At 37.0% G+C, this 72,089-nt stretch overlaps 1 protein-coding gene across 12 annotated transcripts; it reads right to left on the bottom strand.

The window, feature by feature from the left end:
* Positions 1-29,760: 29,760 nt before the first annotated feature.
* Positions 29,761-53,280, bottom strand: LOC127630041 (ETS translocation variant 1-like). 12 transcript variants are annotated; one of them, XM_052107431.1, is made up of 13 exons: positions 53,141-53,280; positions 52,325-52,432; positions 51,765-51,852; positions 51,433-51,480; positions 45,220-45,279; positions 41,493-41,622; positions 37,705-37,893; positions 36,882-37,129; positions 35,004-35,072; positions 34,826-34,894; positions 34,314-34,483; positions 32,061-32,162; positions 29,771-31,485 (listed from the first exon to the last, which is right to left on the bottom strand). In XM_052107431.1, exons 2-13 carry the CDS (start codon positions 52,382-52,384, stop codon positions 31,264-31,266), a joined length of 1,455 nt encoding a protein of 484 aa, XP_051963391.1. In that variant the 5' UTR covers positions 52,385-52,432; positions 53,141-53,280; the 3' UTR covers positions 29,771-31,263. The 12 variants fall into 12 exon arrangements, with proteins under 12 accessions (XP_051963400.1, XP_051963402.1, XP_051963391.1 ...); XM_052107430.1 differs by having other exon boundaries at positions 53,003-53,212; XM_052107434.1 differs by having other exon boundaries at positions 29,772-31,485; positions 52,340-52,432; positions 53,141-53,279.
* Positions 53,281-72,089: the final 18,809 nt, after the last annotated feature.

Raw genomic sequence — 72,089 nt, 5'->3', positions numbered from 1 at the left:
ATACACTTTTTAAACCAACCACAATGAAAACATGCAAACTGTATTTGATGTTTAAATTAAATAATAGTAGGCCTAATATGAATTTCTCAACTTTTTGACATTCCACATGTTCCGTTCCCATTGAGAATGAATTGAAAACCCACTAATTTCTGTGTCAGTAGACATGTACAGTTCATGTCACTTCTGATATGCCCATCTCAGAAATATTCCTTTATTTAATATATATATATATATATATATATATATATATATATATATATATATATATATATATATATATATATATATTTTGTTTTCTTTTTTTTTCTGTGAGCTTCAGTTTGTATTTGGAAAATGTAAAGACAAGTATGAAAAGCAAAATACCAAGTGAAACCAAGATACAGACCTTTGGACCCAATAGCCATAAAATTTGTTCTGATCACTTTTATACAGATGGTTGAACAACATTTCTAGACAAAAGTTTGCATACGCCTATACATTATTATTATTATTGTGTTCCATATTTTAGATTAATAGCATAGCCATCAAAACTATGAAATAATGCAACTAAAGTATTAACTGGAATTATGGAAACCTTCACTTTTTAAACAGTATTGAAGGACTTCTTATGTATGCTGAGAACTAGTTGGCTGCTTTTCCTTTACCATGTCATCTATCTAATCCTTTACTACAAACTGTATTTCAAGCATTTAAGCATAAGCATTGAAATCAAAAGGTTTTTAAGATTACAAGAAACATTCGGTCAAGTGTGTCCAAACCTTTGAATATATTTAATCGTATTTAATTTCAGGATTTCGCAATTTAATTCAGTCGATTCAGTCATATTTTTCTTTGATATTGCCAGAATTTGTACTCAAACCCCTGTAATCCACATGGAAAATATTTACACGTTGTGTAATTTGTGTGAAAAGTGTTAAATCATTTTCCATCCTCACGTCAGTACTTGATGTAATGAATCTAATCGTATGTTTGTCACACAGAGGTATCACTTTGCATGCAGACAAGAACTTGCTTTGCTTTGGTTTCCAGGGAGATGCTGTGATATTTGAATAATACTTGTCATAGACTAATCAGCTGTCGTGAACAATTACCTAATGGCTTGTCAATCAAAGCCTGTCAGTCAAAAAACTGTTTTGCAATTATGCTATTTTTATATTGAATTGCTTGATGTTTATGAGAAATGCAGTCTTATGTAATTGCCGTGAGAGTCACCTGGGAGGAGTTCTGTCTGATTAGCCACCAGTGTGATTGAGAACCGAATGACTCTTTGCTTGAATTAACTACAGAACTTCCGTGATAATGGAAAGAAAAAAGCGCACATAATAGTTCACCCAAAAATGAAAATTCTGTCATCATTTACTTCCCTCATGTAGTACATAGTACAAACCTCTATGACATTCTTTCTTCCATGGAACATAGGAGGAGATGTTTAATAGAATTTCTGATCTGCTCTCTTTCATACAGTGAAAGTGGATTGGGACCAGGGGTTGTCAAGCTACAAAAAAGCACAATAAAAGCATCATACAAGTAGTCAATACAACTTTTGTGCAATATTCATAATGCATTCCCTTCTGAAGACATATGATAGCTTTGTGTAAGGAACAGTCAAAAATGTAAGTCATTATTTGTCATTTTTTTTCTCATTTTCTCCCCTTTTCTCCCCAATTTGGCATGCCCAGTTCCCAGTACTGACTAGGTCCTTGTGGTGGCACGGTTACTCACCTCAGTTGGGTGGCGGAGGACAAATCTCAGTTGCCTCCGCTTCTGAGACCGTCAATCTGCGCATCTTATCACATGGCTCGTTGTGCATGACACCACGGAGACTCACAGCATGTGGAGGCTCATACTATTCTCTGCAATCCACGCACAACTTACCATGCGCCCCATTGAAAGTTAGAACAACTAATCACGACCACAAGGAGGTTACCCAATGTGACTACCCTCCATAGCAACCGGGCCAATTTGGTTGCTTAGGAGACCTGGCTGGAGTCACTCAGCATGCCCTGGATTCGAACTTGCGGCTCCAGAGGTGGTAGTCAGCATTAATACTCACAGCGCTGCCCAGGACCCCAATTTAAGTCATTATTAACTGAAAGTCTTAATAATCATGCTTGTCATCCATGTAGATTGAACATTCTATTCTAGTCTGTTATAAATAGCAGCTGGTTTGTTCCAAGAAACCCATTCAAACAATTTAAAAAACATAGAAATAAAATGATAACAGAATTTTTGTTTTGGGGTGAACTATTGTAAATAATGATCTAATTGTTGAGGGACTTTTCAAAATGAATAAAACAAAATAATTTTTTCTCACACTGGTCCAGACTTGATAGTTAAAGTGTGAAGGCCTGTCTTCTTTATTGAATCTCTCTCTCTCTCTTTATTGAATATTGTGGAAAGCACAAAGTCTGTGACTCAGCTGTCTGCACCGCGCCTTATAAAAGAATGACAGCGGCGTTAAAAATGCTCTCGTTGCATCGAATAGAGCTATCACGGCTGCCTGTTATCTCCAGAACCCCCAGGTAGAAATGGTAATGATTCTACTTAACACCGCTGCGCATATGGAGGGAAAATGGAAATGCCAACAGCACCTCAACTATAAAGAAAATCAAATTGAAATATTAATCCGCTGATTAATATAACATTATGAGAGCCCATTCTCTTTGTTGTTAAACAACAAAGGATTGCAAAATAAGCAACTGCCTGAGAGGTAAGGGGTTTAAAAGGGTCCCACTGAGGTGTAAGCATCCCTTTCAAACATCATTACAGCGCATAATGTATTCACTTCCACAGTGCTGATGTTTTGATATTGATGTTTACTCATTTATATTTTAATTAATGTTCTTTGTTAATGAATTCTTTGATGAGAGGCATTTTGTAAATCATTATCCTAAGAAGACGGAGAAGAAAAAACTTTCTCGATTTTGTGCATGAAACTTGAAAACGCAAGGTGTAAGGGGAAAAAAGTTAAGCGTGTGTTGTGGCATCATTGACGTTTTTTTTGTTCTCTAAAGGGTCATTAATTATCGTGTTGGGATTTTATTTGGAATGTGAAATCAAAATTGGACTCATTTCAAACATGCTGAAAGGGATAGTTCACCTAAAAATCATTTACTCACCCTCATGTTGTTTCAAACCTGTATGATTTTCTTTCTTCCTTGGAACATAAAATTTGTTAGGCAGAATGTTAGCCTCAGTCATCATTCACTTTCACTGCATCTTTTTTCTACACATTAAAAGTGAATGGTGCCTGAGGCTGTCAAACTGCTTAACATCTTTTGTTTCATGGAAGAAAGAAATTCATATGGGATGTAAATGATGGCAGAATATTTATTTTTGAGTGAGCTATCCTTTTAATTAAATTAACTCTATAAGTGGAGAATTGGTTTGGTGAAGTTTTTAGGGATCCTCACATCGATGTTGATAATTTTACTAAAGCAAACGTCACCTGAGCAGTGGGATCCTTCTCAATCTTTTTGTAAACACTTGACTCTTAACCATTGATGCTTATTACACATTCACTTTCCAAAAGGAAAGCCCTAAAATTCAACCCTCTACATTTTATTATTGCTTTGTCACATCTACATTTGTACCTTGTATATTTCTAGCTGATTTTTGGAACTTTGTTCTTATGTTATTACCTCGTTTATGAGTTATATCACTGGTGTTGTGAAATTCCTTATTTTTTATGGATAAAAGCACCTTCAAAATGAATAAATATACATCTATGTTCTCACTGGACAAATTCTTATAGGAAACTTTTTTTTATTTATTTTTATTAGAATTTAATGGAATATTCCAGGTTCAATACAAGTAAAGCTTATTCTACAGTATTTGTGGAATAATGTTGATTACCACAATAAAACATTTAGTCTTGTTCCTCCTTTTCTTAAAGAAAGCAATCATCAAGATTACAGTGAGGCTAGTATTTTTAGGGTTTAAAGGCAAAAGTGTGAAGCTTATATATTTTTAAAAAGTTTACTATTACATTAATACTTATGTTATTTGGGTGTTATTTGAGCTGTAAAGTTGTCGTTTTAGGGTTTGTGTTACATCGTCATGGCAACAAAATTGAATATACACTCAGTTAGCACTTTATTAGGAACACCTGAACACCTACTTATTCATGTGATCTAATCAGCCAATCGTGTGGCAGAAGTGCAGTGCATAAAATCATTCAGATACGGGTCAGGAGCTTCAGATAATGTTCACATCATCCATCAGAATGGGGAAAAATTAGATATTTGTGATGTGACTGATTTTTAGTGCCAGGCGGGCTGGTTTGAGTATTTCTTTAAACTGCTGATCTCCTGGGATTTTCATGCACAACAGAGACTATGACCACATTAATCTGGATACATTTAAAAACAGCGTTGCCGTTTTAATTTTCAAAATGCTCTCTGTTCACACTGCCGTTTCAAGCATTTTCCACAAGTTTCTCTTCCACCTTAAAACGTTCGAAAACACTTAAATCCCCTTACTGTGCATGCGAAACATCGCAATTGCATGAGCTGAAATTCAAATTGTCCACGTGTTTGAGTACACAATTCCAAGTAAACTTTTTCACCTTTGGTGGAATCTATTTTGAAGGTTGTGCAAAGTAACATTAATCTTAAAAAAATGCTCTCAAAGTGAATAACAGGCGTAATACCTCCACTACAATATGTGCCGCCATCTGGATTGTTTTTGGGTTGTCGTCTGACGCAGTCTTGTTTAAAGATATCTCCATCTTCCCTGTCCACACTACAATGCAAAGACGGTGTATTCAAATTGATCAGAGATTTTGTTGTCAAAAACGGTGTCTCAGTGTGGACGGAAGGCCAAAACATGTTTTTTAAATGAAAACGTATAACTGTGGACATGGCCAGATCCTCGAGTTTACTCAGAATGGTGCCAAAAACATCCAGTGAGTGGCAGTTCTGTGGGCGGAAATGCCTTGTCGATGAGAGAGGTCAACGGAGAATGGCCAGACTGGTTTAAGCTGACAGAAATGCTACAGTAACTCAGATAACCACTCTGTACAATTGTAGTGAGCAGAATAGCATCTAAGAATGGATGGGCTACAACAGCTGAAGACCACATCGGGCACTTTATTAGGACCATAGTGTTCCTAATAAAGTGCTCAGTAAGTGTAGCTTTACATAGAAAAAGTTACTAAGTGTTTTTATCACACTAAAATCATGTTCACACACAGTCTTGTAGCTATACTTTTGAAACCGTGAGTATTTTGATGCTTACAGATTAGCTCCATTCACTTCCATTGTACAGTAAGAGCCTCACTGTAACCCAAATGTTTTATTTTTTAAATGAAAAGGATGGGCTAGTCAAAATTAATTTTGTGGCAATTAACATTATGCAACAAATGCTGTGCAATGAGCTTAACTAGTATTGAACCGGAATATTCCTTTAAAGTGTTTATTTAGAATTCTGCTGAGTTAACTGGAGACTGTGCATAAAGTAAAAAATGAGATACTGTTACTACATTTACCATCAAATTTACCATAGGTTGAGTTGTCCATTCTAAAACAGTTATATACTGTAGTTGACATAAAATAAATGCTTTAAGAGCTCTGAATATGTATGACAAATATCACGTTTTGTTGCTTGCCACTTCAATGTTACATGAAACATAAAATCTGCAATGGGAAAAATGTCTTGGCCTTTTGAATTCATTCAGAGATGCTCCAGAAGTGTTTTCAGTAGCTTTAGAGCACAAAAGTTTTGCAATCAGCTCTTAAGTTTCTCCTAACATCTTTTACACAAAGTCAAAATGTGGTCTTTTGCCATCTCCTATTAAGCTTTGGGTTTAGGAGAAAACATGCATTTTAGTCTTTGAGACAAAAGAACAGTTTTTTTTCTTTTTTTTACTTTGCTCCACGAATGACTGATTGTGTTTGCTGTACCCCACATACACCACAGTGCTATTTTTCTTTCTATCTTTCAAGCCAGTCTAAATGAAGCCAAACTATACAGGCTTAAAGGCACATTCATCACAGTGCGCCTGCGAGCTCAGTGCAGATGTAATGCAAGTAACTGATTGCTCTCTCATTCTCATAGGGGGGAAAAAAACTCAACTAGAATTAGGGCTTTTCATCGACAAATATATTTCACTTGTGATTAATTGCAACACTCAAATCCTGATCATTTTTACACAAGAGAGAGCATTTCGGCTTTGTAAAAATGATATAAAGAAAATGCAAATCGTTGGTGTTCTTGGCACCAAACATATGCTGCCACGATGCCAACAAGCCTGCCCCTGACGATCCCAGCTGGAAGCTTGCAAGACGAGCTTTTGGCAAAAGACTTTTTTCCACCCCGTTTTGCAAATGATCGGCAATTAATATGCCAGCCATCCAGAGCTTATTCTGCACCTGTTTACATGCAAGTTTAAACTTGAAATGCATTAAACCATATACTGTAGGTTCAAATGTTTTAGATTTGTTTTGCAGACTATTATTCATGATTTGTCCAAGTTTGGATTTCTATAGCTTAAACAGTGAAACAGTCCAGTCCTCTGTGCTGAAAAAGTTTCTAATAAGATTATAGAAAAAAAATCTGTAATCTGGAACAATCTCTGTCTAAATAATACCCCTTTTTGTGTTCCATGGAAGAAAGTCAAGATGAGGGTGAGTAAATGATGGAGAGTCCTCATAAGGATAACTGCACCAATATGTGTGTGTGTGAGACTTCTGATTGGCATCTGTACCCCACAACTTATGAGGGCCATGATTTAAAAAAACAACAACAAAAAAAAACATATGTTTTAGTTTTTGGTACCTTGAAGTATTCTTGCACCAAATGCAGTAATCATCTTGTGTGTCGAGTGTTATCCTCAGTACATTCTTAATCAGGATATTTATGGATTCACGCATATACTTAGTACCTGTGTGCAAGCTTGTAGAATTATTTACATGTTTCCAGTCACCCATTTTAGGATGTTAAAACTGTGGTCAATGCAAATAAAAATTTTGAGGAAAAAATTACATATTCAAATTGAACACTTGTATTTGGCACAATTGGAAATCTGCCAAGCATTCCCAGCTCACAATTCAAAATCCAGCATTGTTTCCCTGTCTCTCCACAACTGCAACACGTGCGTGTTTTCTTGTGAAAACAGTGACATTTATACTTTTGAAATAGGCACCTCTCTTGTACATGAACCGGATATGAAATGTTAGTCAGACTTCTATAGACATCATGAAGCCTTTTATGCAGCTTGCTATACGTTCTTCATATATGAACTGCTGGCTGCTTCAAGCCTAAAAAGTCTAGACAGGGACGGAGTGGGCTGTTTTAATCTTCCTCTCTCGCTTCTCTCACGGATCTTCCTTGCTGCACTACTTATGATGGATAGGAGGCCTTAATGAGCTTCTTACAAGCAATTAAATAATCAGGGAGCCCTGCTGTTTGCCGATGAGGCTTTAGAAAGCGCTGACAAACGGTGGGCCATCAGTGCTCCAATCAACAGGACACGGTGCTCAGTACTGTCACCAGTGCTATTTTAAACAATGACTCTCTACAGCACGGAAAGTGTTTATAGGTATTATGTTCATTGGTGTTGGGAAGTTTAGTACAGGCATTTGCGTCAATTTTAAAATAATGAAGACATGAAAAACTCAGCCTTTCACTAAATTAACAAAAGGGAGAATGAGATCTAATCATTTTCACTGATATCAACATTTATATTTTATATACAATGTTACATAGCAGCTGAATGAGCATGTGAATAAACAAGGGGTTTATTTTGACACATCACTTTCACCTGGAGCTTTTGTTTTGACACGAAAAGTGTTGTGTGATGTTTACTGTGTTTTCCACATCTGGTGAAATGATTTCATCTCTTTCTGTTTTACAGTGCCATCTTTGTAGATTTGTATAATAACTTGTAGCGGTTACTAATGTATGTTTTTTCAGTTTACTAATGTAAAACATGCAGTACTTTTATTTCACAATGCATGTGTACTGCTCTAAAAGCGCTAAAACACGAGCCCCACACGTACAGAGAACATTGCACCTTCTGAAGCGCACACAGACATGTTTATCTGTCTTTCACTGCAGCCTTTTGGAGTTTAATAATCACATATGTCCATAAAACCATTTTGATGTTATTTTGATTAATTGTGCTGCCATGAAGGATTGTAAAATTAGTCAAATGATGCTCTTTATTAAACTAACTGGCCAAATTGATAGCATTTTATAATCATTGCAATATACATAATATTGCCTTATTTTATATTGTCAGCAAATTCATTGCAATTACATTGTTATTGAATATATCGCCCAGGCCTAATGGTGCTTCAACATTTTGCACAAACTTAATCAATAAGCCATGAGAGGTCGTTATTGTGATTTTACCATTGTGAAAGAGATGTCATTCCAAACCATAAGCTGATATTTTTTTATGGAACACAGAAAGATAATTTTTGAAGCACTATGAAGCCATTTTTGTGTGAGGAACAGACCAAAATTTGAATTTTTTATATTCACTGATAATATTCCCCTTCACCCAAGCTCTGAAATCTCACCAGGTTTGATGTCATTGATGCTAAAACACCATATTCAGGGCCATATTGAAGTACACGGCCCTGTTATTCTATTACAATGCGTTACATGGACTGCTTTCGCTGTTGCACTCTGTCTCCATGTTTATATCCCGCTGAACGCGAGCGCCGCTGGGGGAGAAACAAGTGACAGATGCCGTGAATGGCACAATATGCATCGTCACTGTATGTAAAAGTGCTGCATTAGATTGCCTCAGAATTCACGGAATGTATAAGTTTTTAACAGCATGTGGATGAGTAAATAATAACAGAATTTTCATTTTAGAATAGCTTTGAATTTAACAATCATAACGCTCCATTTTAAAATCCATTTTAGTTTTGAAAGGTGTGATTGGATGTCTTCAACTTTTCAATCTCCTATCAAATCTTTGTTGTAAAGCAGTTATTGGAGATCAACTCTTTTCTTTAACTTTAGCGTTGCTGTAATTAGTTTGAAAGTTAAGTTACTTTCACGGCACTTTCCATCACTCGAAATTTAGCAACTAATCACCTCTTGTTTTTCCAGTTTATAAATCTATTATTCAGCCTATGTGAGTATACAGCTGACACACACCCAGACATCTTGGTGATAAAGTTCACTTCCAGCCCCAAAGATGGGTTATCACCTTGTTATGCATCATAAAGTTTATTAAGAACTTTATACATTTCTTTATAATTAGCTATATTTGGTGGAGCAACATCCTGGTTGCAATAGTATAATTCCTGCTGTGACAGGGATCCGTCCGTCTGTCCATCCATCCATCAATAATAGCAAATGCAGTTAATTACATGAACTGGTGTTTTCACATAAAAAGGGGGTGGGGACTATGACATGCCAGTATGTGCACAGAGTTCTCAGCTTCTTATTCCTTTCCCGTAGCTGACGGGACTGGGCACCCATGAGTGCCATGACACCTCCGCCACAGCGGTGACTTCCCCCCATTAAAGCGAGCACATTGGTTCCTGCGGTATAAGTGAGGAGAATTATTGAGAAAGCTACTTTGAAACTGTAGTCTGACAAGCTACAAGCTGCTGGTAGTTTAAAGCAGTTAAACTGCAGCCAAGTTGGCTGTGCTACAAACTACAAACAAAAATTAGAGAACTACTGTTGTAAAGCAGTTATTGGAGAGCAACTCTTTTCATTAACTTAAGCGTTGCTGTAATTAGTTTGAAACTTAAGCTACTTTTATAGCACTTTCCATCGCTCCAAATTTAGCAACTAATCACCTCTTGTTTTTTCCAGTTTATAAATCTGTTATTCAGTCTATGTGAGTATACAGCTGACACACACCCAGACATCTTGGTGATAAAGTTCACTTCCAGCCCCAAAGATGGGTTATCACCTTGTTATGCATCATAAAGTGCTGTAAGATCTTCTTTATAATTAGCTATATTTGGTGGAGCAATATCCTGGTTGCAATAGTATAATTCCTGCTGTGACAGGGAGAAGAAAAAAATGTATATATATATATGAAAGCAAATGCAGTTAATTACATGAACTAAAACACTAAAAAGGGGTGGGGGCTTGGGGCTATGACATGCCAGTATGTGCACAGAGTTCTCAGCTTCTTATTTCTCACCCGTAGCTGACGGGACCGGGCACCCCTGGGTGCCATGACACCTCCGCCACAGCGGTGACTTCCCCCCATTAAAGCGAGCTCATTGGTTCCTGTGGTATAAGTGAGGAGAATTATTGAGAAAGCTACTTTGAAACTGTAGTCTGACAAGCTACAAGCTGCTGGTAGTTTAAAGCAGTTAAATTACATACTTTATAATTTAATCACAGATTTTTATGGCACAAAAATAATAAATTTTTCTGAGTTAGAGGGATAGCAGCATCAAAATAACAGATAGATTTACACGATATTTAACTAAAAACATATGTAACAAAAACTAGAATACACCCTCTTCTATTGAACAGAGTTCAGAACGTACAGTAGTAATGAACATCCCTATTAATCTACATATTCCCTTTATAACAGAAGGCAAAACTGCCTGGCAGGGCCCCATTTCAAAACATTTTGCTTAAATTACACAAAATTGATTTTAAATCATCATTTTAAATGAGATCTCAGTCATTGTAGCCAACTACATTCAAAATATCTAGTTAGAGATAATTAATTCATGTTTTAATTTTTTTTCCACAAAATACATTGATAAAAAATCTATTAAAAAAAATTCTGTTAGTACGTTTTGCACACCGTTCACACACAATTTCACCCAGTAACATTTTGGAATTCAGTTATTTATTAATATTATTACACAACAATTATTTATTGTTGTGCAGTTTGTCATTATGGTTTGATACAGTATAATTATTATTACTTTGATTATTTGCTGAATACAATAGTAATATATTTCTGTCTTATTTACTTTACCTTCACCTGGAGCTTATATTCTGACGCTGCAGTGAATTGTTCACCATGTTGTAAAAGGCTGTATTTTATGTAAGCATCGTGGGCAACATTCGTAACAGTATCGTAACAGTATTTATTGACAAGTGGGCCAGATGGAAAAAATCTTTGGGGCACACGGGCCAAGTCAGGATATTTTGTTAATGAAAAGCTTGTATCTGCAGGTATTGTTATAGTAGGCCTATAATATTTGTTCAATATATCAATAAAACATCATGAGCAAAATTTCCACCTAGCAGAAAATTCTGGAACAAAGGTAACTTGAGACAAAGCATTAAAAAAAAAAAAAAACTAAAGTGCTTTAAAAATTGGTCCATTACTGAGAGTAAATCAGACTGATACTAAAAATGTTACTGAACAATAACAATGAAGTTTATTATAGATGCAATGATTTAAACTTTTGAACTTTCAAATAGAATTTCTTGACCAAATGAGTGAATAGATGTTTTCTGTTTCTCCAAACTCATTCTTGTCAGTCGTCCATGATTTTAGATCTTTAATCTTCCCCTTCCGTCAAAATGACGGATAATGCAACCTCTAAAAGCATGTAAAACACAGCGATCCTGCACAAGACACTTTAAAATCATCAAGACATCTAGCGCAAGTTTACATAGAAAAACAATGGAAAAACAGTGTGAACAAACACAAAAACGCATTCATGAAAACTTTAAATGGGCCGGATTTGGCCCACGGGCCACCAGTTGAATAGGCCTAGCCTGATGTCTGCTGGACATCTCACACGCTTCTGAAAAATTTAATGAATTTAGTTACTTTTGTTAGCTTGTTACCCGACAAAATTGATGAGGAGATACCGGAAAATTGCATGCAGCAAAAAGTAAATATGTTGCCTATTAATAGGCTGGTGGATGGGTCGAACCTGAAGCAGAACCACAAGGCACTGTGAGGAGAGTGCCAGGAGTGCGACTTGCTCCTGCGTGATTGTGTGTGAGGAGAGAAAACTACAGAGGGAGCAGATTTGTAGCGCAGCGCTTGCACAGGACACACACACATGTGCACACTCTTTAGCATGCACATATGTGTGGATACTGCACACAAGTTTCTGCGTTCCTTCACACTTGTCCACTTCTACAGTTATACACGATTCAAATAAAACTAAATCTTAAGGTGGCATAGAAACTGTTTTGAACCGTCTTCCTTCAGTGGAACACAAAAGGAGTAATATTGAAGAAAGTTCATGCTGCTCTCTTGCGTACAATGAAAGTGGATGGTAACTAGGGGCTCTCAAGATCTAAAAACATACTATAATTGTTTTCCAAGTCTTCTAAACCATATGATAGCTTTCTTTCTTGGGAGCTGTGGTCACCATTCACCTTCATTGGATAGAAAATAGCAGCTCAGATATTCTATTATAAATAACTTAATTTGTGTTCCAGGGAAGAAAGAAAGTCATACAGAATTTGTGAGAAATTATAAAGAAATTACAGAATTTTTATTTTTGAGTGACCTTTATCTAGAGCCATTAGGTGCAGTTAAAAGCACTCACAATGCTGAAAATGTCACAATGACAGGTAATCAGAGCATTAGTGTAAACTTTAATGTTTGTGTGGCCATATTGTCACAACAACAACAACAACAACAACAACAAAAACGTGCTGGCCAGTACGGTACAGCATGCTTCCATATGGCTCACTGCCACTTGGAAAGCTACACCCACACTCACATGCGCAAATATGCTTAATCAGCATTTTATGATTCCTCAACCTTCTAGATTCAACATAGACCCAATTATACCAGAACCACAACCCTTTTTTTTATTCAAATGGCTTTTTTAAACCATAGGTAACAGATTGTGATGTATGGTCACATTTTACAACACAGCCCTGGAGAAATATTGACATGCGAAAGCCTGTCTACATTGCTTCTCTGGTTTCCATGCAGATTGCACAAGCTAATTATGATCTAATAACTGGCAGACAGTCCAGCATTATTACAGGAAGAGCAGGTTAAATTAATAGCTTATCATCTGCTCTCAGAATCAGTAATTTTGTTTTTAATGATCATAATTCTGATATTAAATCTTCATTACCTGTCAAGATCTTAAGGGAGGTCTGTCAATTTGCTGCCTCAATGAGAATTAAAGCAAGTATTGCTCAAGCTAGTGTCTGTTTTTCAAACGAGACTAATTTTGTTACCAGGGGCCTCATCACAGAGGCATGGCCATGAGATATTAGAATTCTTCAGCCTAGAGATGAAATGTACCTGACCACATGAGGATAAAATGTGCATTTATTTTGGGAATTAGGTGTTTTCAGGACATAGTTTTCATGTCTGTGTTGCCAACGGCGACATTGAGAAACAAAAGTATTTCTTCTAGTGCGCCCTACTGAACATTAGCATATAATATTTGTGTTTAGAATATTCAAGTGGGTTTTAATTTCCTTGGAGATTGCTGTGAGAAATATCTAGTGTCCCAAAACTGTTTTTCTTATTATTCTAAACCAGTGGTTCTCAGCTGGTGGGACATGACCCAAAAATGGATTGCAGGTCTGTTATGTTCGGTTGTGGAAAACAGCAAAAAACCAACGTTAAATGCAAATTATATATATATATATGTGTGTGTATATATGTGTATATAACTGACCATATAATTGTACATAGTTAGGATAGCAAAATAAACAGATTTATCAATTAAAAAAAAAGGAGAAAACATTTCTGTATATTTAATAGTTGATGGAAAAAAAGCCATGTATACAAAGTATTTTACACAATTGTACCTGTCATTTGGTAATAAGGCGAATACTAATGCAATATTTTGCTCACTGTTTGTTCCATGTGTTAGATTGGTAAAACAAACTTCTGCTGTTGATTATGATTTTACAAAATTGTCAGTTTTTCTATTCAGAATAATAATTGTGCCTGATCTCATGAAATGTACATGACAATGGCAAATGTTTTGCAAACAAGATTACGTTCTTCATTACACGTTTGGCTGCAGTTTCCCAGTGAAATGATCAGCTGTAATCAGACAAGGTTTTTAAGGTAAATTTTAGATGGATGTTTAAATGAGTAAAACTTACCTCTCTAACCTAAAACTTTAGCCTAAACCTAACCAATAGTGTCATAAAAGATAAATAAGCAAACAAAACAGACATCCTTACCCTAAACCAACACCTAAACCTTACTAATAGTGTTTAAAAAAATAAATGACAGGTGAACAAAATAGACATCCTTACCCTTAACCTACGCCTAAACATAACCAAAAGTTTTTTAAAAGCAAATTCGGCATGTTAAGCACATTTACTGAAGTAGCCAGGTCTATGGCACTTTATCTGTACTTTCACACCGAACATCCTGGGCTGGGCTCGAGGCTCGGTCTCCAAGTCCAAAGTCCAACACTCTTTCAGGTGAGCTAGAACTGAAGTTTATGACTAAATGCACACAAAAAACCTTATTTACTTAGACGGCACATGGCATTGTGTAATCACTTTTGGCTTATCCTGGTGGAATTGCCATTAAAAAACAAATACAAATTTCTTCCCGGGAAAAATCTGGGCTGTGTATGCAAAACAGCACATTGGGCTAAAATATGGAGGATTTGGCTGGAGCTTTAGAACTGTTGAAACCACAGGAGACACAAGAGCTTTAAGGAAGTGAGGCTGATCTCTCTGTGCAGCATTCTGTTTGTTGTGGGTTGAGTCTCCACAAACAGCTTCAGGCTTAACCCCTAAGGACAACGACGTAAGAGAGACAGAGAAAGGGAAAAGCATAGAGTCTGGGTTCATTACCTGTCATGAATAGGGTTGTACAGTCATGAAAATGTCTTTAGTGAATATACACTCACTGACCACTTTATTAGGAACACCCACTTATTCATGCGATTATCTAATCAGCCAATCGTGTGGCAGCTGTGTAATGCATTTTATCAGCAGATAAGGGTCAGGAGCTTCAGTTAATGTTCACATCAACCATCAGAATACTGAAAAAATATGATCTCAGTGATTTCAACCATGGCATAATTGTTGGTTCCAGATGGGCTGATTGAGTATTTCTGTAACTGCTGATCTCCTGGGATTTTCACACACAACAGTCTCTAGTGTTTACTCAAAATGGTGTCAAAAACATCCATTGAGCAGCAGTTCTATCAACGGAAACGCCTTGTTGATGAGAGAGGTCAACGGAGATTGGCCAGACTGTTTCGAGCTGACAGTAAGGCTATGGATACTCAGATAACAACTCTGTACAATTGTAGTGAGCAAAATAGCATCTCAGATTGCACAACATGTCGAACCTTGTGGCGGATGCGCTTGAACAGTAGACAGAAGACCATGTTGGGCCAATTGCTAATAAAGTGCTAAGTGTGTGTACATTTTTCTAGTTCTATTCTTGTTGGGTGGTCAGGTTCTTTCAATGAAGTTCCTTATAGTCATGTGCATAGATTAACAGGTTAACGCTCTACAATGAAACCTGACACTTAGCAAGGGTTATATATAGAGATAAATACTGAAGCAACAGAAAAGTATAAATTTACAGCTGAAAATGAGAACAAAATTCATATAAAAGCTAGTATGCAAATCCCCCAACTCTCAGACAACCCATAAAAAAGCTTTCATTACTTTCAAAGAAGTACTTCACAGATCATTAGCAAATGTTAATTAAAATTGTAAGTAATTTCATGAATATGTTAAAACAGATTTTATGGATTTTCTCCTCAGACCTCCGATTGGGTTAAAATAATGAATTAATGAATTGTTCTGAATCAACATGACTTTTTAAAAATCCTTAGCCAGTAATCACAAATGACTGAAAAGGTCATGGAAATGTATTGGTTAAAAATTGTATGCTGAAAACCATATCTGCACCAAACCAACAATATGGTGGCCATACTCTGTTTACTGAAGGATGGGTAACTGTGTGACAGAGAACAAATGGTCAAATAAATCTAAATCAATCAAATGTCTGTATAAATACAAGCAGTGCCTAGAGGTGACATCCCAGAATCTGGAACAGAGGAGAGCAGGCTGATCCATGTGAAAGGACTGTCTGTGCGCTGGAGAGAAATATACGCTCTGCGTCAGCCTCCACAGTCAGATCATTATGAGATTAATGATAGTCTTTGTTAGAGCAGATACGGCATTATACCGTAATTGAGTGTTTTCTGGGAAGTGCAGTATGGTCATTGCCATACAGCAGATATGGCTTTATAATGTAAGAGACTGTTTTCCTGGAAGTGCAGTACGGATTTTGCCATCTACCCATGACCTTAGCCTGTTTACTGCTCTGTCCTCAAGATTTTGAAATGGTGATGGGTTTTAGATGTTATTTAGATGCCCTTGTGAACTTTAGTCTAGCCTTACTTTGAGTCTAGCTGGTGTTTACAGCCTTTTTGTTGTTACACTTTTTAACAATGATAAAATTGAGATATTAAAAGAAACATAAACAAATGCTTCACACACTGTAATCTTAATTCCGATTTATTAATTTAAAGACACCATGAAAACAAAATGTTTTGTCTTTTTGTGTATGATGCTACAAGCTTGGCACACCTATTTTTGGGCAGTTTCTCCCATTCTTCTTTGCAGGACCTCTCAAGCTCCATCAGGTTGGATGGGGAGCATCAGTGCACAGCCATTTTCAGATCTCTCCAGAGATGTTCAATCAGGTTCAAGTCTGGGCTCTGGCTGGGCCACTCAAGGACATTCATAGAGTTGTCCCGTAGCCACTCCTTTGTTATCTTGGCTGTGTGCTTAGGGTCGTTGTCCTGTTGGAAGATGAACCTTCACCCCAGTCTGAGGTCCAGAGTGCTCTGGAGCAGGTTTTCATCAAGGATGTCTCTGTACATTGCTGCATTCATCTTTCCCTCGATCCTGACTAGTATCCCAGTTCCTGCCACTGAAAAACATCCCCACAGCATGATGCTGCCACTACCATGTTTCAATGTAGGGATGGTATTGGCCAGGTGATAAGCGGTGCCTGGTTTCCTCCAGACATGACGCTTGCCATTCAGGCCAAAGAGTTCAATATTTGTTTCATCAGACCAGAGAATTTTGTTTCTCATGGTCTGAGAGTTCTTCAGGTACCTTTGGGCAAACTCCATGTGGGCTGTCATGTGCCTTTTGCTGAGGAGTGCCTTCTGTCTGGCCATTCTAACATCCAGAACTGATTGGTGGAGTGCTGCAGAGATGGTTGTTCTTCTGGAAGGTTCTCCTATCTCCACAGAGAAACGCTGGAGCTCTGTCAGAGTGACCATCAGGTTCTTGTACACCTCCCTGACTAAGGCCCTTCTCCTCCAATCGCTCAGTTTGGCCAGGTGGCCAGCTCTAGGAAGAGTCCTGGTGGTTCTAAACTTCTTCCATTTATGGATGATGGAGGCTACTGTGCTCATTGGGACCTTCAATGCTGCAGAAATGTTTCTGTACCCTTCCCCAGATCTGTGCCTCGATACAATCCTGTCTTGGAGGTCTGCAGACAATTCCTTGGACTTCATGGGTTGGTTTGTGCTCTGACATGCACTGTTAACTGTGGGACCTTATATAGGCAGGTGTGTGCCTTTCCAAATCATGTCCAATCAACTGAATTTACCACAGGTGTACTCCAATCAAGTTGTAGAATCATCTCAAGGATGATCAGTGGAAACAGGATGCACCTGAGCTCAATTTTGAGTGTCATGGCAAAGGCTGTGAATACTTATGTACATGTGATTTTTTTTTTTCTTTCTTTTTTTATTTATAAATTTGCAAAGATTTCAAACAAACTTCTTTCACATTGTCATTATGGGGTATTGTTTGTAGAATTTTGAGGAAAATGTAATCCATTTTGGAATAAGTGAAGCACTGTGAATACTTTCCGGATGCACTGTATACTACAAGCTATAGTATACTCATGAAAGTTGACAAAATATCTCTTGAAATGTACACTACTAGTCAAAAGTTTTGAAACACTCATGCTTTATTATAAAATTATTATTATTATTATTTTTCACATTTTAGAATAATAATAAAGTCATCACAACTATGGAATCTTATAAATGAAACTATGGGATTATGACGTGACTAAACAAATTCCAAAATCAATCAAAACTTATATTTTAGCATCTTCAAAGTAGTCACCCTTTGCCTAGAATTTGCAGACATGTAATCTTGACATTTTCTCAACCAACTTCTAGAGGTATCACCCTGGGATGCTTTTTAAACAGTATTGAAAGAGTTCCCATCTATGTTGGGCACTTATTGTCTGCTTTTCTTTATTATATGGTCCAAGTCATTAATTTCAAAATCTTTTTTATTATTATAACATTTTTGTTTTATAATTAAATAAATTAATATGGTGGCATAATTATATTTTTGTCTACAAAACTAATTTCAAACATTTAAGCATACGCCTTCAGATCAAAAGATTTTTAAGATCATGTGAAACATTTCAGTCAAGTATTTCCAAACTTTTGACCAGTAGTGTGTGTATGTATATGTATATATATATATATATATACTGAAAAAATATTCTCTAGAATACAATATACCCTAATAACACATACTTCTGTATAGCAAATACATTTCAATAGGATTTCAAATGTTCATCAAGCCATTTCTTGAGGTCTTTAAAGGGATAGTTCACCCCAAAATAATTTATTCACCCTCATGCCATCACAAATATATATGACATTCTTTCTTCTGCTAAACACACAAAAAGTTATTTACATGGTGACAAGACCTTTCAATCTCCAAAAATCACATAAAGGCAGCATAAAAGTAATCCATGTGACTCCAGTGGTTAAATGTACTGTATGTCTTCGTAAGTTATATAAATAGGTGTGGGTGAGAAACAGATCAATATTTAAGTCCTTATTTACTATAAATATCTACTTTCACTTTCACATTCTGAAAGTGAAATTGGAGAATATTAATTTGTGTTCAGCAGAAGAAAAAAAGTCATACACATCTAGGATAGCTTGAAAGTGAGATAATGATGAGAGAATTTTCTTTTTTGGGTGAAATATCCCTTTAAAGGACATGTAAATGTTGGTTGATAGAGGAACAAGTTGGTGTATACAGTAGCAACATTTGTAGGACCTGTTGCTTTGTAGGATTTGCAAACATTTAGGAATATGAAATGTATCTTATTTTTTCCACCACGCTACTTATAACATTAAATCACCTTATGATATCCTCATAATATCACTTATGTTAGAAGCCTTAAATGAAATCAAACAATCAGAAAAATATGAAATTTTCATGATGTAAAATAGCCATACCCTTGTGGCGTCTTTTGCTTATTGAATTATATAAACAATGAAAATTGCGGCATTATGTTTTCAATTTACCCTGGCTCTGAGCACGAGATTTGAAATAATTTATCTTGGATCCAAAACATTGGGATCCCATATGGTTTTATTTGTGTGCATCTGTCTCAGCAAGCAGCATACAGTTACCATCCTATATTTCCAGCTTTATTCGCACCTAGCAATGAGAGCCAAATGTGAAAATTGAAGGCAGAAGGATCGTGTGACGGGATTAATTAGACAAGGCCAAGTGAAGTCACACTCTTCATGGTAACACACTTGAACCTTCAATTACGCACTGCACAAAGCAATTAAAAGCCTCCTCTCTTGCACTGTCCTACGGAGTCTACCTGTTACTGCTGTTTGCTTTCTCTGTAGGGTCCCCCCGGGGCACCAGTCAGACTCTAGGTCCAATCCTCAGGTCGGTAATTACAATTGATCAACTGTTGTCGGGAGGTGAAATGACTTGGTTGTTTTAGCCAGAGCTCAATTTGAGGTGTCCATTTTTAACGGGTTATTTATATAGCAGGTGGTTAGGAAAAGAAAAGGAGGGAGATGGATGAAGAGAAGAGGTGGAGGAAGAGAACGGGAGAGAAGACAATTTGGCAATTTCTAATCTTGATAGATCTTGGCTTTTCAGTTTTCATTGTTTCTGGAGTCACTGGATGGCTGGACAAACATGGGCAAGAAGTGGCCAATTTAGCATTTTCAGCTGAAACCGTTTCATTTCTACTTCACTTTCTTACATTATTTGTGTACATTTTCCATGTTTTCAAACTAGCACAAGCAATTTGATTGTAATAACTTGAAGCAGTGTCTTTTACATAGGTTACGATGTTTGCCTTTGGCACAATAAAGTTTTAAAGGTATAGTTTGCCCAGAAAATGTTGACATCATATACTTTTCTTACACCACTGGCAAATAGGTTTTAGGCTTTTTTTTAAATAAGTAAAACATATAGCATAAATGTTGCAAAATGTTCTTTGATTTCTTTGTAAACAAGACAAAATAGCATATGTCATGTTGTTTCTTATGCAAATTAATGTTTTAGATATTTTTACTGGAAAACAAGACAGAATTTTGCAGTGCATCTCATTTCAGACTTGTGTGACTTTTGTTTTTCCATAGAGCTCAAAAAGAAAAATGTTTTCCACATCGTGAAAGTGATTGAGCTTGAGCTCCAAAATGACAAGAAGCACTTTAAATGATCATAAAGGCCATATGATGTCTGCAGTGTTGGGAAGTTACTAACTAAAAGTAGCCACGGCAGTAACTTAACTACATTTTTCAGTAGCGTGGCAGTAGCTCTGCTGTGTATTTTCACAAAAGTGTAGCTTTTTCAGTAACGATGTAGCATCACAAATCGATACATTTGTCACATTGTATTGAGCGTGTAGCAATACAGACATAAAAAAAACATGCTCACCTAGAACATCCTCTCCTCATGTGTAGCAAATCATTAAATGAATCTGTTCTTTCAGACAGTTCATGTAAACGAACTGGTTAAAATAAACAATTCACTTAAATGTAATGTTGGGAACTCATAATTTTAATGATGGTTATGGGAGGAATGTGTCACAACACACAGTGCATAGCACCCTGCTGCTTATGAGGCTGTGTAGCCACAGACCGGTCAGCATGCTCATGATGATCCCTGTCCTCCATCGGAGATGGCACGCGAGTGTCAGAACTGGACCTTGGAGCAGTGGAAGAAGGTCTTCTAATCCGTTGCATCCAATATTCTTTTAAATCATGTGGATTGCTCTGTACATGTGCACCGTTTACTTAGGGAAGTGATGGCACCAGGGTGCACAGTGGGAAGAGGACAAGCCGGTGGAGGGAGTGTGATGCTCTGGGCAATGTTCTGCTGGGAAACCCTGAGTCTGTCCATTCATGTGGACATCAATTTGACACGTGCCACCTACCTAAACATTGTTGTAGACCAGGTACAGCTCTTTCAGAAGGAAAATGTGCCCTGCCACACTGCACACATTGTTCAGGAATGGTTTGAGGAACATAATGAAGAGTTCAGGGTGTTTCCCTGGCTTCCAGATTCCCTAGATCTCAATCTGATTGATCATCTGTGGGATGTGCTGGACCAACAAGTTCGCTGTGTCTCCACCTCGCAACTTACAGGACTTGAAGGATCTGCTGCTAATGTCTTGGTGCCACAGGACACCTTCAGGAGTCCATGCCTCGGCGGGTCGGCACTGTTTTGGTGGCATGTGGAGGACCAACAGCATATTAGGCTTATCAGTGTATATAAAATAGAGTGTACTATAGTTTTAGTAGTTTATATTTAGGATAAATGTATATGTTCAATTTAATATTGTCACACGTATTAAATATATAACTATCGGAGCTTCATAACTTCTGATTGCAGAATTAAATTAAATAGCTTCAGTTTACCTTGAATTGCTTGTAGCTTCAGAACTGTCATCTGAAGTAATAGGATAGCCATGAATGAGGTACAGAACGATATTTAAGTCACTGTTCTCATTTGTGGTGGTGGTTTTCTTCAACTTGCTTCATTGTAAGATTTGAAAACTGGATGTATGATTCTTTTATAATAATTATTGTTATTATTTTTTTGGGACTCTTTTAAGCTTAGCAGTATGAATCACCATCCACTTCCATTGTATGGAAAAGAGCAGTCGGATATTCTGCCTAACATCCCATTTTCTGTTTCACATTAGAAAGAATGTAATAATACAGGGCACAGAAAATTAAAAAGTATAATAATGTCATAACATCTGATGTAAGCTGTGACAATAAAATATAGCATCCAAGCCATTCACCCTAAGCTCCATCATATATTAAAACTCTTTGTTTATAAAAATACAGATATATGTAGTAGCTGCTCATGCAACATGCTGATCTGGAATCAGTTATCTCTTGAAATATTAGCCTAATAAACCACAAAGAAGGCACAAGTGCTCTTCAGCGCACACTAAGTAAACACCCTATGTTCTCTCCCAGCAGGGTTTAATGATGAGCACTTTGGCTCCTTTCACTAGGAGTCGACATCACCAGCTTTCCTCCCTACACAGTGTTTACACAGCTACATATGTCTGGACTCACAAGAGCGCTGGAGGGTTGTTGCCCATAGTTGCCCGTGCTGCATTGCGAAAACACAAGGAGTATGAATACCTCCTCACCTCCTTCTGTTATGTTCACAGCACATCTGAAGGAGGCAAACTGCACTGCTCCTAACACCCCTCCACCCCTGAAACCCGTGTTGCCGTTGGACAGCAGCCACCAATCACGAGCCAACCGAGTTAACACAACTTCCGTTCAGCATAAGGAACCATCTGTTTTAAAGGCAGAAAAAAAGGAAAATAAATAAATAAATGCATGCACCCCAACACAGACTTGCACGCACACAATATGCATCCCTTGTACATAGTTGCACGACTGAAAAATGTGTTTTCGTGGAAGTTTTATGACCACATGCTCTCTGACAGCATATGTCTATTGCGTGATTCAGTGTCACCGAAATGTCTAGGATGGAGACGATTTTTTTGTACCTCAAACTGGGCATGGATAGTTGAGCATTTTATTTATGTTACGAACTGCAAATTTGTTTGTTGTGTCTCGGGGCATTTTGCAATAGTGGCGAGGGCTGAATGTATGGCACTTTGTTCTCAGTACCTCTATTTTGAGGTGTTTTTGAATTACGAAAGCTGTTTTTTTGCAATAAAACGCCTCTCATTGGTGCCTGAAGACAATCACTTAGTGTTCTGAAAGGTGAAGTGAACAGTTTCTGCACCACTAAGCATCATCAAACAAACTCAAAAATACAGACAGGTTTTCAAACTGGTTTCCTAAAACACTTCCCTTGTCTCTCATTGGCTGGACAAACAGATTGTCCCACTCCAAACTCACGGCATTGGTTGGTTCAATGTTACTTTGTTGGGCTGGTCGGGATGCTCAAACAAACAGAGCAATGTTTTGTTATAGCCAAAGACACATAGTGTTTACTCTTATTGGGGGAATCAACCTATGTATCTGCATGTTATGCAGGGATAGAATGAAATATATTTACATCATTTTTAAAAGATAACAGTTATAGCCCCACTGCAGAGCTGAGGTACATTTAAATTAATGCATTATTTAGCAGTTTTAACACAGGGACCATACGTTAACACTGATATCCAATTTTTATATAAAAACTAAGCAAAGTAGAGAAAGAGATGTCATTATTCAGAGGACCTATTTCTAGGTTTCTTTCTTAAAGGCTATTTCAGGAGCCAAGGGCGTTGTAAATGTGTCTGCCTAAATTTACATTATTCTTGACTGCACCTCACTAGGATATTTTCCAAGCAGTTTGATGACCAGACTTCATCTGTGATGATAAGACTGCCGCACTTGTACGGCTGTTCTTTTTTTAAATGGTGGATTAGAGGTTTTCTCCTTTTCCAATCTTAAGTGTCACGAGAATGAGGCACATTGAAAAAATAAATGATTGATTTCAAGAGGTATGACTAAACACTATGAATATAAATGTTCTTAAAGGGACAGTTCACCCCAAAAAATTTTTTTATCATTTACTCACCCATGTGCCATTCCAACCCTGACTTTCTTCTGTGGAATACCAAACGAGCTGATTGGCAGAATATCCAAGCTGCTCTCTTCCATACAATGAAAGTGGATGGCGACCAGTGGCTGTTAAAGGGATAGTTCACTCAAATATGAAAATTCTCTCATTATTTACTCACCCTCATGTCATCACAGATGTGTATGACTTTCTTTCTTCTAAGAAGAATATTTCAGCTGTGTAGGTCCTTTTAATGCAAGTAATTCATGGCCAGAAAACTGAAGGTCCAAAAGCAGGATAAAGGTAATCCATAAGACTCCAGTGGTTAAATCCATATCGATATTACAGGTGTGGGTAAGAAACAGATACAAATTAAAGTCCTTTTTTACTATAAATCTCCACTGTTACTTTAACATATCACTCCTGAAGATATGGATTTAACCACTGGAGTCATATGGGTTACTTTTATGCTGCTTTTATCTGCTTTTTGGACCTTCAGATTTCTGGCCACCATTCACATGCATTGAAAGGACCAACAGAGCTGAGATATTCTTCTAAAAACACTGAAAATCTATAAATCAAAAATATTGCCTGATGGTCGAGGTCACCATTCTCTTTCATTGCATGGAAAGGAGCAGTTTTGGTGACCTACGTATTCCTTTAAGTATTCCTTAAAGAATCTTAAAACTGAAAGTTAAACCTTCTAATGCAGAGATATGGACAACATTTTATTATTATTATTATTATTATTTTTTGTAGGAACATGTTTGGTTCCATTACTTTTCAGACATATCTTACTGGGAGTAGTTTCAGCTCAGTCAAAATGATACATAAGCAGCCCTAGGGGAATTATGTTTTTGGGCCTCTGCTCACTGGTATCTCCCCCATTAACCCCTTAGTTTTGTCCCAGTCTGCTCTCTACCTCTCTCTCTCTCTTTCTCTCTAGTGACAGATGGGTTGGCCAACCTCTCAGAGGACAGTATAATGTGGACCTGTCTGTGCCTGACAGAATGGCAGAGATCAAACGACATTGTGGAAGGTGAAGGGCCCATCCTTTCGCCAGCTTCCCTGTGTGACATGTGGCAAAGGAGACCAGTTGCAGCTTGACTGACCAGGGAGGTTTTAAACTGCTTACTACAACCCTCTTTTGTGTACTAAACGATAGCATTGAAAGCTGGTAGAATGTAAGGCTGCTAACATCTGTCTATACCATTAATAATGGATATGACTACCCCTCACATTCTTTTACTTTATATGAAATCGTGGAAAGTGGGGGGCAATTGTAACATAAATAGATAAATATATATATATATATATATATATATATATATATATATATATATATATATATATGACCCCCCTTAACTTATATCCTACTACAAATCAACCTGCAATCTTTTGTTTTAAGAAACATGTTTGAACAGTATTAGTACTACTATTAAAGATTTAAAGATCTGATCATAATATTGGATTTAATATGTGGGCGATTGATACAAAATATGATATTAGCTCACTGTATCTCAGATAAGAGCACACATCAATGTAATATGTCATTGCATTAATACTTATACTAACATTACTGAATAATTTTTGCCTTTATATGGAACTGATTGTCAGTAATATGTTTAAAAAAATCTAAGTGGTAGCTATATTATTATTTAGCAAAATGGGTTCAATCCTTTTCACTGTTAAATCAGTTCTCACAAAAAATAAAAATTCCCCTATGGAACAAATTTATGGGATTTTTACTTCCGTGACCAGACTGATGCACACTCTTGATAGAGCACAACAGTCTGTTTGTGGAAGTAAAAAAAAGAGGTAATAAAAATTATAATAATATTTAAAAAATGTGTTTACCTTTTGTGAAATAATAATAATAATTATATATATATATATATATATATATATATATATATATATATATATATATATATAAAATATTGAGTTTAATATACACAAATGCTTATTAATTTATTATTTTATTCTGAATTACAAGAACAATTCACATTCAATTACACAAAAAATAAGCAGTGGAGATAGAGGTCACAAAACAAAAAAAAGTGTTATTTTCCTGTTCTGTTAAACTTTGATCATAAGAGCAGCCTGTTCCAAATAAACTTCATACTCCGCCAGTGAGCCAACATCTGATTATAACCAGCATGAATGCATGTGACCTAAAGCTATAGCAAGGCACCTCAACCCAATTCCACAGCTTTCTGAGCACACATCAAGAGCGATTTATCACTGTCGTACTGGCAGACATCTCCCCAAAAGCCCGACCCCTTTTGTGTTTTTATCTGCCGCGAAGCTGCAAAGTGAGCAATAGTGAACAATGTAATGGGTGTCAACCGGTGGCAATGCCTGAGTTCAGTCTCTGCTCTGCGTCAATTATTGTTCCAACACCGTGATCCTCTCTAGAGTCAGCAGCAACTACACCCCTCTTTGATCATCTCACTACATGCGATTATCAAAGGTGTGTAAATCAGCTCAAAATGTGTTTTTAAACAAGCAATCAGTGCACTAAAGCCTTTTGTTTAAAGAAATATTCTGGGTTCAATACAAGACAAGCTCAATCGACAGCATTTTTGCCAAAAAAAATAAATTTGACTCTTTCTTTAAAGAAAAAAGAAGCTAAAATTGAGGTTACGAGGAGGCACTTACAATGGAAGTGAATGGGGGCCAATTTTGAAAGGTTTAAAGGCAGAAATGTGAAGCTTATAATTTTACAAAATCACTTAAATTAATTCTTCTGTTAAAACGTCTGTGGAATATTTAAGCTGTAAAGTTTTTACAGTCATTTACAGCGTTCCGTCATCATGGCAACAAAGGTGTAAAATGGGATATAAATTTACACAGAAAAGGTTAAGCGATTTTATCACACTGTTAAACATTTTTTAACACTCTTATTATTTACATTTTGTGGCTGTACTTTTGAAACAGTGAGTATTTTAACATTTACGGATTGGCATTCACTTCCATTATAGGTCAAAATACATTTTTGAGGTATACAACATTATGCCACAAATGCTTTTGATTGAGCTTAACTTGCGTCAAACCCGGAAAATGCCTTTAAGTTGGATCCATAACCATTTAAAAATGATATTAAAAAGAAAATCTAGAAATGGAGCAGGGAACCCATTTACATATTGCATACAATTGAGTATTGCATTTTAAGCCTGGCCTAAAATAACAGGTGTATATTTTAACATATTATTGTATTTTTATACATTGCAAAGCCCTTAAAATAGTCCTTGTTGATCTACACAGTCATATACTTGTACAATGTGAGAGACACAATAAAACTTTAGTCTTTAGGCCTAGGATTCTTTGTAACTTTGTTTGTTTGAGACCCCCCTCATTGAACACCCCTGATTAAACACTAAAATGTGTGTAAATATGTTCAGGTTTAAGCTAACTTGCACCTATACTGGGTCACAAATGAGACGCGTTCACCATCATACACGTTTGTTCAAGCGATAATACTTTTCAGATTGCTATTTTATTTATTTTATGTGACTGCAAACAGTCTGAACGGTGGTCGTTTTAATGCTGTATCAGTCAACCTTTCCAGTGCAGTTGTTTCCTTGAATTACCTTGTGAATGATTTATGCTCACCAGTATGGCCCTCAATGACTGAAGGCTGGGGGCCAATAGTTTTTTTCATAGGTAAACATGCTATATTAAAAACCAACTTGTTAGGAGGCTTCAAAGACATTTCGGCTTCACAGAGAGCATTTGGTCTCATTTCACTTGTCAAACATGTGAGTGTCACAAGCACTCAGACAACACAAACCATTTCCCATAAGTAAACACAGGCAGCCGTTAAACTAAGCAAGGTAGAAGGACACTAAGCAAACATAGATGTGGACGAACAGGCCACACCGAAGCTAAACTCCTGGAGTTACTTTGCTAGTGGATCCAGTAGCTTCGTAGTACGGTAGTTATTTGCTTACTGGTAAATGGTAGGGGATGGCCGATTTATCACTTCAGATTGGTTCAAATGTTTGGTGAAGACAATTTGAGAGAGGTTTAATGGGTCGTGTTGTTTGGTGTTTGGGAGTGTTACTGCTATTATGAGTTCAAGTGGCAACAATAAAACACAGTGTTTTTCCATGCATGAACAAAATGAACAAAAAAGATTTATTCTGTGCATCCAACATTCAAATAGACCTAAGGGCAATTCACTGTTAAAGATAGCAGAAAGCCGACATCTGTAGCCCCATTGAAAGACGTATTTAACAAGATTAGCATGGCTATTATCAAACCAGGTTCCTTTTTTTTTTTTTTCTGACCTCTTTTCAACTCACTTTCCATTGCAAGTCCCCACCAATCCACAACATATTTAGAGCACAGAGGGGTTTTGCATGAGATTTTAATGTTAGATGTTTGAATAAACCACTGTCATTTGTGCTTTTTTTGGGAACCGTGACAGTCGTTTAACAGCCAAATTTGACCGCTGCAGCTTTGGGCTAATGTAAGCGCTCAATATTATGGGACACAGTTGTGGGGGTCGTTTACCAGTGTGTGTCGTTGAAGACGTGTTCTTATAAGCATACAATGAAAACATTGTATCTGCACCACTCAAATGCAAGTTTGTATTAATCACAGGTACATGTTTCACAAAACCACCTACAACAAAGCAAGCCAATAAATAAAAAATGACTCAATTTAATTTAAAATGACTATTAATTAATTGAAATCTCTTTCATTTAAATCACGTTTCCTGATTTAATACTAAAATACGAAAGAAATTAAACCTGGCTGCCTTTAATTAATCATTTAAAATTAGATTTTTTTAAATGATATTAAATTTCAATTTTTTATTGTCACCATGAGTGAGAAATGTGAATGAAACCAATTGTCAGTCATGAAAAAAACCTCAAATTAGACATTGATATTTCTCAGGGCAGCATTTTGACAATAATGCCTCCAGCTATGTGGCAATTGAAAACTGAAAGAGATCTGTCTTATCTATCACAAAGGGCTCATGCCAGGCTTAGATGGAGGCACTAAAAACTTGAAAAGTCCCAATCCAAATGTGCACTGCCAAGCAGTATTACAGTAAAAAGTGAACATTATGAAATTATTAAAATGGTTGAACTAGAAAAAGGTCTCAATAATAATTTTCAATGAAAGATAATCCTGAGAGCGTTCAATAAATATATTTCTGTCAGTATCACCATAGATTTGGATACATAATGCATGATACAAGTGAACAATATTGGTTATTTGATAGGCCATTGTTTTAATTGAATTGAAATGTTGGACTAAGATTTAGATTTTTTTTTTTATCCCCTTTTCTCCCCAATTTGTAGGTCCTTGTGGTGGCGCGGTTACTCGCCTCAATCCGTGTGGCGGAGGACTCAGTTGCCTCTGCGCGTCTGAGACAGTCAATCCACGCATCTTATCATGTGGCTCGCTGTGCATGACACCGTGGAGACTCCATATGTGGAGACTCGTGCTATTCTCCACGATCCACGCACAACTTACCACGAACCCCATTGAGAGCAAGAACCACTAATCGTGACCACAAGGAGGTTACCCCATGTGACTCTACCCTTCCAAGCAACCGGGCCAATTTGGTTGCTTAGAAGACCTGGCTGGAGTCACTCAGCACGCCCTGGGTTCGAACTCGCGACTCCAGTCAGCGTCAATACTCGCAGAGTTACACAGGCCCCCAGAGATTTTGGTAATTTTGTTTACATCATCATTTGGATTGTATTATCAGCTTTTTATTCATATAAAATGGCAATAAATAAAATACATAAAACAAAATAAATATTATCAGGTATCAGTTTGTATGTATTAATGCAATAGTTATCGGTAACATGAACTTACAATGAACAATACTTGTTTAATGTCAATTTCTACATATACATTTTTAACATTAAATTATATATTTATTATACATACATGTTACCATTATTTAATGCATTTTGATCAAACAACGAACAATAACATTAACTAAGATTAGTAAATGCTTTAAAAATATTGTATCTAATGCATTAACTAATGTTAACATATAGAATCTTTTAGTAAAGTGTTACTGATTCGGAAAAATCACATTCAGTTAACGTCTTAGAACTCTCTCAAAGCATATTTAGGGGAAAAAAAATAAAACAAACTGTATTTCAACTATTCACTATTTTATTACAGAAGTGTAGCTATTGCCATTCTCTTTGCAATTATGTATACATTTTTTATATTCAATAAACACTGATTTTTTTTCTAATGTAAAAAAAATGAATGAAGAAAAAAAATTATAATTATGAACGTATTACAGGCCATAGCTGCCATCTGATTAAACGTGACTAAAATTAAACAAAAAGCAGCATTGAGGTGCATTAACCTGAATATACATGTTTATATGTTCAAAGATGGCATGGGGGAGCAGGTAATAGACCAACATCCACTTTTTTAGTTTTCTAATGTAAAAAGCAATTAGTCAATCTACTGTAATAGTATGTAACTTTTAATAGAATGATGTCATAGACATGTGTGAAGCTTCAAAGATTTGATATCTAAAGGCGGTTTTATATAAAAAGTCATATTCAGTGAAATATGGCATCAAATATATTTCATACAAGTTCCTTAAGTATACATTTATTGGAGATGTTTATTTAAATAAGTCTAAAGAAAATTGTGAGTAGTATTTGAATCACCATGTAGTATTACGAAATCATGCTGACATGGATTTTTTTTTCTTTCTTGCGCTAATTCATTGAGATATATACGGGTATAATATTAGTTTATAATAACCCTTCACAAATAACAAATCTGTCATTTGTTGTAACTGTGCTAGTATATAGCCACCAGTCAGTACCCAAGTGAAAATTCTGTCATTATTTACCTCCATGTTGTTCCAAACCTGTTTGACTTTATTTTTTTTCTAAGGAACACAACACATGTTAGGCATACAATAAAAGTGAATGGTCATATGAGTTTGGAACAACATGAGAGTTAGTAAATGATGGCAGAAGTTTCATTTGATCCCTTTTAAGGAATTTTCTACTGACAAAATACAAAGTGAATAGGTTCATATATGTGCTCATATCAACATGTAGAGTTTGAAGGATTTTATTTCCATAGTAATACACTGTATTATTTACTTAGTTACTCAGTATGACACCAAGGGAGAGAAAACAAATGCGGTGAAAATGGGTGAAAATATCAAAGCGCTCCACAAACAATCCCAGAAGAATTTCAATGGTCAAAGAGGTTGTTAATTATCCACCCATGTGCTCCAGACTGACTAAATAAACCACAACTGTCCAGAGGGAGGCCATTTCCCCTCAAGAGACTTTCGCTGTGGGAATACGGCATGCTGACCCCATCCCCTTCAATAGCAACAAAAAACACCAAAAGGAGCATCTAACGTAACTACAGCAGTAAGTTTGTAACTTTACACACTGCGTCCTCTGTCCATAAAGTGCACTCTTTGTCCTGGGGAATGACTGAGAAGGAAATTAGGGAAAAGTCTGAAAGTTCAGAGCGTTTTTTTAACGGCCGCAGCACACCGTTTTTGTTTAGCAGTCATCAGTAGACGTAGCCCTCACTGTATGGGTGCGGGTTGCAGTAAGCGCCCTCTTGGACATACGCCATGTTCTCATCGAAGTGTGACAGTGGCACAGTGTCCTCTTCGTTGATTTGTCGCTCCAGGTCGGTCTTCAGCACTGGACGTTGATTGTCAGGAAAGGCCATTGAGAACAAGGCCTCAGGGTCACAGACAAACTTGTACACATATCTTTCACCTGCCACCTTAAGAGCCAAGAAACCACAATATTACTATACATTTCAACAGTGCAGGGAAAATTTATAAAATACAGAGAACATTTTCACACTGCTTTAGAAATGCTGTATGAAAAAAAGAAAAATGAAAAAAAAAAAATTATACCACAGACTTGATTTACATAATTTAGCAATGTACTGTAAGCTGTACCTCAAAACATTCTGTAAGGGGCTGTTCACACCAAACGTGTGTTTGCATCCATCTGCACTGCTTTTTTATTTTCTATATAAACATACACTAGACGGACGTCTTTGACGGTTGTACTGCATCTCAGTGTTTTTTTAAAGTTTAAATACAATGCAAGTGAATGGTGGCCAAAATTTTGTCCAAAAAGCACAAAGACAGAATAGAAGTAATCCATATGACTCCAGTGGTTAAATCCATGTCTTCTGAAGTGATATAATAAGTGTGGCTGAGAAACAAATTATTTAAGTCCTTTTTACTATAAAATTTTGTCCCTGCCCAGTAGGTAGCGATATGCACAAAGAATAAACATTTGAAGTCAAGTAGTCAATTTTCGAGTGGTGATAATTTTGCTTTATACCTTTTGCATGATGCCTTTTTCATAGTAGTAGCGCAATGATCTGCTGAGTTTGTCGTAGTTCATGGCCGGCCGATTCTTTTGAATTCCCCAACGTCGTGCCACCTTTTGAAGCAAAGGAAACAAGTTGTTACAGAATGAAGTACTCTATTAATCTAAAACACAGACAAAGAACTTTCCCTCAAATTTCCGACATTCAATTCTTTACAAATTGACAAAAATGGGACATGACGCTTACTCACTAATAAACTAGCCCACACAGGGGGCCCTTCTCAAAAACAAAGCACTGAAAAGGCTGCATCTTAACCTTGTTGGGGGTGTAAGTCAGGTCTGCAGCCTCAGATTGGACACAGCTGTGTTTTTACACCTCCAGTTAGAGAAGTGTTCATTAGGAACAGCAGATCGTGGCAGATGTTCCTGCACCTGTCCATATGACCACCCACCTGTGCCCCCCCCCCTTTCAAATCTCTCTCCCACCACTCTCTCAGAGCCCAGTGCCATGGGCCTTTTTCACTCTATTGCAGCTCATTCACGCCTTGCACTCGCCCAGTCGATCCCAACAGTTCCCAATCAGCTGATGGCATGAATAACAACCCTGTTCCCTACAGCTGCCCGGTGGACCAATGCCAATATGCTCACACTCACACATCGACCAATACCCACACGCACACAAAGTTTGTCACACATCACACAAACACACCTCTGTCCGCCCTTTCCAAACACTTTGGGTAGGTTGTCATCATAGCAATGACTTTTGGAGAGTCGACATGTTGAAATATTTTGTTTGTTTGGTTAGAGTCCTGTTTGGGTGGACATGAAAGACTGTTTTGTATATACAATGTAGGTTCATTCTAGGAATCAAAACTTGCCTTTCAACTTAAATTGGAAGTACTTTGATCTTATATTTAAATATTTTGAATGTTTTATTTACCTTAGAGACTACATTTAAAGGGCTAGTACACCCAAAAGTGAAAACGTGGTCATCATATGGCTTCATTTCTTACAAGGAACACAAAATGAGATTTTTGGCAGAATGTTAGCCTCAGTCACAATTCATTTTTATTGTATGGAAGAAAAAAATAGATGCAATGAAAGGGAATGGTGACTGAGGCTAACAATCTGCCGAAAATCTAATTTTCACGTAAATATAATCACATTACTTATTTTACATTTTAAATCACTCTTCCTAGAAAAGTTTTAGATTTTCCACTCAAATTCAAAATGTCCGTTTCCTCGTCATTCGTTGTCGCACACCCATCAGCTGTATGCCACAGCTAACAGACATACATATGAATATTTTAAATGCATTATACAGTAAATATTACTTTAGTGCAATTAATGTAGAAATTCAGTATCTGTATTCTGATTACAAGAATTTAAAATGTAACGTTACATTACTTTTTTGACTAAAAAGTAATTAGCTTAACGAATTACTTTGCAATCGGATACACCCAACACTGACAGCGACATAAACTCACAATTGCAAGCAAGTTAGAATTGTGCATTTACTTTATATCTTGCAATTGCACATGTATATCGCAAAATTGCAATTTATCTTTATAGAAATAAAGTCAGAATTAACTTTTTTATTCTGTGGTGGGATTAAGGCACCATATAAACAGCTAGTTCAGACTCTTAAACTCTTAAACCATTCAAAGCCATTGTAAAATGCTAATACATGCACACCTGTGACTGCACATGATATGCACATTGTATATTAATGGGGTTAGGGTGTCAACAATAAATTCACCACATATATAATACATAATAATATCTTGGATGACAAATTTTCAATTGAAATGATAGGCAGTGTTGGGTAAATTATTGAAAAATAGTAATTCACTAATTACAAAAATCTCAAAAATTGCTATCAGATTACTTTACTAACTACTTTCATTGAAAAACGAATCACAATACAAATTGCTTTAATTTTAAGTTACTTACTCAAAAATTCTAAATAATGTCTATATTTCTTTCTTGTTCATTGTTACACATAAGTTATACACTCCGCAGCTCACGTTTTCTTCACAATGACGCGTTACGGGGCCATAATTCATGTAAATAATATATTAGAAATAAGCGTAACCCTATAATGTACTTAAAAATATTTAATTTAAATGTCAGTAACTGTAATCTGATTACAAGAATGTCAAATGCAATGCATTACACTACTCTTTTTGACTAATAAGTAATTAGATTACAGTAACTAATTACTATTTAATTAGATTGCATGCAACACTGATAATAGGCTAGTACCTCTTCAGGCTCAATGAGTTTAAACTCCATGCCCCGACCAGTCCATGCAATGAAATGCGAGTTTGAAGGGTCGTCAAGGAGAGCGACCAAAAACTGCCAGAGCTGCAGCGAGCCTCGTCTCTGATAGGTCGGGCCTTCACGGTACAGCCCCGCCTCCTGCTTTATGTCACCTGTGGGTGGAAAGTAAAAAAACAAATGTTAACTCGCATAGCCAAATCGTGTAGTGCCCATGGGCAAGACAGAAGCATTGTAAAACTATACAAGAAAATCATCAGGCCTTCACAATGGTTAAAGCAATAGTGCATTTACAAATGTTTATATCTGAGATTACATTGATCTTTGTATAAAAGATGTCTGGTTGCTCATATACAGTACAAGACCACAGATGACATTAAAAGGTCTTAAATGAAAGAATATAATTTTTTTTCTTGAGAAAAGGTTAAAAAAAAACACAAAAAAAAAAACAATATTAATCAGGACAAAAATGTGTAAAAAAAAAAAAAAACACACACCCTCCACTTTCTCTGGGACCACGCATGTGTCGTCATAGAAGTGCCTTGCAACTTTGTCGAACATACAGCCTATGGAAATGTGACATTGGCACATACATAAATATACAGTATTGATCATATTAAAAAATAAATAAATAAGCAATATTAGATGCTGTAAATACATGATGTAGACAGTTACCCTCTGTTCTGTTTGTGTGGGCCAGATATCCCTCTTGTCTCAGATATACAGAGTGACAGCTAGGCACTTCTGAAAATAAAAAAATTAACAAAACAAGCAAGAATTTTAGATTTTGGATGTTATGCATTAGTTTGTCAAAAAAAATATTGTTCTACTAAAACCTAAAACCATCTAAAAAATAGTTTTTTTAATTATTTGATTACAAGTAATATTATTAATTAATTTTTGTTTTATAAATTAATTTATTAGGTAAAATGTTACAATAAGGTTGTATTCATTAACATTAATTAATGCAATAGTTAACATGAATTACTGTAACAATGACCAATCATTTTACACCATTAATTATCATTAATTATTAGCATTTCAATGTGTTTAATGTAATAAATTATTAGGATAAGTTAACATTAATTAATGCAATATGAAACTAACATGAACAAAGAATGAACACTAGTATTTTGACAAATTAACTAAAGATTAATATTAACAAAAGTCAACGTTATATTCAATAGAGTAGACCAAAATGTTATGGCCAAAAGATTTGTGAAGATTAACCGGACTTGATGCCGTCTGCTCCATGTCACTCATGTTGTTTGTTGGAGCTGTGATTCAATCAAAGTGAAGCAAGACAGCTTAAGTGAATGCTCCATAAAACATCTAACCCTGTTTATTTGGACCTATAAAGATCTCTCAGGGTTTCATTCAAGTAATGGGCCTGTCAAGGAAATTACAGCTGATTAAATTAGCCACTGACTGCCCAGTCCTTACACAGCTCACCACAAACAAGCTCCTTTATGAGGCAGAATAAATTCTTGTAAATGGCTGGGAGGGGATGCAAAACATATCAATGCTCTCCTCCCTTGATATAAAGAAGGAACGCAGACAAATAACTTGTGTTAGTCACATCAGTTTATAATGTGACAGTTGTGCAGTACCTAAAAAATGTGAATGGCTGAATTAATGAAAAAGTAATTTTAAGGTGTTTTATTCTATACTCACAATGTTTCAAAATAAATGAAAAACTGTTATTTTATTACATTACAAAATGCATTTTACACTTCAGAAAATGTTCTTGGCAAACAAAAAGTCTATAGTGCATTCTGTATAAATGTAATAAATCTTTGAATTCTTTGTGTTGACATCAAATAAATAACAGAAAAGGCCATTTTACACTCAGGTTCTGTTTTCCAGATTCACATAATGAACAGGAAACAGCTGAGAGGCAGAACTGCCGTCTCTCCTGACAGGGTGCTGCAGTCCACCCCCATTTTTTTATGAATGAAAAGCAAAAGCCTCTCCATTCATGCCAGAGCTGGGCCGACAGCCTGGGGACCCTGGGGGAGAGATTAGGGGCCCCTTTTCCAGCCAGGCCCTCAGGAAATGAGATCAGACCCAAATTTTCTAATAATAACACTAATTCTATCAATCTCCCCATCCCTAATAAAGTTGCTATTTGCCTATATGTGTAGAAGAAAAAAAAAATTATTCCAGAAGATTGTTAGACTGAGTCATATTAGGTTAGTGGCTGGGAGTAGATACAGTATCTGATATTAAATACAAACATAACTTGTTTTAACTACAAAAACATTTATTTCTCTCTAACCTACATTAAACATGATTTTTGTATCTGAATTTGGATGTTTGATTAAATTGTTCTGTTTTTGTTACTCAACATCAGCATGCAGTTGTTACCCTAAAGAGCTGTATCTACTTTATTTAACCTTTAAATAATGACTTTGGCAAGTGTAACCTAATGTAGTAAGGTTAATTCAGTTATATTAAATAAGTATGAAGTATAAATATATATAAAAATATATGAAGAAATATATATGAAGCTGTGTACATTTTAGACAGGCAACGCATAAAAATGACACTAACCTGAGTCATATGTAAAGTCACGGGGCTCCTGTTTGATCATCATGGAGTGCGGGTACGTCTGGGGGAGAGGGACCCCCACCATGGCCGGATGCTCAAAGAGAGGGTCTGTGAATTCCTGCTTGAACCCCTGAGGAGGGAAGGGGATGCTGGGCTCTGACATCTGTCTGTGATACATGGGCCGTCCGTCCCGCGACATTGAAGGAGGAGAGGGGAACGAATGACATGGCTCCGACAACTGCCGCCGAAATCTGAAGCAAATAACGCTGAATGAGTCTTATGCATTATAGCTTTTTGTGGTATTCCAAAATGAGTTATCATAATCATCACTTATGGTCGACCAATATGTTTTTTTTAATGGCCAATGCAAAAATGTGGGTGGTCGAAATAATTCTGATATGTTATAAATACATACTTTTTAATGATGGCAAATTAGTCTGCTAATATTAAGACTTCATATGACACAATATTTCACAAAAACGAAGTGAACACATTGAATGTTTATGATGCATTGATGTCTAATGTTTAAAAGGCTATACTTGGAACTCACACAATTACAAATTATGTTAATCAGCCAAACGATAAGCACAGTAATGTTGAAGTTCTTTTAAACTTGACATGGCATCTAGAAACCGTGGTGCTCCTGCACAAGATGCTGAAAAATCAGTGCAGCGCAATGGTCAAAGATGTCCGTCTAGTGCATGTTTACATACTGAAAAAAGACAAATTCCTTGAAATATAACCATTTAACATATTAAACCTTTTTGTATTCCACATCCATTGCAAGCAACATATATTTTGGTATGTGCACATTAACTCCCAGTACCTGTGGTCAATGGGGTAAGCACTGTCAGGGAGGGGCTGGGGTGGTGCGAGGTGAGGGTATGTTCTGTCTGGTTTAGGGGTGGGGGCAGCGGTGGGGGACACATGCTGGCCAGGTGACACAGGCGTGCTGCAGGGGGTAGACACTGGGCTGGAGACCTTCATTCCCGTGGGATGCTTCTGCTCATAGGCACTGCAGTCACCAAGGAACAAGAGCAGTTAAAGTTAGTTTATCCTGGGGGGCTTTAAGATTTACATTTATTACTATGGGATTGTGCTAGACTTAATTGCAATGAAAAAACATAAATGAACCACCTTTTCTATGACACTTAATATATAATCATCTGGTACTTCAAGAACATGACTGGAAATTGAGAATTCATGTCTCTTGGATTTTGTGTTTCAAGGAAAATACAATACCAGTCAAAAGTTTTGACATTCTATATTATTACTATTTTCCACAATTTAGAATAATAGTTAAGTCATAAAAACTATTGAATAGTACAAATACAAAAGTAATAATCCCCATACAAAAGTATGGGGATTATTTAGAGAAAACATTGTAAATAAACCATAACTTTATATTTATAATATATACACCGATCAGCCACAAAATTAAAACCACCTGCCTAATATTATGTAGGTCCCCTCGTGCCATCAAAACAGCTATTACCTATCGAGGCATGGACTCCACGAGACCTCTGAAGGTGTCCTGTGGTATCTGGCACCAAGACGTTAGCAGCAGATACTTTAAGTCCTGTAAATTGCGAGTTGGTGCCTCCATGGATCTGACTTGTTGGTCCAGCACATCACATTGGATTAAGATCTGGGGAATTCGGAGGCCAAGTCAACACCTTGAACTCTTTGCCATTTTCTTCAAACCATTCCTGAACCATTTTTGCAGGGTGGGAGGGCACATTGTCCTGTTGAAAGAGGCCACTGCCATCAGGGAATACCGTTGCCTTAAAGGGGTGTTCGTGGTCAACATCTAAACATCTTTAGTTAGGTGGTACGTTTCAAAGTAACATCCATGTGAATGCCAGGACCCAAGGTTTCACAGCAGAACATTGCCCAGAGCATCACATTGCCTCCACCGGCCTGCCTTCTTCCCATGGTGCATCCTGCTGCCATTTCTTCCCCAGAGACAGCGCACACGCATGATCTAAAAGAAAACTTGATTCATCAGACCAGGCCACCTACCTCCATTGCTCCGTGGTCCAGTTCTGATGCTCACGTGCCCATTGTAGGCACTTTCGGCAGTGGACATGGGTCAGCATGGGCAATCTGACCGGTCTGCGGCTACTCAGCGCCATACGCAGCAAGCTGCGATGCACTGTGTGTTCCGACACCTTTCTATCATGGCCAGCATTACGTTTTTCAGCAATTTGTGCTACAGAAGCTATTCTGTGAGATTGGACCAGACGGGATAGCCTTCGCTCCCCACGTGCATCAATTAAATTTTTGTAAAGGAAGGTTAGGGTTAGTTTAGGGGTAGAGGTTGTTGTATTGTGTCTGTGAGACTCTAAATAAACATGCTGAAGTGATGCCCCTATACGGTTATTGTTTAGTGTTGCACTCGGGTGCAAACAGCATCTTCCATTATTTGTACCAGGGTTGGGGTACACATAATATTTGCCTGTAACCATCACTTGCCCTGGGGTCTGGGGTGTAAATAGCATCTACCTTTATTTATACCTGGATACAAGTAGCATCTGCCATATAAATAAAAACATATGCTCAAATTCTTGCAATTATTTTTGTACTGTAGACAAACACACACACACACACATACATATATATATATATACCTCCGCCTATATACACACAGTGATGGCCAAAACTATTGGCACCTTTGGTAAAAATGAAGAGAGAAAAAAAAAAAGTGGAAATCTCATTATTAAATGAATATTTTTCTCCAAAACGCATTGGCCATAATTATTGGCACCCTTTAATTCAATACTTTTTTCCAACCTCCCTTTGCCAGATAACAGCTATAATTCTTCTCTTATAATGCCTAATGAGGTTGGAGAACACCTGGCAAGGGATCTGAGACCATTCCTCCATACAGAATCTCTCCAGATCCTTCAAATTCAGAAGTCCATGTTGGTGGACTCTTCTCTTCAGTTCACCCCACAAATTTTCTATGGGATTCAGGTCAGGGGACTGGGATGACCATGGCAGAACCTTGATTTTGTGGTCAGTGAACCATTTTTGTGTTCATTTTTGTTTTGGATCATTATACTACTGGAAGATACAACCAGGGCCCATTTTAAGCTTTCTGGCAGAGGCAGCCAGGTTTTGATTTCTTATCTGTTGGTTTTTGATAGAGTCTGTGATGCCATGCATCCGAACAAGATGTCCAGGACCTCTGGCAGAAATACAGCCCCACAACATTAAAGATCCAGCACCACATTTAACCGTGGGTTTTTCTTGGGTACTTTATCTCTGTGTGTGCCAAACCCATCTCTGTTTGCTGCCAAAACGCTGTTTTTTTCATCTGACCATAGAACCCGGTCACATTTGAAGTTCTAGTAGAGTCTGGCAAACTGAAGACACATAAGTTTGTTGTTGGATGAGCGCAGATGCACTATTTTTCTTGAAACCCTCTCTAACAACTTGTGATGTAGGTGACGACTGATATTTCTTTTAAGACTTTCTGACCCCAAGACATTTCAGCAATTCTCCAGCTGTGATCTTTGGAGATTCTTTGGCCACTTGAACCATCCTCCTCAATTTGCATGGAGACAATACAGAAACACGACCTTTTCCAGGCCGATTCTTAACATCTCCAGTTGATTGGAACTTGTTAATTATTACCCTGATGGCAAAAATTGGTATTTTCAATGCGGCTATTTTCTTATAGCCACTTCCCATTTTGTGATCTCAACATTTTTCTGCACATCAGATCTATATTATTTGGTCTAACTCACTATAAATGACGATTAAGAGATTTTGGCCTATGTGTTCTCATAAATATACCCCTGTGAAACAGGAAATCATGGCTGAACAATTTCATGTTCCTAGTCACCCAGGTGCACTACAAAATGTTAAATATGAATGGAACCTTATTGTAAAGTGTTACCATAATTTTCCCACCTGATATGCAGCTGTTGTTGATTAGTTTTATAATCTAACAATAATAAAACCTAGCTATACCACAATTATGCCCCCATATATCCCCATTTAACTCCTCCCACCTCAACATCTCACAATCAAGGTAAAGAAGAGCCACCATCTGATATCTTGTCAGATCTAAACCTTAATGCAATTACATTCTATTCAAAAACACTAAAAGACAAGGAACAGACTTCTATGGCACCTCTGAAGAGAACATCATTATCACAGATGTTGTTAGTTCAGTTCGAGTGCCATCTGCAACATGAGGGCAGGTTGGCTCCGCCAGTGAAATAAAACATCCAAGTGAAATGTCATAAATCTAAAATCAAATCAATAGAAAGATGACTGTAACCAGGCAACCGTGTTTGCCATAGACGCTTGTCCAAGTGGAAAAGCTATTTATTGCACTAAATGCACCGTACCATAATTTCTTTCATTTCTTTCTTTCTTTTCTCCCTTTTATCATATTGCTTTCTTCTTTTATCATATTGCTGCTCATAGGGCTGTCATAACACCCCTAAACCATGAAAAAAAAATATATAATTACAGTAACACTTGGTCTCTTGTGCCATATTGCTTTAATTAAAAGGATTTTGTAGGTAGTATAGGAAGAACAGTGAGTGTCTGTGTGAATGAATGTGTATATGTGGGTTTCTGCGTTACGCTGCAGTGTACCTGATGTTATACAGGCACTTCTCTCCATAGTGGAGTCTGAAGGGCCTCTCTTGACTGCAGGCTGAGCCCAGATCAGTACACGGGCTGTGGGGCTCTCGCTTTATCCTCAACTGGAGCCCGTGGAAAGCCACTGAGAATGAGAGAGAAGCAGAGACAAAGATCAACATTCAAAATGCCAACGTTTGGTTGTTTTCAAAGTACAGTACTTAAAATGTCTTAACTTCTTACAGTGTTACCTGATACCTCACAGACTTATACTATCATTGATCGCTTGACTCTCTTTCTAAACCTCCTAACATTCTACAAAGCACACTTACAGTAGGAACAACATCTGATTAAATCTGGTCATATTGAGAAGAGATAAAGGCTTACTGTTTGTAAAGCATTGTGAATGAATGCCACACTACTAATCTGGAAAGCATTATTACTCCTATCTTTTGGCCAAATTAAAGCTGTCAAATGTCGAAAATTCTTCAAGTGTTGACATTATTCCTGCTGCTTGTTTTTTTCACAGCATCTTCCTATATCTTGGCATTCTGTTACTTGATTGACAGCTGTTGTCGCCATGTCAACAAAGAAACAGTCATAAGACCCCTGAGAGATATGACCTTTCAGGGTCATTGGTTAAGGGTCAAAGTGAAACCAGGTAAAGATTTTGATGCCGATCAGAGAATCACAAGTTAAGAAAAGCCTCAACCATGCTATTTACAAAGTAACAAGTGTAGAGATGAAGAAATAAGACTCGGCAAGAGTAGTTATTAATGTACCCAAGATTTGGCTTGAACATTTATCATGGTATAAATAATGGGGATCTTCACCCCTGAATGTACCTATCAGTCTATATAGATATCTAGAGATATAACCAAATTTTCAATTGTTTATACATCTAAATTACAAAATGATACTAATGTTTTTATACTGCATGCAAAAAATTGAGAAAACAAAAGTTTAAATAGGAACTGCTAAACTGATTTGGTTGCTTTGATCTTTGTATATAATGTAGTCAAATAACATTCAACATATATATATATATATATATCTTTCTTAGTAAAATATTAATGTCTACAGCACAAATTTCTGATATATTTGACAGTTTTTCAATGTATTAAATGGCCTTGTTAAAATATGTTGTTCATAATAGTAGATTCTAAAAGTAGCACTACAAATTAATAATTTATACATGCAAAGAGTTCTTGACGGAATAGATTTAGAACTATGCAGACAGAAGAAATAAATGCCATAATTAATTTTACGCAAAGGAATAAGAGTAAACGAATCAATACAAAATCTGTTAGCAGCCTCTTCTTATTTTGCAGGATGCCATACATGCAGAATGTCATTCGAGGATTGCAACAATTACATATGCATTGATTAGTGTTAACGGACAATTATTTAGAAGAACTCGTTTATGACATTTACTGCCAATATTTGTATCCTTGCAATTTATGACATGAGTTTGAAACCTCATAAGCACGCCAAAAGTCATTTTAAGTGGGTGACTAAACATATCACCCCTTAAAAAAATCTCTAATTAAAAAAAGAGGATGCCTTGAGTATAGCTAAATATTCACAATTTCCCATTTCTTAAGCAAAAAAATGTATAACTAATTTTTGTTATTGTGATACAAAACTGGAAATCAAACATTAAAGTTCCATATATTAAAAATACAGAACTACCCACCCCCACCCCCCAAAAAAAAAAAAAAAAAAAAAAAATAAATCACTCTTTGTTTACTCTTGTGTTGTTCCAAAACCTCAGTCACCATTCACTTTCATTGTATGGAAAAAAAAGAGCAGTGTCAACATTCCTTTAAATTTCTCTTGTGTTTCACAGAACAAAGTCATAATTGTTTGGATGATGATATAATTTTCATTTTGGGGTTTTCTACTATTTTCTACTACTATTTCGTTTTCTATTTAATAACTACTTGAACTTAAATTGTCTGATTTTAAGCAACATTTAGTACAAAAAACAACATTTCTTTTCCACAAACCCCCATTTATAATGCTATAGAACACCAATTGTTGCGTAAAAAGGGCTTTTTTGGCATTTAGAAACATTTAGTGTTTCTAAATGCCATGGTATGTCTTTCTTCTGTAATGGTCATGCATTTCCTCACCCTCATGTCTCTCACTTTCACCTCTTCGCTGACTGTTACTCACTGATAATAGATTCAGTCACACCTACTGTTTAAACACCCTGGGCTTGAATTATGGTGGCCTTTAAAAAAGGGCAAATAACTAGCAAGTAAAATAATCACTGTTTGATCACACTTCTAGCCAGCAATCCACAGAGTGTTATAAATTATTGAAACCCATTCTCTTAGCAATTTCAAATGCATAAAATTGAAATGCATATTATGTTATTTTTCAAAACACACTGAACTGAGGAGTTCAAAAGTTTGAGACCACATTGTAAATATGGGATGTAAAAATAATGCAAAAAAAAAAATAGAAGCATTTTCACTAGTGGTCTCAGACTTTTGTATTGCAAATGTGAAAAATCTAAAATGAACCTTTTCGTGTCAAATGTGTCTACCATGCAGCAGTTTGAAAGGAGTATTTTTAATAGGGTGTGTTTTCCTCATATATCTGTTTTCTCTATTGCTTTTTTAGGAATGGGCCACATGAAACGGAAATGATCCACTGGCATTGTCAACTCACACCCATATGGGAGGGCCAGGATGCCCGTTCAGGAGCCCCACTGCCGTGCCCTCACTCTCCCTCCATCTGCCTGTCCCTTCTCTCCTCCCTTATCCCACCGACTACGCCAACTAATACACTGCATTATTTTAACAGTTTTGTTTAAATTTACCTACACTTCTGCCTTGAAGAATTATGGGGTAATCTTGATGAGTGTTACTTACTTAATGTTTTTATTATTAATATATCAATATTTAAATTATAGTTAAATATTTTGTAATTCACATAGAATATATCAGTTTTTAAATGATAATTTTCAAACGCAATATAAAAAGTTGATTTGCTACAATTTTGGACTACACGGCCATCGTAGCTATATGGACACAATCAGGTCGCATAATAAACAGGTTAATTAAACACGATTAAAGTCTTTCTTTTGTGAATATTTCACGTGATCACTTTACTGATGGTCTACACTCATAATTAAGTCTAGCTTACATTATGGAAAGAGTACAGGACAATACCCCATTATCTGCAAACAGTACTATATTTTATTTTGCTGATGAGCTTGACTTCTGTAGAAAGACAAAGCCCCCCTTTTTCTCTCCTACATCCTCTGTAGCGGAGTCTGTTTTGGCTCCTCTTTAAGACATAAGCTGGACTCGCTCCCCACTGTGCCTCATTCAGTCCATGCCACTTCCGACACTGGCACCAGCTCTGCCATGACCACTCTGCGCCAACTTTACTTCCTATGCCCATTTAAAGGCCTATTGCTTCTGGCTGCACTCATTGAGAAGGTACACAACCTAGAGAACACACGCCGCTTGCTCTCAATCCCTCGGTTTATTCACGGAAAAACAGCGGCGAACGACAACATGTATTAATATTAAAATTGAGAGGTTTTGAAATCATATAGCTCCGTTTGTAAAGGCATTATGCAAACAGGGGGAAAAAACAATTGAACAAACATGAGACTCTTGTTTTAGTCAGAACCTTATACATAAGTGTTACTGTTTGAAAATTCTGTTAAAATAGATTGTTTTGTATATTAAAGAGCCATAAACGTTTCTTGAAAAAGACTTACACTTACAGTTTTCACTCTGAAAATCTGGAACAAACTGCTCATCATTGTCAGGTACTTGAGCTGTGAGGAAAAAAAGAGAAGAGAAACAAGGGTAAACAAATGTTTTCTTTCATAATTATTGTGTTACATTAACAAGTACAGCTAACGCAATCTGCATAGCAATAATCACTTAAACTAGCAATTTCCTATAATAATCCCCTATAATTGAAACACTAATGATTTGAAATTCTCAAACCAACCCATAAAGACATTTATTGGTTTAAAACAGAGAAAACATATCCGCCAATTATGTCCATAATTTAATTTTAACTTAATTTGCAGGGCAAAGCAGGCTCTTGCGTGTGAAATGCATTTAAAATCTGTCTCTCTTTCCCAATCTTTCTAACATCCACCTTCAGCATATGTTGGTAGTTTACATACAATGCTTTTGGAAGGTCAGCTAACATGCTATACTCTAATAACTAATAATTTTGATTATTATTTTCTAAATATTTGTAGTTTTTATGATCTCGGTAAATGAGAGACTACATAGAATATTAATGCTTTTAAAAAAGTCACTTGTCTCACCACAGGACCATTGAAAATAAATTAGTGATTTAAATGGTGCAAAACTCAAAGGAGATTTAAAATCTTGATGTTAATAAACAAAAGCATGCTTAAAATACTTTAAGAATTCAAAACAAAAAACAAACACTCAACACAAATCTAGACTTTGAGATAAATAACTGTCCACAAAAAAATTCTAACAGATTTTCCCTTTACAAAGAGGCCTTTTGATCATGTGTTTAATCAATGGAAAAATACTTTTAGGATTGAAAAACACACAAATGCCAATCTAGACTTTGAGATAAATACCAATCAACAAAAATATTTCAAATTGATTTTCTCTTTACAAAGAGACCATTTTATCATGTGTTTAATCGTCTGAAAATTACTTTAGAATTGAAAAACACACAATAACCACAAATCTAGACTTTGAGATAAATATTGAGAAAAATACCAGTCAACAAAAAGATTTTCCTTCCACAAAGCAGCCTTTTGAACATGTGTGTTTTCCACAACTATGCTGTGTCTTCAGAAGGATAGCCACGCAGTGAGAAAACACCTATTGTTCACACTGTCTAATTGGGACACATCCCCACTGGTGAATGCACCTGTACCTGCCGCGTCGGCTGCCGTCCAAACAACACACGTTCCCTTACCTTCCCCTCTCTCAAAGCTAATGCTAAAATAATTAAGTGTGTTCATGTTTATATCACATGCGTTTACACTCTTGTAAGACTTCTGTTGTTTACTGCATCTTGAAAACGCACTGTGGCAGAACAGTGCAAGAGACCTCACTGCACGGGGTTATTAGCACATTTATTCATCTGTGCTAAAATTGGATTTTCATTTTTACAACAACAGTAACAAGTCACAATATGCACAAATCAACATTTGCTTTTTGTAAGGCAACAAGTTTCGCTTAGCTTGTTGGCTTTTGTGCTCTTTTTTTCCGGCAAAACTGTTGAAGTGTTTTGAGAGATTGAATGGGATGAACCGTGTCCTAAATTCTGTCTGGCCTAAATTCATACTTTCGGAAAGTTGACATTTCCTGGAATGTGACACGCTATAGTCCATTAAAAAAAACTTTGTTTAACAGCATTTTGCTAATTCTTTAATAATTATTTTTCATTACAGCTTTTATGATCTCATATGAATTAAAAGACTACACTGATCAGCCACAATATTAAAACCACCTGCCTAATATTGTGTAGGTCCCTCACGAAAACAGTTCCAACCCGCATCACATTTCAAAATTTGAGATGATATTCTTTTCACCAAAATTGTTCAGAGCGGTTATCTGAGTTACTTTGTCAGTTTTAACCAGTCTGGTCATTCTCTGTTGACCTCTCTCATCAACAAGGCATAAACTGCCGCTTACTGGATTATTTATTTTGGTTTTTGGCACCATTCGGAATAAATACTAGAGATTATTGTGAAAATTATTGTGAAAATTCCAGGAGATCAGCAGTTACAGAAATACTCAAACCAGCCCGTTTGGTACCAACAATCATCCATGCGATTATGTAATCAGCCAATCGTGTGGCAGCAGCGCAGTGCACAAAATCATGCAGATACAGGTCAGGAGCTTCAGTTAATTTTCATATCAACCATCAGAATGGGGAAAAATGTGATCTCAGTGATTTGGAGCTTGGCATGATTGTTGGTGCCAGATGGGCTGGTTTGAGTATTTCTGTAACTGCTGATCTCCTGGAATTTTCACAATAATCTCTAGTATTTATTCCGAATGGTGCCAAAAACAAAAAACATCCAGTGAGTGGCAGTTCTCAGGATGGAAATGCCTTGATGATGAGAGAGAATGGCCAGACTGGTTCAATCTGACAAAGTCTACGGAAACTCGGATAACTGCTCTGTACAATTGTGGTGAGAAGAATATAATCTCAGAATGTTATTCTGAGATGCGGGTTGGTGCTGTTTTGGCGGCACGAGGGGACCTACACAATATAAGGCATAATTAAATGTTGTTTAATTATTTGTTAATACCCATTTAAAATGAGTACTGATGGCAAAAAGGTACAATTTTTGAAAATATAAAAGGAACTGATGACTAGTTACAGGGTGTAAGACCTTTACTCTTACATGCATTTAAATTTTAAACCTAAAAATGTTGATTAAAAAACATCAGTGCACATGCTATGCATCATCTACCCCTGTCTACTTTTTCTGTGCACAGTTTTAACATGTTCCTATCCAATGTAAAGATGAGCATATTTAAAAAAAGAAAACCGCTTCAAAATTTAAATAAGCTACATATCATTTTACTCAAAGCACACACAAACTATAAACCATGTACTGACCTCAAACTCAGAAAGTTGTCTGACAATCAGGACCAAATTGCATTTAAAATATTTTCCAGTTTTGTGGTGCATTTGTAAAAGCTAGTAATACTTGAGCTGCGCACAGCTGTCAACTGAGCAACATTAGCAAACCTTTTAAAATGTTACACAATCCCAGATCAGAACCGTTAACAACAGAAATGAAAAGACAAAGTGAATGCCTAAAAAGTAGCATAAAAATCTGTTCAAAAGAAAAAAGGTGAGAGAAAGAGACTAAGGAGGAAGTGGTGACCTGCAGTCAGTTTTCTCAGCAAGGTGAACGAGGCAACCTGTGAATGGGACAGCTGATCCCAGCACCAATCCTGAGGCTGGTTAAGGTGTTGGAGCATGTCCACCAGTTTTAGAAAAAAAGGAAGCGCGAAAACAGGACAAACTGCTGTGCTTCAAATACAGAACAGGCCACGAATGGCGCAGACTTAACTACATTAAGAGCCACCTATAGACCTGTAATCACCTCTTTGCCTAACAAAGGGAATGGGAAGTAGGGAGGCTTTTTACTAAGTATTCTACAAAAACGGGAGATTCCCTATTGCGGGGGACACTTGGGTAAATTGTCACAATGGAACTTGCCATTAAATAGCCTATTATATGCTTTTCAGCTAAATGTAAACAGTAAAACAATTATAGAACACAAAGCAATTGATGGAACAGCAAAACAATTTCAAACTAATTTTTTTTTTTTGCCTGAAAAATTTGATAATTAATGAATTGTATACATTTCTAACATGACAACTTGCCCTGACTTGACAATTATGTATAATATCCCTGTCCTGAGAACACATTTAAACCTTTGGATAAAAATCTATTTCCATTTTATCAATGACCAGTGATTTTATTGTGTATGCTTGTTTACACAATAGCTACAGCAAAAAATAAATAAATAAAAAAAGAAAGAAAATTATGATGACGATGATATTGTAACTTTTTTTTTTGTTTTTTTTTAAATAGGTGTTTGAATCCAACATAAAAAAATAGAGACACCAAGCATTTGTGTAGTTCACCTTTTAGTTACTGAGATACAACCCATCCCTGTGTGACAACATGCCCCGGTCTCCCCTGATAAATGACTGCCACCTGTCTCTGGCTGAAATGACATATGTATTTCAAATGATGACCCATCAGCTCTTCAGTCTACGCTGCCGGAAATTCTGTCCGTCGCTCATACGTCTTCCTCTTCTTTCCAATTACCTGAGCTAGTAAATCTCTAAAATGAAACCACCAGGTCTTCGTTTGGGTTCTAATGGACAGGAAGTCATATATTAAATCTATCTACAATTTATCTCTAATCTTTGGGCGCTGAGGCTGATGGATGTGAGACAGGCTGAATTGTACTCACTGTAATATCTACTCCAGCGACTACTTTTTTCTCTGCACACTGCCCCCCCCCCGCCGGATACAGTAAAATATTTAAGTCATGTCTTATTCTTTCAGAGGCCCTGGGGTGGATTTGGCATAATCAAACTTGCGACAAGGACAGTAAAGTCCAAGATCTGTTCTAAAGCGTACTTTTAATTTTAAAATCCACAATAATACTGCAAGCATTTTTAAGTATATTAAAGATTAAATTAAAGCGGCCTATTAAATATTGATATTATCTTTTCCGATGCAGGTGCCAAGATCTTTTTTACTCTACTGGACAGATCTAGTTAATATTTCCTTAGATGTTTGGCACTTTACAAGATGTACAATTCACACAACAATGTCCTGTAGTGCAGCTGTGTGAACATTTGAGTTAAGTTAAAAAATAAGATACTTAAATATGTTGAATTAGCTGCTAGATCATCATGCGTTATAAGTCTAATGTTAAAATTCCAGGTACACAAGAACCATGATGGATCATTATTTTAGTGATCACTAAAATAAGAAACACATTCATCTTCATTTCCCCTTTCTGTCCAAAATGCAGGCAAATTCTTCCCGCAAATTAAAATGAACCTACAAATGCACACATGCAAAACACTGGCTTCGGTTTTACAAACTACTTTGCATGATATTCAGCTGTCCAACTACTTTTTTCTTTTCCTTAAATTTGCAACCACACTGCTTACACAATAAACATGCCTAACCTGTTTGCGTTAAATGCGTTAAACTTTTGCACTGCTTTGCTTACAATAATAAATGTCAATGATTACGCTTAATTGCAGTGTCCTACAAATGCAAAAATCACAATATTATATTCACCAAATCTTTCGAAAATATTTAAAGTTAAAAGTTATTTAATTAAAATTTAAAAGATGGATTTACATTATTGTAACAGAATTAAGGAGGAACGGTTCAATTACAAATATCAGTTTCACAATTGACAATTTTTTAATCCTGTCATAACCAAACACTACTTCTAAGTTAAATTTACATAATTTAGCAATACTAAATAATTTAAGAGTAAAACTACAAGCACCAATTAACTAACTTCAAAAACAAATCTGAAATCCGAACATCAAAACTGCCCATTGATCATTTTAATTTTAAAACACAGTTACATATTTTGAAAATATATCACATTAAAAACACATTTCCAAACACATATAATACAAATCTATAACCAACCCAAGAGTGCCAGTAAACCATTTACTAACCTAAAGGTCGGTGCTGCAAGCAAGGAGGGAAGAAGACACTCGCGCTTAACTCCTGAAGCATCACGTTTGAGTTAGACCACAATCAGCATGTCTTGCCATGAGAAACCAAAAAATTGCCAAAACAAACAAAAAGTTAGAAAAAAAAATTAGAGCGGCAAAAGTTGAGGCTCTAGAAGCAATCTACCGTCAATCAACTCTCTCGAAAGGTGCCCATTTGTTTAACAAAAAAGAAAATACAACATCAATGAAAAACTATAGAACTCAAAACTCAATGTGAAAAGTATCTAGCTGGAAAGAAAAAGAATACGAGTGAGGGAGAGAACATGTGCGCGTTTGTGCGTGCAAGAGAAAGAGAGAGAGAGAAAGAGAGGTGGCTGTGTTGATGGCTCGTCTGCCGTAGCTCTTGCCAAAAGCGGAGGAGAGCAGAGCAGAGTGAGCGAGACAGCAAGTTCTTCTGGTAATCTGTGATGACACTCAGTGTAGAACCTCCTCGGTCTCCCCTAGACTCCTGCTCTTCTCAAGCTCTAATGTATGCATGACACACCAAGTGTCTTTGCAACAGAAGCATTAATTGGACTGCAGATTAGGTCTGTAACTTGAGGCATATTTGTTCCCCACCCCCAAATGTCCCCCTGTATCTCCCCCCAAGCACTCTCTCTTCATCAGCTTTTAAACAAAAGCATGATCATCCACCGACAAATCTTCAGCAAGAGTCAAGAAAACAGACAGGAGCTTACCTTCTGCAAGCCAGGTCTCCTGAAGTTGACTGAGATCTTGAAAAAGCTCTGAAACAAAAGACAATATAGAGTTAAGATGGTGAAACAACAAGTACAAAGCTTTAATTATGAGCAGACAATCAAGGCAAGCTCGTGTTTTGACACTCAGACTGAAGAACGCATCTCAGGTTGAGCTTCTGAAGAAGCCCTCAGAAAACCGTGCTTCTTCAGTTGTGGTGATTGAGATGTTAAAGCCCCGAGTTGCAGTTGGCGACGAGCGATATTGCATTTTGTGAAATGTTAAGAAGGCGTGAAATGAACATTGTCTTTTTCACCCACACCTGAGAGCTTACCCTCGGTGTCCAACGCCAGGACCGAGTTAATGAATTTTCGTTTCCTGTCTTTCGCTGCTCTCGTGTTGGACGTTTTCCCCCGAGGATTCTAAACAGAAAGCAACAGATCAATTGTCTCAAATGAAGATGGAGTGTGTGCTATCTTTTGAAAGAAGGCTCACACAACTTTTGCTTCATGCAATCGTGGTAATGTTTGACTGGTAAACTAAGACATTTTCTTCATCTGGTAACATCGAAATGAACTGGTTTTATTTAAGTCTAATCTAAACACATTGCATCATTAAAATATCTCTTGCGGGATCTAAATTAACTAAGTTTTATTCAAATGTTTTAATATGGATCAACCTGACATTTCAGTCATTTCTAAGGATCAGATCAGGCAGAATTAGCTCCTTAAGGAAACAGTTGTACTTTTATTGTTATAGTGCTGTATTAATACATAGAAACAAACATTTTCAGCCCAACTTTAGGCTACAACCCTATAAATGAACAGTCCAAAAAGAAAAAGAAATGCTGTACATAGCTACATCCATTTACAATAAGGGAGTGCACCACTTTACCTTCATCTGACTTACACGAGAATTTATGAAAGGCACTTGTTGGTCGTAAAGTCCATCCATTCTGCAGCGTTAGGATTCTCTTGAATTGATGTGCGTTGTCCGACCACCCTTTGAAGAAATAGACTGACTTTAAGCGATTTATTGGAGATGGAGAGGAACATGAGTGAACTTGCTGCGCACTGGAGGCGCATTTAGTGGGTCCATTCATAAACAAATAGCCTAATTGATTTTGTTTGGGCTACAGGTATGTCGCGAAGGCAAATGATTTTAGTCTAGTGCCGTATGTTTTTGTTTGGTTATTCTTATTTAATACGTTGTTATTTCATTAAGACGGACTGAACTGTTGAAATCTTTAAATACAATGTTTAAAAACACAACTATAGATCCACGATTAGCAAATGACTCTTTTGAGTCGTTTTTTTCTTCGCATTTCTATTTCGGAAAGGCAAAGCAGTCTGAATCGGTTCGCAAATCACTCGGAATCGTTCGGTCGCCTCTCACGCGGACTGACTCGTTTGGAGCGGTTTCTCACACCGCAAAACAGTGACGGGATAATTCAGAACATGAAAATACCCATACCTAAAACCTCAGCCCCTAATGTTTTCGAATTCTACAGACAAGTACTAAATTGAGCAGATCCATAGTAAGTAAATAAAGTTGCAAGGAAAGTTTTCATACCTAAATGTGATGTGCGTAGTGCGGTGACTAAATATTTTAAACGTAATGTGAAGCGCTCCTCCTTCGGGACTAGACTTTTCTAATTACGTTTAACCGTAACGCCAAAGGTGATGGAGAACTCAAAGTGTGTCCACTCACCGCATTCATTGATGGGTGTGTCGTCGGCACTCGCGTCTCTCCTCCGCCTGCAGCTTTTGCGAGCAAGTCAACACAAGCTGCTGGTCCGGGGGCCTCCCTTCAGAAACAGCCGGCGCGCCGCTTCCCATTGGCTGTCACTGTGCTCTGCCGGATCAGATTTCCACCCGTCAATCAAGAGGCTATTCTTCCTTCATTAATAGCAATATCCAAAACTCATACTGTAATTAAAAGACATTGATTTATAAGAAACATATAACATCAATGTAATCTCTATTGTGGCAAGATGTTTTGGAAATTATGTGCGTAAAAGCGCACATCGTCTCCTCTAACTATTGTTTACAAATAACCTGTTTTTGACATGCCAAAAAAAACAAAACAAAAAAAAAAAACAAGGTCTTGAATAAACTTTATAAGATGGAAATGAACAAACAGGGAATGTTCATGGTAATTGTTTATGGAGTTTTCAGATGAATTCATTATTTTTAATAACATTTTAATTAGCTTGAAGCAGCTTGTTGTGTTTCCATGTTTTATGGGGACTTTCCATAGATATAATGGTTTTTATACCGTACAAACTTTATATTCTATCCCCTAACCCATTTTTTTGCATTTAAAAAAAAAAAATCATTTAGTAAGCCGTTTTCCTCATGGGGACTGACTAAATGTCCCCCACAAGGTCAATCATTTCGGGTTTTACTATCCTTATGGGGACATTTGGTCCCTACAAAGTGATAAATACACGCTCACACACACACACACACACACACACACACACACACACACACACACACACACACACACACACACACACACACACACACACACACATGTTGTGTTTCCATGTTTTATGGGGACTTTCCATAGACATAATGGTTTTTATACTGTACAAACTTTATATTCTATCCCCTAAACCTAACCCTACCCCTAAACCTAACCCTCACAGAAAACTTTCTGCATTTTTACATTTTCAAAAAACATAATTTAGTATGATTTATAAGCTGTTTTCCTCATGGGGACCGACAAAATGTCCCCACAAGGTCAAACATTTCGGGTTTTACTATCCTTATGGGGACATTTGGTCCCCACAAAGTGATAAATACACACACACACACACACACACACACACACACACACACACACACACACACACACACACACACACAAATAAATAAATAAATACTATTTTTACTTCCACTTTCCATTAACTAATGCAACACAATTTGAGAACATTGTCAATTTTTTTTCATTGCATTCTGTCCATTTAAATGTGTAAAATGGTTTACTTCTACTTTATGGGTTTACCCAATTCAGTTAAGTTCTTTCTACACAAAATGTTTGTGTTGCGATTACATAGTAATTTTAAGTTAAGAAAACTCATTTTAAACCACTGTCCTCGATTGAATCAATTCAGCAAAAGGGCTATTTTTTGAGTGAGGCCCAAACAATATTCCTCACTCCAAATTAGTCAGCATTAGTTAAATCTCTTTTATGTATTTATGTACTAGCTAGTCAAAGTGAAAGTTAGCATGCTAGATACATGCTGGTTGTGGAGTAACTAACTAAAAGTAGCGACACTATGAAATTAACTGTTTTTTTAGTAGAGTAACAGTAGTTCTGTTTTCAAAACAATGTAGCTTTTTCAGTAACAAGCTACTTTTTCCAACAAGTAGCGTTGTAGCACATTTTATCAAATTGTTTGCACACTCAGCTTTTTAAAACCCAAAGATACTAAACTAAATACTAAATACTAATACTAAAATACTGTTTGCTGACCAATAAACATATAGAGACAGTGCTCAGTGTCACTCACACAAACACTAAACACCATCAGGTTTACACATGTGAAATTAAAATATTGCAAAAATAATTCAATTACATCAAATATAAAACAGAACAACCCAGTGTACATAACTGATATTAAAAATAATATGAAACATAACTATTCCCATAAAATATAATGAAATGTAATGTGTCATGCAGGGAATTCTAGGAATTACTGTTTTTTTTTTTTTTACTGTAATTTTATCAATAATTTACTATAAGAAATACATGTACTCTCTTGTTCTTTTTACCATTAATTATAAATGATAAAAATCTTACTTTTTACATCTAAAATAAAATTGTACAACATTTTATTGTAAAAACTACTGTATTGTCTTTTAAAATATGACATTTTTTACTGTATATTTTACAGTAAATTTTCGTTAATAAATTAACATTTTATTTCTGTAGCATTTTTACAGTATTTTACTGATAAATTACAGGCATATGTTGAGAGTTGAACAGCTTTAAATAAATATTTTGGGTTCAATACAAGATGAGCTCAATTAACAGCAATGTGGCATAAAAAAGTCCTGATTTCCACAAAATCACAAATCTGAGTTACAGTGACACAATGGAAGTGAATGGGGCAAATTTGTAAACCTTAAAATAAAGGACTACAGAGTGCAGTTTTAACTATGCTATGGTTAGCAAAACAACTGCTCAACAACGCAAGAAATTAATCCCATGTTTGGCATCTACCTGTCCTCATTGTACTCAATCTCCACTCTTCACAATAATGATAATCACCAAAAATCAACTGGCAAGTTTGATTTAGCTACATTAACACCACAAAAAGTATTCTTGTAGTCCCAATTTAAATGTATTAAAACTTCCATTGTACAAATTGAAATGGATTGAAAGCAATGAAATCAAGTTGTTGCTTTAGAGTGTTATAATGGGCCAAATAGTAAAACTGACAATTTTGTCCTAAATGCATGTAAAACATGCAAGGTAATTTACCAGTCAAACACATGAACAAACATTTATTAGAGTTTTTACTCTGAAGAACAAGTACACACTTCAAGGAAAAATATGTACTGCTATACTCCATGTGGAGTATGCAGGGGTCAAGAACTATACCATGAGAATTTTTCCTCATAACCCCTACAGTTATAGATGCCAGTTTTCACACCTAAAAACTGACATTTGAGTTACAGTTCATTATATCCATTTGCATGCAAAATATTCGACACATGCAAAAAGTGTCATTGCAGTGGTCCCTTGTGTCACAGCTCTGCTGATGACATGATTAAAAAACATTTAACATGTCACTTTTGCATGATCAGGTAGCCACATAAACAGAGGGGTGTCCATTATGGCGACTGATGGAAACATAAACTGACATTTTAAGTCATTCACAGTGCAATGTATAATCTCGTGGGCTTTCAGAAATGCTGGACAAGTATAGATGTTCATTTGACAGGTTAACATTAAAAGGTTACAACCATAGGGATCCATTTGATATAAGGTCAAAAGGTGAGCTGGCAAGCTGGCGGGTTCAAAAGGTGAAGAGTGTGTGTTTGTTAGAGTTAAGAATGGACAAATTACCAGGGTAGAATATGGCACAATATAAATTACTTTCTTTGAATAAATGTTGCTTTCAGCCAATCTTCTTTTCAATGGTGCAAACTGTCCAACTCTTATAAACTGGGGTCAAAGGGTCAAAATGTCAAAACTTTTGCCCAGTCAATTTGTTTTTCTACATGGCACATCTCTGATCCCACCGAGACCTCTCACTTGGAGAAATGATGTTGATCAAATATGACTGCATGAGTTTTAAGTGAGACCAGGGCTAGTTGTCACACCTGCTATGTCTCAGTACACTAAAATATTTTGAGTCCAATTACACAAAGACTTGTTTTTTCTTGCATGTTGGTTTCAAACACCATACACCACACCCACTTAAATGAGAAAAAACACAATTACAATATCATTATATACAGTATTTGCTTTAATTGGTGGTAAACAATTGAACACAATAAAACCACACTGGTGTACGTTCCGGCAAGGGTCAAATGTATTATGGCATTATTGGGGCATGTTGTCACAAAAGATCAACTTGTGCAATGTATATATATATATATATATATATATATATATATATATATATATATATATATATAATTTTTGGGGGCTATAACGTTTAAGGTATGTCCTTTGCATAAATTGTCTGTTAAAAGCAAATCTACCCTGATCAATATTTGCTGGAGCAAAATATGTGACTAGCCCCAGTTTCAGTTTCATGTCAAGTTCAGTTCAATAGATTTTGGTCAATCAAAGTGAAATCTCAATCTAAAGCTCTAATGACACTGAATGTCCCTTTTAAACCACTAAAGATGTTAAATGTTATGTCTCTATTAAAAAAGCAACAGCATCAGGAAAGCTAATTCATTGTCTAAATTCATTGCACAACCCACCTATTATGAACTGTGGACTAAATGAGTTACAGAAAACAGGTACGATCAGCAACTTAAGACTTCAGTTACTGGGACGTTTAATGGTGTCTCACATCAATGCATGCTGCTATCGCAAGTAAAGGAAAGGTGCAGTCACACTTTTACTTTAGTTCTGGCAGCAATGCATTACAACACTTAAAACAATGTCTTAAAACAACTTTTAGACAAATTGTAGATATGCATTTTAGCCCATAGTGAGAGTGCATTAGCATATGGGCCTGATTCTGGTAGGCAATTTTAATCTTGAAGACAATCTTTTTCGACATCACAAAAACAAATGTGATGTCGAAAAAGTTTTTGATATAAATTCAAGACAGACAGTTAGGGGAGGGATATAAATAAACTTTATATGTGTATATATTTATATAAAGCACATAGAAAACATGTAATACCATTTTTTCATAGGCATGTTTTGCCATTTTCTGAGGTTCCCATCTATGTTGGGCACTTATTGGCTTCTTTTCTTTATTATTCGGTCCAAGTCATCTATTTCAGTTTAAAAATGAAATAAATTAATATGGTGGCACAATTATACTTTTTTCAGAAAAACTAATTTCAAACATTTAAGCATATGCCTTCAGATCAAAAGGTTTTTAAGAACATGAGAACCATTGCAGTGACCCCAAACCTTTGAATGGCAGTGTACATATATTGCAGTTTCCCAGTGAAATGTCCAGCAGGGGGTGCCAAAAGTGAGTGAAATGATGTAATCAGACTAGGTTTTTAAGGTAAATATTAGATGGATATTTTAATGAGTAAAACGTACCTCACTTTCCTAAAACTTTAACTTAAAACTTACCATTAGTGCTCAAAAAAATGTAATTAGAGGTCAACAAAACAGATATCCTCACTGTAAATCAACACCTCAACTTTACCGATAGTGTTTTAAAAGCAAATTCGACATTAAAGCACATTTACTGAAGCAACCACGCGATTTTGTGTCGCTTCTATGGCACTTTAGCTTCACTTTCACTTCGAGAATCCTTGGCTGGGCTCGAGGTTCGGACTCCATGTCCAAAGTCCAACACTCGATCGGATAAGCTACCGCAGAAGTTAATGACATTGGAATAAGTGTGCAAATGGAGGTGGGTCTGTAATACAAGCATTAAAATGTATTGTTTTTCAAATGATGCGTTAGAGTAAAAGTGTCACAGGGTGAAAAATACGTTTTTATAAAGTCATAAACTGCCAAAGTACCCCTGATTTGTGTAAAAGTGAGTAAAAATCACAAATGTTGTCGCACCTCTAGCGTATATTTCACCAGTTAACTGCAGCAAAATGTAGAGATCGGCACGTAAAACTCAGTTTGCAAAAATGTTGTTATACTAACGTTCATTCTGTGGGATTAGGTCGATTTTTTGTTGTTCCAATTTTGTTTAGTGCTGCTATAGATAGCAACAGCACTTGCCCACTTTTCAGCCCTCTTGGTTCCGTAAGTGTTTTTTCCCCATTCATTTTTTCCATAGGAATTTCATAAAATTCTTCATAAAAGAGTTCTTAGCCTTGAACCAAACCAACTAGCTACAAAGTGAATGACAAAATTACAAAATTTGATTTAAAACAAAGAGTGTGTACTTCAATATTACACTGTGAATGGCATACGTTTAAGTAAATGGTTGCTGCATAGCTCTTTTGGTGTGCTTTGTTTGCAGCAATTCTCTGGAAATTTCTCTGCAGGTTCATGAGTAGTGTAGTTATTCACCACAAATTCTGCAAATTAAATGTAATCTAAACCTCTTTTTTTATGTTTGAAGAAAAAAATATAAAAAAATAAAACAAAGTTGAAATAACACAGACTGATGGCTTCAGCAGGAGCATTTGCCATCGATAAACAACCCTGGAACTCAACGTATGTCTCTTCAGTTGCCCTATATGGAAAAAATAAATAGGTTTTTAACTACCGGAACCAGACTGTTGTGCTCTATTGGTGCAAAAATTGCATACTTCACCTCTAAGGTCTGGACAACTCCAACTTACAGTACATACACAATATAACATTATGCAATGCAAAATTGAAAACAAATAAAGGCACATTGCATGCCAGTGACTCCTTGAGGTAGTTTCACACTAAACAAGAATTCTGTTTCCAAACAGGCAGTGAACTAATGGGCCAGAATGTAAAGTGTAAGTGCCATTAAAAATCGTGTTTATTAACTCTGGACCTGCCACATTTAATTGGGTGCTGAATTCACTATTTGAGGTTAATTATAATTCCACATCAAAGGAAATGGTAAATATCAACCTCTTCTCTTTGAATTCACCCATGTGCTTTGTTCATGAAAGTATTCAGACACAGTAATGGCAATAAGAAGGTAAATGGTACTGAATACCTCTAAAAGAAAACCTTTTGAGTTTTTACGTTTAATTATAAGGAAGAGTCAACATGGCATTTTTTGAACATGTGGGGTGAAATCGAGAGTGTTCATATATAATGCAAATTTATTGGAACCATGCCCTTTTTACAGACTCTCTGGGACAATATAGAGAGAAAAAGATTAGGTGTCATTAGATTTTTAGACTTTATGATTCTCTAAAGAATAAAATGATGCTTAAATGAAGCAATTATCCCCAAAGGTGGAATAAATAGTAAAAAAGAACAAAAAGGTAAATAAAATGTATTCTCTCTATATAATGAGAATGTTAACAGTAGTTTGGGGTGTACATGTGCAAACAACCTAACAAATACAACACAACAGCACCTAAAACGGATTAGCATAATCACTTTTGCTGATGATAAGTTGAAACACCTGAATATTGACTGTAGTGTCTCAAAAGCATTTCTCACATTTACTGACACTAATTAAGCATCAACAAAGCCATAGGTTGCCATGGAGATCACCTGCCGCAATAACAGTTTTGTTGGTGTCTACCTTTAGCCAGAGTTTTAATCTACAGGTACAAAGTGCTCCTACAAATGAATTGTGTTGTCATGCTTTTTGGATTCCAGGCATCGACGGAATGAAGTACATGTAAATGAACACTGCACTTCAGAAAAGATGCTTTCAGAGAAGGGGAACTTTAATTAAAAGCAAACAAAGCTTCCAATCTTGCAAATTAGGTGGTCGTTGTGGGCTGAAAAATATTCTTGCAGGAGACTAGCATGGTTTTTATACAGGCTATCAGAAGAATCTAAGAGTGACCCAACAAAGCTAATCTACAAGGAATGTTTGCAAACTGCTCCTGGAGGAAAAACTATTTCCACATTTCAAAATTCAGAATACAGTTGCTAAATTGAACATCATAGCCTTAAAGGGATATTTCACCCAAAACGAGATATTAGGCAGAAAGTTAGCCTCAGTCACCATTCACTGCCATTGTATGGAAAAAGATGCAATGAAAGTGAATAGAGCTCTACGAATAGAGTGCTTCAGAAAGAAAGTCAAACATGTTTCAAAACATGAGGTGAGTTAAGGATGGCATATTTGTTGGAATATTTTTACATTCAAATTAATATTTTTTATATTTCTTTAGATTCAGATACCCAAGTATGGGGTATAAAAGCCCTTGTGAACTTTTTTAAAAAAATGTAAAAAAAAACATTTGTATATTTTCATTAAAGTGAGAGACTAGTCTACCAACTAGTAATTTTAGTCCTTCCTTATCCATTCCAGACATCTAATTAATTCTCACTAATTTAGAACAGAAATCGATTTGTTTATTATTAAAGGCTCGTGATATGCTGATTAATAAAGATACATTTAGAAGGGACAAACGTTATGGTCTAAAAGGTGCTTTGAAACCATGTTAACTCATGCGGTGCTTCATGTCTACACACATGCAGGGAATAGAGGCAACGCGTGCGGAGCGGGACAGGGCAGACATTATGCATGTTTGGTGCTCGAGAACAATATTCAAGATTACAGCACAGTTCTGTCACGCTCTTCACTAGAGATGATGAGAGAGTGCAACCGTTGTCATGAAGTCTTGCGGTGCGGATGGAATCAATCCGAAGTCTGACGTAACCTAATTGTTAGCAAGGCAGCTAGCATTAGCAAGTTCATCCAGTCTGACCCTACGTTACCACTGGCGCATTGTGAGCGAAGCTGAGAGCGTTTTGAACCAGCTTCCACCAGCTAAGTTTTGATAGTGAATAAAATGTATATGCTGGTCCACCAGCTAGACCAGCACCAAACCAGCAATAACCAACATAAATCAACCTAGACCAGCATGTATGTATTTATGGAGAAACATATTTTCAATGTTCAGTCAGCTGAACATACAACACCCAACAACAAAACACGATGAAACTGAATGGACTGTATTTCTGTTCCTCACAGTTTCATTTTCATTCGCATGAAATTAAAGGTGATTTGTGAATTTATTCAGATGTTAAAAAAGCCATTTGCAGGTCCAAAGTGTAAAACTCTATCAAAACATTGCTCGGTTTGATAGCGTATACCAAATAAATTGGCTAAACTTGAGACAGGGCTATCTGTTTGTTCCACCAATGAAAGACCAGGAGAGTCTTTCAATGAAATCTGTTCGAAAAGTGTCATTATTTTTGCAATTCTGCTTGGTGACGCAAGTGGCGCAGAAATTACCCCCCCTCAAAACTCATTAAACGCTACTGCCTAAATTTAATTATAAGTATTATCATTCACATATGTAAGATGATGCAGCCTGCACCAATCCATACAGTCCATACATGCAGTTCTCTCCTTTTAAACACACCAAATCTATATCAATATCACTGTCAAAATGTGTTAGCCTGTTATATCATCCGCCTTCTAGCAAACTCTCAAGACTGACCCATGGGGGAATGTCTGGGGGAAAATATTATGAGGAGAAACACCAAACGAGAAGATGAGGAGCAGACAGTAGAGGTGTGTTTGGGCGGAAGGGGGAGCGTGTGAGAAGGAGAGAAAAAAAAAGCAGACAAGCTTGATTTGGAATCTTCACAGTCTGCCTTCCGCTCTAAAAAAGCATAAATTGTCACCGTTGGAGAAAAGGAGGGGAGAAAAAAAACACCAACAACCCACAAACAAAACACCTATTAATTAGAATGCGACACTGATGCAAAGCAATCTTGTGTTCCTCCATATTTATTAATTTCTTTTTTGTTTTGAAGTTATGAGCATTGATTTTTCCTCGGTCGGAGGTCCAGTGTCGCGCTGGGACCATCTGTTCTGTAACAGCTCCTATGAGTCTTCCTCTCCTCCTCCTCCTCCTCAAACACACACACACACACACACACACACACACACACACACACACACACACACACACACACACACACACACACACACACACACACACATGTTGTGTTTCCATGTTTTATGGGGACTTTCCATAGACATAATGGTTTTTATACTGTACAAACTTTATATTCTATCCCCTAAACCTAACCCTACCCCTAAACCTAACCCTCACAGAAAACATTCTGCATTTTTACATTTTCAAAAAACATAATTTAGTATGATTTATAAGCTGTTTTCCTCATGGGAACCGACAAAATGTCCCCACAAGGTCAAAAATTTCGGGTTTTACTATCCTTATGGGGACATTTGGTCCCCACAAAGTGATAAATACACGCTCACACACACACAGTGTCATTCAGTCCACAGAAAAGCAACGGTCAACTACAAGCACAATTTGTCGACTGCAAGCATTGCTGAGTGCAAGGTCCATATAAATATGTGTTCCTCTGTAATGTTTCCTTTATTTAATTAAAATTGTAAAATTCACAACTTTTTATTTTTAGGGTTTGTAAAGAGATGGAGGAAATGTTGCAAGCCAGATTCAAACCTTTACCACCCACATAAGCACCGCAGCTTAATATTACAGAGCATATGAACTAACTACTAGGCCACATCTCTAAAATCTTTCCTTTTTTTGAAAATGGCTCCATTTTCGAAATATATATATATAAAAAAAAAATTCAGTTCAAGCATTCCGTAGGCGAGTGGGCTTATCACTAAAAACAAATATACAGTTGATGGGCCATTTCTCGTGTATCATACTTTGAAATAATCTCTCTTATACATAGATATGACAATGCATTTTCTATACTGTACATACATATACACTCACTCATTACAAACACTATGGCCCTAATAAAGTGCCCGATGTGGTCTTCCGCTGTTGTAGCCCATCCACCTACAACACGGTTTGACATGTTGTGCATTCTGAAATGCAATTCCACTCACTACAATTGTACAGAGTGGTTATCTGAGTGACTGTAGCCTTTCTGTCAGCTCGAACCAGTCTAGCGATTCTCTGTTGACCACTCTCATCAACAAGAAGTTTCTGTCTGCAGAACTGCTGCTCACTGGATTTTTTTTTGTTTGTGATTAATTTATAGAGACTATTGTGTGTGAAAATCCCAGGAGATCAGCAGTTACAGAAATACTCAAACCAGCCCATCTGGCACTAACAATCATACCATGGTTGAAATTACTGAGATACAAATTCTGATGGTTGATGTGAACATTAACTGAAGCTCCTGACTTGTATCTCCATGATTTTATGCATTGCACTGCTGTCAAACGATTGGCTGATTAGATCACATGAATAAGTAGGTGTACAGGTGTTTCTAATAAAGTGCAAGTGTATGTTACAATGCAAGTGCATAAAATAATTATTTATCTAAATATATCTAAACGCAAAACAAATACAGTATAAAAAACAGTGTTACTGTTTTCTGACATTCACAGTCAACAGGGTAACACAAATGCCTTCGAATATAGTAGCAACGCTGTTGTCAAGGAGACCTGTGAAAGAGGCCTTGCTGGGCTCCGAAAAAGTGAGAAAATTAGTGTGTGTCTATGTGTGTGTGTGTGTGTGTTGTGCATGTGTCTGTGTACACAGCAGAGCGAGTATCTCGATCTTGTGACCTCTCAAGCCTACTTGGTATGGATCTGGGCTCCAAGGCTTCAGTCTTGGTCTAGATTTGGGCCTCAAGATGTTTTGTCTTTGTCTTCATCTAAGCCTTGAGAGGTTTTGTCTTGGTCTGGATCTGGATCCCAAGGGTTTTAGTCATGGTTTAGATCTGTGTCTTAAGATGTTTAGTCTTGGTTTAGATCTGGACCACAAAGGTTTTGTCTTGGTCTAAAATTGGGCCTCAAGGGGTTTAGTCTTGATCTGGATCTGGGCCTCAAGGTGTTTAGTCTTGGTCTGGATCTGGACCTTGAGGGGTTTAGTCTTAGCCTGGATCTGGACCCCGAGGGGTTTAGTTTTGGTCTGGATTTAGACCCCAAGTGGTATAGTCTTGGTCTGGATCTGGGCCTTGAGGGGTTTAGTCTTTGTCTGGATCTGAGTCAAGAGCGGTTTAGTCTTGGTCTGTATCTGGGCCTTGAGGGGTTTAGTCTTGGTCTAGATCTGGAACACAAGGTGTTTAGTCTTGGTCTAGATCTGGGCCTTAAGAGGTTTAATCTTGGTCTAGAACTGGGCTTCAAGGGGTTTAGTCTTGGTCTGGGGATCTAGGCCTTAATGGGTTAAGTCTTGATCTAGAACGAAGCCTCCAGGGTTTAGTCTAGAAAGGTATATTCAGTGTCTTAGTTGGTCTGTAAATGGTATGCATCTTGAAGGGTCATGTCTTGAACCTTAAATTTTAAACTTAAAGGTTATGTAACCAGTTTTTGCACCTCTAGCGATACAAAAAAAAAAATTGCAAATAGTAATGTCTTCAAAAAAACCACCCAACCTGTTGCCATTGGCTGGACAAACAAGTAGCCCCTCCCAAAACACAAGCTATTGGTTGAGTCAATGTTGCTGTATTGGGCTGGTCAAAATGCTCAAACAAACAAAGCAATATTCTGAAACCAATCTTAAAGCAAACTAATTAGGTGCGATGGGAGAAAGTATTTTACAATCTGGAAAAAATCACCTTAAAAGCCCACTTTTCAACCTAAACCCTCTTTCTTTGCTCATGCACACACATACCCAAGCTGTGTGCACCTGATAATGGTGTTTTCTTGTCACCTGTTGTTTTTTTTTCTGTATGATCGAACAACCAAGCTTAAATCCTGACGCACACAGAGTTACAGACGTAGGGAGGGCTGATGTGTGCGGGGGGGGGGGGCTTTCACAGAGTGTGTCAGGGGACATCAGTACCCCTAGTGCAGCCCACATGCTGAATAATTCAGCCCGCCTCCATTCCCTTCCACATGAGGAGGCCTGTCTCCTAGCGTCACCAGCGGGGCCACTCAACTGCTCCCAAAAGGTCAGACTCTACCCCATCTGAGAGCCGGGCCTCAGGGGCTAATGCACTCCCTGTTTACCATCCCGCTAATGCTCCCTTGTCTAATCTGACAAGCCCAGGACTCTCACCTTCAGAGCTCCTTCAGCTGAAGAGATATCTAGTAAGGCTTTCAAAACCACCAGCAAGGCACCCAGGCTAAGTGCCTTCTCTGGTCCAAACCTGGGCTTTCAGTTGCCTTTTTATGCCAATCAATTGATCTTTTCTTCCAGAGTAAATGGAATAGAACGGAGCGTAAAGTGTTGATGCTGAGCTCTGCTTTGATTTTTTTGGAAGTGATTTTATATCCGAAGCGCCCCGCTCCCACTTTGGCCCATTTGAGAGACGCAGCAGAGAAGCCAAAGATGCAGCAGGATATTAGAGCGAACATGCATGATACAAATGGGTGCATTTATCAGCAGTTGACTCGTATTGACTGAAATTAAAGAGTGCAAGGGGCTGAGTGAACTGCAAAAATGGCCACAGAATAACGACATGAGCCCTGAAATAATGGATTGGTTCTTTGGGTTTAACTGAGGAGGACAGATTAAGGAAATTAATGAATGAGATACCATGGCCTGTAATGTACAGATATTGATATACTGTACTGTAAAAAAGATGAAATGAATGAGTATATACTCATACTATAGGCCAGTGGTTCTCAACTGGTTTTGCTTCAGGACACAGATTTTATATTGGGCATCAAGTGGCGACCCAACATAGTACCAAAATTGGTTATTGTAATAGATTAAACAACAATATAACAAATTAAACATTGAAATTGATTAATATTATCATGAACTGTATAGGTCCAACTATATGCAGAATTAATAACACAATAGGCTGAATGGGAAAACTGGTTTACATGCACGTAAAGTAAAAAGGGTTTTCCTTTATCTTGTTATGGTCATAAATGGTTTTAGAAAATAATAATTTGCACACTTAAATTTTTTGCCATTACCCTGATTTCATATGGAATGTAAACACCTCATTCTTGTCACCTCATGCCAACAGGCAGTCTTACCAGTTTGTCCAATGTGCGCAAGTGCGTATATTTTGACATCAAAAGCAGAGAATCTGATGATTTCAAGTCTCATGTAAATGCTGTTTCTTGCATGGTCTGATTTTGTTAAATAAGCAGATTTTTTTAATGATCAGCATATTAGTTTGCATGTTAACATACTGTCTTCATAGTTTGTCTTCAAACTTCACACTTCTTCAGAGTTTGTTTCTAAATGTCTCTTGAATTTTGATAGTTTCATGTTGTTGTCTGCCAATAGTTCACTACACAAAACACATTGTGGTTGGCACAACCCATATTTAATGTGCTCTGGGTTGTTTATTCTATAACCTTGCATAGTTTTGTTCATGGCTTTCAAGAAAATCATGCAACCTATCCATTTTAGAATCTGCCTATTTCGGCTTGCTTCTACATAGTGACAGATATATAAATACATATACACACACACACACACATATATATATATATATATATATATATATATATATATATATATATATATATATTTTGTGACATTTTTTACAATCAATCACAAATACACACCAATTGTTAAAAACATTACGACCACTCTCATGGTGGGAGAACAATCAGTTCTAGTCGTCAACATGTTGAATGCAGGGGAAATGTGCAGGAGTAAAGACTAAGCGACATTGACAAGCCGGGCCACATTTTTATGGCCAGACGACTGGGTCAGAGAATTTATGAAACAGCAAGGCTTGTGGGGTGCTCCCAGTCAGCAGTGGTGAGTACCTATCGATAGTTGTCCGATGAGGGACAAACCAAACACAGGCGACAGGGTGTTGGGTGCCCATGGCACATCGATGCACGAGGGCAACAAAGGCTATCCCATCTGGTCAGAACCGACAGAAGGTCTTCTGTGGCAGAGAAACTTTTAAGTCAGAGAAACTTTTAATGATAGTTACGAGAGGAATGTGTCACAACACAGTGCATTGCACTCATTGCTGCGTATGGGGCTGCGTGGTCGCAGACCGGTCAGAGTGCCCATGATGACCCCTGTCCACCATCAAAAGCACCTAAAATGGGCATGCGAGCATCAGAATTGGACCTTGGAGCAGTGGAAGAAGGTCACATGGTCCGATGAATCATGGATGGAGTGTGATGCTCTGGGCAATGTTCTGCTGGGAAACCCTGAGTCCACCCATTAATGTGGATGTCAATTTGACACGTGCCACCTACCTAAACATAGTTGCAGGCAGGGATATCCATTCGTGGCAATGGTATTCCCTGATGGCAGTGGCCACTTTTGGTGGATAATGTGCCCTTTCACACTGCACACATTGTTCGGCAATGGTTTGAGGAGCATGAGGAAGAGTTCAAGGTGTTGTCCTGGCCCCCAAATTCCCCAGACCTCAATCTGATTGAGCAACTGTGGGATGTGCTCGACCAAAAAGTCCAATCAATGGCAGCTCCACCTTGCAACTTACATGACTTGAAGGATCTGCTGGTAATGTCTTGGTGCCAAATAACACAGGACACCTTAAGGGGTCTTGTAGAGTCGATACCTCGGCAGGCTGGTGCTGCTTTGGTGGCACACGGAGGATATAGGCATATTAGGGAGGTGGTCATAAGTTTTGGCTCATCAGTGTATTTTGGAAGCCTATTTATTTTACTTTCCCATGACCACAGTATATGTGATTAAATAGTTTGATTAAATAGATTAATTTTATTAATTTCATTAAGTATTGTTTTTTTCCCTGCTGTGCGTGACCCTGTCAGAACATACCTGTGACCCATTTTTGGGTTACAACTCACCAGTTGAGAAAAACTGCAATAGGTTATATTTCATTTGAACCCTTATTGATTGGAAAAATCTGCAAAACCCGGAAACACTGATCTTAAAAAGGACAACTACCTCCGCAAACAATAAAGTCTGTGTGTAACTGACAATCTCTTTCAAATGGGTGATTTCTCAAAAGGGAACCTCAAGAACTCTGATTTTAAGAGTCTAACAGGCTCACATGTTTCACCCTTCATTCTGCTCTTTGTGATCCAAAACATTCCCATGATAACACCCCAAAGAGATTCTGTAAAACAACAATCAATGCACTCACAGCAGGTATGATACATGAATTTTCCCCAATGTGGTGACAACCATCATACACATTTTTAGATTAGTGAACAGGTTTCTGCCTTGATAATTCTTCAGAGAGAGACCATCTATGTGTTTATCTCAACAACAAGGGTCTTTGCTAGTTCTTTGCGGGAAAAGCAAGTGACTAGAAAACATGGGTACTTCGTCAATATTGTCTAAAAAGCATCCCAGGTAGAAACCTCATGAAGTTGGATGAGAGAAATTCCAGAGTGTGCAGAACTTCAATCCAAGCAAAGCGTGGCTACAAAGCATGGACAAATTAATGAGAGATTTGATTTGTTAACATTTTCTGGTCGCTACATAATTAATAGTTTTAATGAATTGTTGTTGAATGATAATATTAATTTTGTTTCGTAGAGTACATCTAAGTGTTTGCTTGAACAAATGTTATGGTGTGTGAAAATTTACTTATTTTGGAAGCCATTTCAGTCTTGTAAAAACTACCCCCAAGCACAGCTAGTGGACTAGCTAGTAGACTTATGTGACTGTAAGTCTGCTATTTTAGAAAGTACAGCCCTGCAGTTATTGAAATCCCAATCAGCCTGTTTTACCATGGCGCATTTGAGTCTGCTCCGATCAGACAGGTCTGTCCACCAACGCTCGCACAAGCCATTACAGAGCGACTGACAATCCCAAACACTGACATTAAACTCGGGTCCTTCATCGCAAACAAAAGCCTCTTGCCATGATTCAATGTGTCACTAGTAAAATATTCATCATGAAAGTAAAGTTTCCCCAAAGTTGCCTTTGATTAATCAGGTATGAGGACTAAGAATTTGCTCCAACACATTTTAAACCTTTTTAGAGGACAGTGAAAGGTTTTGTAAAAAGGTCGCAATTAAAGGTGATCTTTAAAGGAATGGTTTACTCACGCACAGAGCGCTGTACACGTACTCTGCCTATGTGTACACACACACACACACACACACACACTGTGCATGCGTCAAGCGCAAGGAAGTATAAATTAGCTTCAAATCATGATTGCGCCTAGGAAACTGCAGATGCAAGAATAATAGTAAAAAAAGGAGCAACATTTTGGTATCGCTTCTCACCCAAAATCTATCATATTGCTTGCAAAGTCATGGATTAAAGGTGCAGTAAGCAGAAAATTTTCATACTCCATGAAAGATATGCAATAAGTGCCCTGAGATGTCTCACCGGTCTCTGGGACAACTCTAGACTCCATAAAAAAGCAAATAAAAATGTGTCCACGGATAATGACGCTTTCTGCCTTTCAATCATGTTGCGCTTTCTCAGTATTGTATTTGCAGTGAATTATTGAGGCATACTGCATTTTTCATAACAATTGTCAGTTTAGGACACTATTCTACTACTGTTGTTTATTACAACCATTTTTGCACAATGTCGGTCTCAATAAAGCTAATTTTGGTATCTTTGGAGTTTTTGGAAAGAGGGGGCGTGGCTAATCCAATGGCTCAGTCCCGTGGAAGTAGAATGGCTGAAATTGCACCTTTAAAGCACCTTTAAAGGGCACCTATTATGGAATTTTGAAAATTACCTTTCATGTAGTGTGTAACAGATTTAATGAACAAAAACATCCTACAAAGTTTTATATATGAAAGTTCACCGTAAAAAAAGTTATTGTCCTTCAAAAGTAGGAGTCGACTCTGAGTCAATGTAATTAATCGTTTTTCCAACAAGTCATTTTCCTTTTCGTTGTGACGTCAAGACGAAAAATTATCAAATTGTCCGCGCCCACTCATTGCGCGTGCAGACACCAGGGAAAACTTGAAAACATCATGTCAACAAGACGCTGTGTTCTGAAGTGCATATCAAAAGCGACCTCTTTTTCACTGCCCAGGGACGAGCATGTGAAGAATCAGTGGCTAAAGTTTATATTTACAACTATACCACACAAGTATAGCCCGAACCTTGTGCTGTGTTCGCGTCATTTTAATGATGATTGCTTTACGAACATGAATGCTTTCAAGTGTGGATTCGCGAGCCGGTTGATACTGAAGGAAGGTTCAGTACCAAGTTTATTTGGATCAGCTTCCTCCTCCGAATCACAACCTGTAAGTAGTATTAATAATTGTTGCTTTTATGTGTTTTTTAGCATGCTTAATAAGTATTTGTGTGTGTTGTGTAAGTTACGCTCAGCGCAGCTTCTAGGTCTCCAATGTCAATTTTTTTGAAATATGTGAAATGTTTGTCGATGTTATTGGAGTTGTCATAAAGAATAGAGCAATAACTTGTAGTAATGCAGCGCTTTACCAATATGTTTATGCGTTGGGCTAATGCAAACAATAACTGATTGGGTGTTTACCACCGAACTTTGGGCTATGATCGCTAACATAAATCAACTCAAATTCCTTCTCTGATTTTGATTTTTTTTACTACAAAGCGGTGATGGGCGTTCCGTTTCCGACAACCTCTGCACAGAGTATACCAATCACAACTGACTGGGTCATCTGACCAATCACCGCAGATTAGCGTCACACAAAGGAGGGGTTTGGAAAAATTAGTCTTTGAACGAATCATTTGGGAGTCGGTGAGCAAATCAGGTAAACATAAATGCATATTATAAGACAAAAAAAGTGTTTTTTGTCATTGCATGCATGTAAAACTGTTGTTGGGGACTCCCAAAACAATATTAGGAACATTTTAAATGCCATAATAGGTGCCCTTCAAGCCACCCGAGTCATATCAATTACCTTTATGCTGCCTTTGTCCTCTTTGGAGCTGGGAAGTGTTGGACCTCATTGACTTGCAATGCATAGATGTATTCATATTTGTAAAGGAATCAATGGAAAGGAGGAGGCGAGAACCGGCTTTTCAATATAAATAATAGTTTAATAGTAAACTTAAAAGAAGACACAAACACACATATGACGGACATGTCCGTTAATGATCTCTCTCTCCCGCACAATCCTCTGCAGTCGACCTTTAACCCTCACGGAGGCATAATTAGCCTAATACGGGACCGGGTGCGTAGGATCATGACCCGGCCCCGCCACTATATCTGTTGCAAAACCGAGCAGATTTAAGTTAATTTGCATTTTAAGAGGTCCTTAAATAAAATCATCTGTTAACAATTGGCAGCAAAGAGACTGGAATATAAAAAAGAGATAATCAGAGCAATTCAGGATCTTTTGGAAAATGTAATGTTTTGTATTGCTACAGGTTTGTTTCCAGAGGTTCTGCCTCAACATAATCCTGCAGCTTCTTGCAGGTGGCTGAGAAGGTCTCTGAGGTTCCAAACTCAAAGTACCAATGTTTCTTCTTCAACCAACAAACAAGGAACACATGAAAAAATGAAACTTTTTCATGGATCAGGCAATCATTATGGCTGGTGGTGATGTAGAATAGTGGTTAAAGATCTGAGAGTGAAACACATG

The sequence above is a fragment of the Xyrauchen texanus genome, chromosome 36 (genome assembly GCF_025860055.1).
Source record: "Xyrauchen texanus isolate HMW12.3.18 chromosome 36, RBS_HiC_50CHRs, whole genome shotgun sequence".
NCBI classification, from domain to species: Eukaryota; Metazoa; Chordata; class Actinopteri; order Cypriniformes; family Catostomidae; genus Xyrauchen; species Xyrauchen texanus.
Note: the sequence above shows the minus strand (reverse complement) of the source record. Positions and strands in the feature narration are given on the sequence as shown.

Coding starts and splice junctions, on each gene's coding strand:
- LOC127630041 (XM_052107431.1), bottom strand. CDS start 52,384: ATGGATGGACTTTACGACCAACAAGTGCCTTTCATAAATTCTCGTGTA. Junction 37,894..41,492: donor AAGTGCCTGTATAACATCAG/GTACACTGCAGC, acceptor TGGTGACTGCAG/TGCCTATGAGCAGAAGCATC. Junction 32,163..34,313: donor AACTCATTGAGCCTGAAGAG/GTACTAGCCTAT, acceptor TTGCTTCAAAAG/GTGGCACGACGTTGGGGAAT.